Raw genomic sequence first — 72,089 nt, 5'->3', positions numbered from 1 at the left:
GCAGCTTACCTTCACTGTGAACGAGCATAAATTCTTACTTTGCAACATTCTGTGTAAAGGCATCTGTAGAAGTTGTGGAAGCAGCTGACCTTCACTGTGAACGAGCATAAATTCTTACTTTGCAACATTCTGTGTAAAGCCATCTGTAGAAGTTGGTTTTTGCACGCCATGTTTGTATATTGTTTGCGTGATATTAAAAAAAACTTTGTTAAAGGGTAGTTATGGTTAAGTTGCGCTATTAAAAACCTATGAAATTCAGTGAAAAAACTTTGTTAAAGGGACGTTATGGCTCAAAGTAAAACCGAAAAACTCCTGAAATTCACCAGTTATGGTAACATAAGGAACCATAACTCGCGCCACCGTGCACTGCTAACACTAACACCCAGGACATCAAAGATGACATCACAAATGTCATTGATGACATAACTGATGACATCACATGGCTGGCTCTCCCATTTTATCCTTTACTGACATATCGAAGCCACATAGTTTTCTTCAGTAACAGTCAGGAAGTAAAAATTGAAAAGGTACTATATTTGTAGACTTAGGGTCTTGTCACATCATATGAAACATGTACATAGCGGAAGATACAGACTTGAAAGAGAGCAATCCTTTCTGTGCATGAAGATAATCATTATGGTTATCAGCACTTTCTCATAGTTTTATTTTTATTACTCTACCTTCCCTCTATATGCTCATATTTGTATACATTATACTCACTCTCCATAGAGTGAATGGGAAAAAAATGTTGGCCGCGCATACAGCCCAAACCGCTGGACGGATTTCCATAAAATTTGGACCAGGAGCAGCGGCTTGGTCCCGAAAGCGTGCTTTTGCAAATTTGGTGAAAATACGTCCAGTAGTTTTTTTTTAAATGACCAAAAAGTAGGTCAAAAAAAATTAGTTATATCTGTGTTCAGTTTGCGGATACACTTCCCTGTTCGCTGTGCGGAAAGTGTCCTGATTGGCCAATCGTCTTGCGTGATGTTCGCGGACATGCAAAGTGTTCGCTGATTGGACGGCGTGGAGCGTGAAGCGCGTCAGATTTTTCGGTAGCGCCCGCCATATTGGATTTGCGGACGTCCCCGGACAGCGCGGTGAAACTTTGTTCAAAATGTGTATTTTGTAGAGTGTGTTGGTGTGTAGGAGTGTTTGGGGAGGGTGGGAGTGTATGAGATAGGATGAAAGTTGTGTTTTTTATGTGTTAGACATTCTTTTTGTGTTCGATTTGTTTGCGGCCATCACAGGTGTTCTGAAATGTTCTAAATAAACTGACTAGGGGGTGTTATAAGGAGTCAATATGTGTCCGTTTTGTTCGCAAGCAAAGTGAAACTGTTCTATGAACACTCGCGGTGTCCGGGGAGTGTTCGTAGGTGGTGTCCTGAGGACGCTGTCCGTATTGTTCTCTGTCAAGTTGAATGTGTTCTAAGAACACACGCGGTGTCCTGAAATGTTCGCAAATAAACAAAATGGGGGTGTTCTGAAGACGTTTTTGAGAACACTCCCGGTGTTCTGAAATGTTTGTAGGGGTTGTTCTGAGGACGCTGTCCGTATTGTTCTCTGTCAAGTTGAATGTGTTCTAAGAACACTCACGGTGTCCTGAAATGTTCGCAAATAAACAAAATGGGGGTGTTCTGAAGACGCTTCTAAGAACACTTGCGGTGTCCGGGGAGTGTTCGTAGGGGGTGTCCTGAGGACGCTGTCCGTATTGTTCTCTGTCAAGTTGAATGTGTCCTAAGAACACTCGCAGTGTCTGGAAATGTTCGCAAATAAACAAAATGGGGGTGTTTTGAAGACGCTTCTAAGAACACTCGCGGTGTCCGGGGAGTGTTTGTAGGGGGTGTCCTGAGGACGCTGTCCGTATTGTTCTCTGTCAAGTTGAATGTGTCCTAAGAATACCTTCGGTGTACTGAAATGTTCACAAATAAACAAGATGGTGGTGTTCTGAAGATGCTTCTAAGAACACTCGCGGTGTCCGAGGAGTGTTCGTAGGGGGGGTCCTGAGGACGCTGTCCGTATTGTTCTCTGTCAAGTTGAATGTGTCCTAAGAACACTTGCGGTGTCCTGAAATGTTCGCAAATAAACAAAATGGGGGTGTTCTGAAGACGCTTCTAAGAACACTCGCGGTGTCCGGGGAGTGTTCGTAGGGGGTGTCCTGAGGACGCTGTCCGTATTATTCTTTGTCAAGTTGAATGTGTCCTAAGAACACTCGCGGTGTCCTGAAATGTTCGCAAATAAACAAGATGGTGGTGTTCTGAAGACGCTTCTAAGAACACTCCCGGTGTCCTGGAATGTTCGTAGGGGGTGTCCTTAGGACACTGTCCGTATTGTTAATTGTTAAGTTGAAAGTGTTGTAAGAACTATCGCGTTGTTCTGAAATGTTTGTAGGGGGTGTCCTGAAAACGGTGTCCGTATTGTTCGCTGGCAAGTTCAAAGTGTTCTAAGAACACTCACATTGTTCGCGGACATTAAAAGTTTCCCATAGATCATAGTTGAAATGTTTGACTCTATGGATGTGATATGCTGCGGTGGTTGTTGCCAGGGCATAGAGTCTTGGGTGCATGGCCATTTGGCCATGCACCCAAGACTCTGTGCCCTGGCAACAACCACCGCAGCATATCACATTCATATTTGCTTATAACTTTGGGTGAAAAACAAATGTGTAAGGAACAAAGGTATTAGATACTATGGATGTGATATGCTGCTATGGTAGTCCTTATTATTGTATACTTACTGTTTGATCTAGTATGGGAGTCTATGTTTTTCTTCGTCATTTCTGTGATAAAAGAAAATAGCATGTTAGTATTAGTATTTTGTAATGACTTATTACATTGTATAAGCAATATACTTTAATTTTTTTTCGACCCTCATATTTAGTAGAGTACAAATAAGAGTACTGTGCAATTTGCTCAGTTTCTGTATTTGTTGCTAAAATCATTGGGTCGGTGGGAGAAAAAAAATCCATGTTGGATTAAAAAAAAACCCTTTTTCTGTTATGCTACAGTTTATTTGTTTGTTTGTTTTCAGTGTTCACTTGTTGTTTCTGGCTAATGCTTTATACTTTGCTTTGTTGTATTTTTTTTGGAGCAGTAACAGATTCTTCTTTTGTTTTTGTATTATAATATTTTGGAGCAGTTAGATACCAATTGGCGTATTCTAACTGTCTATTTTTTAAATATATTTTAGTGGTTTTGATTTACCTATTTGGATATTGTTAAATTTTGGGACAGTTAGATACCAATTGGCGTATTCTAACTGTGTATTTTTTGGCCTAATTTAGTGGTATTCATTTATCTGATTAGTTGTTGTAGAATCTTTGAGCTGTTAGATAGCTTTTGGAGTATTCTAACAGTTTATATTATTTTAACAAACATTTATAATTTTGGGGCAGTTAGATACCAATTGGCGTATTCTAACTGTGTATTTTTTGGTCTAATTTAGTGGTATTCATTTATCTGATTAGTTGTTGTAGAATCTTTGAGCAGTTAGATAGCTTTTGGAGTATTCTAACAGTTTATATTTTCGTAACACAAATTTACTTAAAGGTTTAAATACAGTTTATTTATCAAATTTTGGTTTTAAGAACATCAAATAAGCGTTTGTAAGATTTTCTGGTAATCTCTGCTTTAGAGTAATGGTACTATCATTACATTCAAACCATCCACATTTCTTTTTTATGTATGCAGTGTAGTGCCCTGAATTGGTTGTGGCTCCTGCGTGGTAGATTATACCTATTGTTGTGAAGGTTTTCTTACCAAGTGATATTTGACCATGTGTGAATCCAGTCAGCTTGCAGTTGTTTTTGGTACCATCTGCATTGTAACGTAGAAGCATTAGTATTACGTATTTACTATGTGTTTCTATTACTAATGTGGAGCTATTATCTGAATTGCAGGTAGAGCATAATCTACCATGGTTTGCATTTTGTACAAGTTGCTGAAATGGAATGGATTCACAATTTGGTATTGATATTTATATGAAGCGTTCATTGGGGATTTCTTCTTGTGTCACATTGTTGCAGAGAGTGCATGTATGTTTCCACATGTATGAAATCTGAAAGATTTCATTTATAGCTATGTTTTTGTTTTCCAGTACTTGTAGTAAGTACATTAGAAATTCTTGTGGATCTTCCTGTGAGTTTATAGTGAATTTCACCATTCCAGCACAGTAGTCCAATTGTCGTCTTATTCCAAAAACACTATGGGCCTCATTCCGAGTATGGCGGTAAGGGATAGCGGCCACCGGTAACGCGACCGGTGGCGGTAATCCCTTACCGCCATACTCCGAGTTCCCTTTGCGCCCTCGCCCTTAACGCCTGCTTTGAGCAGGTGTTAAAGTCGAGGGCGCAAAGGGGCCTCCAAGCCAATAACGGTGACCGAAATGAACGGTCACCGTTATTTGCATCTTCCCCATTCCCATTGAGCCCTATGGGGGCTCATTTGGGAATGGGGAAGAGCCTTGGTGAATGGAGAATTACCGCCCTGCCGACCTTGGAATGGGGCGGTAATTCCGCCATCCACCAAGGCGCTGCCGGTCCGGGTATGGCGTCAACCAAGGCGTTAATAGCGCCATTGGTTAGCGCTGTACTCGGAATGAGGCCCAATATGTGTTGTCAGGATTGTTTGCTGCATTTCTGTGAAGTACTAACATTTGCAAACACAATGGGTCTGTACTGTGTGAGTAAATGTTGTCAACAATTGGTGGTAATTGAAATAGAATATTCATTGCTACATTTGCATAGCAACTTACACCAACTATATTAGAGAATTTAAATGGTCCAGGTAGTTCTGTATCTAACTGCTTTTTTTGGAGTTTGTATTCCTTCTTTAAAGAAGTACCTGGTTTACTTTCTCTAATTGATTCTTTTTTGTTTGTGGTACTTGATGAAGTATTAGTTTCTTTTACTCTCTTTGGAGGATTTGCAGTGACGTCCTGTTGCATTTCTGTTTGATTTAGTTTTCTTTTACAACGTTTTAGTTTTTGTGGAACAGAATATGGGCCTCATTCCGAGGCTGGCGGTAAGGGTTAACGGTCACCGTTAATGGCAACGGTGACCGTTAACACTTACCACCATATTCCGAGTTCCCTTTTGCGGGTTGGCATTTAACGCCTGCTTTTAGCAGGCGTTAAAAATCCAACCCGCAAAGGGACCTTGGAGTAAATTACGGAACCGTAATTTACGGTGCCGTAATTTACTCCTTCCCCATTCCCATTGAGCCCTATGGGGGCAGGAATGGGGATGGGGAACCGGTATGGTGAATGGGGAATTACCGGTCCCTCCAACCTTGGAATGGACCGGTAATTACTCCATTCACCATGCCGGAGTTGCTTACCATGGTGCTATTTACTCCATGGATAGCGCCAGCCTCGGAATGAGGCCCTATGTGTTTAGATGGGGAGTGTATAGTGAGCGAAGACTATTATATTCTAAAATGCAAGGAATATCAGCGTTTACTTTACTTGCATCAAAGTTGATTAGAAATAGACCGTCAAGTGTACGTAAGCGTGATAGTGCTACGTAGCTCATGCCTTCTTTAAAGACTGTGTTACCAATATCTATCATTGCTTTGTCTAGCGTAAGACCTTGTGATTTATGAATTGTGACTGCGTATGCAAGAGTTAGAGAAAATTGTTCTCTGCCTACATACATATCTTTGAAGAGAAGGAATCTAGCTGTTGAGCATCCTATCCGTTTTACTTCTGAAAGTTTGTAAAAGAGTATATTGACAAACTGAATTTTGTTGTCACGTGGGTATGTTTGAAAGCTAACAACTGTACCCAGTGCTCCATTAACTAGTCCTTGGTCCACGTCAAGGTTACGTTTAAGCATTACTCTGCAATTTAAGGATACTTTTAACATCTTTTCTAAGCCTGCTGTGTTTGAGATTGATTTTTCTAAATTATTTAGTCTTGCTGTGGCTTGGTCACACATGGGTAGTGTCATACCATGTACATCTAGTTTGTCTGTGGCGCTAATTTCCATTGTTGGTTGCATTTCTTTACTTAGCATGATTTCATTGAATTTGAAACAGCTTGCAAGAGTTGGCATTAAGGCCATACAATTGACATTTTTGTGGGCTAATTGTTCCATAACATCTGTAGCACATGCATTATCGCCATAAAGTGCATTAATGTGCCAGGTTTTCAATGTTGCTTCTGCTTCTTTAGAAAGTATACCAACTCTCAAACTTTTTAAAATGTTGGCTTAAGTTAGATCTGCAGATTGGCGCATGTTTTCTGTTAATTCTCTGTATTGGAAATGTTGCCAAAGGTTGACATTTCCAATGCTGCCAACAGTTTTACGGCAGAGTTTGTGCCCTAATGTTTTAAAAATAGGTTCACCTTTTACTGGTGTTAATTGAAGCAGATCTCCAAAAACAATAATGTGTTTTCCTGCAAAGAGCTCTTCATAGTCTGTTTTGAGTACTTCTTGTAATCTGAGGTGAATCAAAGCTAACATCAGGTTGGAGACCATGCTCACTTCATCTATTAGTAGCATTTTCATTTGTTTCAATACTCTGCGTAATCCCATTGCAGCTTCAGCAGAAAGTTTGTAATAGTCTAATTTGTTCTGGTGTTCTACTGGTAATAGTAGTAATCGGTGTAATGTAACACCACCTATGTTGTAGGCAGCTAAACCTGTGTGGGCAGTGACAACAGCTGACAGTTTGTTGTTTGTCAATTGTTGAAGGAACTTACTAATGATTTTGATTAGGAATGTTTTGCCAGAACCAGCTTCACCACTGACGTACAGTAGTATAGGTTTATAATTATGGCAGGAACATTCTTTATTTTCATGTTTTACACCATGTGCAATTTGTTTTGTTACTTCTTGAAAAATGCTACTTTGCTCATTGTTTAGTTTTGATTGTAGTATAGTTAAGTCTTCCTTATCTTCATACTGACACATGGTGTTTTCTAGTTCTATCATAGCTAATTCTGCCTCATTTGTTATTAGTGGTTTTCCCAGTGGTTCTTGGCTTCCTGTTACAGAAGGTTGACTACTGTCAGGAGTATCCTTATCTAGTTGGGCTTGGAGTTCTTCTTCATGTTGCTGTTCATTGTGAAACATTGTTTTGTACTGTGTAAAGTTTACATCAGTTATAGTGCTTTCATTTGCTTTGAAAGCATCCTCATATGAGTCATAGTTATCTAGTAATTGTTCTTCTTTTCTCCATGGTTTGAAGAGTTGTAGCAGGGACATGTAATATACTTCTTTATGTTGAGGAGTCTTCAATGACAATTTGATATGATTAATTGAATTTGGTTTAGTGAGTTTAACTAAGCTGCCTTCACAGTCTGTCACTCTATATTTACCTTTTTTTTCATCGGGTTTCATATTATTTTTGTATGTGTAGTTTTGGGCTATTTGGTATAGACACATGTTTTCCAAAGTATTACTTCTGTTTGGGTAGTATGTGTCCAATAAATTGTTTTTTAAAATGTCTTGGCTGTTGGGATCATGTTTGGCTATTGTTTCTATATCTTCATATGATTTTAGAACTCTTTTTCTAGATTTAGCTGGACCAAGATTTAGCCATACTATATTTTCAGATTTACCATACAATGAAGTACCAGTTAAACAATCAGCTGCTTCATAAGATCCACATTCTCTATGGGTGAGCATTTTTATGCCCAAGCTGTATAATTTCTGAGATACTGTTTTATCTGATGACAGGTCATTCCAGAGATCTTGGAGCTCTGTCTTTTCTGCTTTAGTTAAGTATGCTGTGACATATCGTGCAACTGCAGTAGAATTGTCTGCAATGTACTGCACATCTATGTTTGCATTCCATAAGTGGGCAATGATTGCATTATAATCATCGATATATTTTTCTTCTTCTTTTCTTTTTATGTAATATGTATTTTTAGGTGACTTTCCTTTAACAGTATGTCTAACTGAAGATTTGAGGTTGTTTACTTGACCTGTATTTGTAACTGGTCTAGGGAAACCAAGGGGCCGATTCATGGAACAAACGTGCGCCGAAAATCTTGGCGCAAGCATGCGCAAGCGGAAAAAAACAGGCGATTCATGGAAGTCCCTGCGCGTGTTCACAGCGGGATGTGCGCCAAACCCGTGCATGGCGCACAAGTCACTGCAACATCGCGAAAGGCGTGCGCGACGCGCACAGTGAAAGCGCACAACCTCAGCGCACACACCAGAAAGTGGGCGGGACATGGGGCGTAACGCGCGGAATGGGGAACAACATGTGAAAATAAGGGCGTAACTGGGGATGTACTGCAGGGAAGCAGACGGAACGCCCACACGCACTCGAACCACACGTATTCATGGAATCGAATAGGGCAAAGCCACGCACAGCCAAAGCCACGCACAAGCTGAAACACGTCCGCCACACGAAGGCAGGCGGTAGAGTCCCAGCGCATCAAAAAAGTGGCGCGCGGGAAGTTAAATACGCGATTGAGCGGGGTACGTGTATTTCGGGGTGCGCGGGAAGTTACACACGCGATTGAGCGAGGTACGTGTATTCCGGGGGTGCGCCGGAAGTTACACACGCGATTGAGCGGGGTACGTGTATTTCGGGGGTGCGCGGGAAGTCAAATACGCGATTGAGCGGGGTACATGTATTTCGGGGATGCGCGGGAAGTCAAATACGCGATTGAGCGGGGTACGTGTATTTCGGGGGTGCGCGGGAAGTCAAATATGCGATTGAGCGGGGTACGTGTATTTCGGGGGTGCGCGGGAAGTCAAATATGCGATTGAGCGGGGTACGTGTATTTCGGGGGTGCGCGGGAAGTTACACACACGATTGAGCGGGGTACGTGTATTTCGGGGGTGCGCGGGAAGTTACACACGCGATATTATCAGAGAATGTGTATCACAGGGGTGCGCGAGCAGAACACGTGAATTGCAAGTGTGGGTCCTCCCAGGTGTACCCTCCACACCCTCCACGGCCCCTGCAGATGGCTCACACCACAGGGGCCTACCCAGCACATGTCCTGCAGGCACCCCATCCACCATGGCCATGCCCACCAGCCAACCCACATATCAACTAGCACTACTGCCCACCAACGCATGTCCCCCTGCACCCCCAGCCACCAGGGGCAGCCACCACCAGGCCCACACCCATGTCTCCCACCACCCCCACCCCCCAGCACTGTGGGGCACCTGCCAGCAGGCCCCCACCCATGTCCAACTCATGTTCCCCACCACCCCCACCCCCCAGCAGTGCAGGGGCACCCACCACCAGGCCCCCACCCATGTCGACCACCACCCCCACCCCCCAGCACTGTGGGGCACCTGCCAGCAGGCCCCCACCCATGTCCAACTCATGTTCCCCACCACCCCCACCCCCCAGCAGTGCAGGGGCACCCACCACCAGGCCCCCACCCATGTCTCCCACCACCCCCACCCCCCAGCACTGTGGGGCACCTGCCAGCAGGCCCACACCCATATCCAACTCATGTCTCCCACCGCCCCCACCCCTCCAGTCACCAGGGGCAGCCTCCACAAGGCCCCCACCCATGTCTCCCACCACCCCCACCCCTCCAGTCACCAGGGGCAGCCACCACCAGGCCCCCACCCATGTCTCCCACCACCCCCACCCCCCAGCACTGTGGGGCACCTGCCAGCAGGCCCACACCCATGTCCAACTCATGTCTCCCACCACCCCCACCCCCCAGCCACCAGGGGCAGCCTCCACCAGGCCCCCACCCATGTCTCCCACCACCCCACCCCTCCAGTCACCAGGGGCAGCCACCACCAGGCCCCCACCCATGTCTCCCACCACCCCCACCCCCCAGCACTGTGGGGCACCTGCCAGCAGGCCCCCACCCATGTCCAACTCATGTTCCCCACCACCCCCAGCAGTGCAGGGGCACCCACCACCAGGCCCCCACCCATGTCTCCCACCACCCCCACCCCCCAGCACTGTGGGGCACCTGCCAGCAGGCCCACACCCATGTCCAACTCATGTCTCCCACCACCCCTCCAGTCACCAGGGGCAGCCTCCACAAGGCCCCCACCCATGTCTCCCATCACCCCCACCCCTCCAGTCACCAGGGGCAGCCACCACCAGGCCCCCACCCATGTCTCCCACCACCCCCACCCCCCAGCACTGTGGGGCACCTGCCAGCAGGCCCACACCCATGTCCAACTCATGTTCCCCACCACCCTCAACCCCCAGCAGTGCAGGGGCACCCACCACCAGGCCCCCACCCATGTCTCCCACCACCCCCACCCCCCAGCACTGTGGGGCACCTGCCAGCAGGCCCCCACCCATGTCCAACTCATGTCTCCCACCACCCCCACCCCCCAGCCACCAGGGGCAGCCTCCACCAGGCCCCCACCCATGTCTCCCACCACCCCCACCCCCCAGCACTGTGGGGCACCTGCCAGCAGGCCCCCACCCATGTCCAACTCATGTTCCCCACCACCCCCACCCCCCAGCAGTGCAGGGGCACCCACCACCAGGCCCCCACCCATGTCTCCCACAACCCCCACCCCCCAGCACTGTGGGGCACCTGCCAGCAGGCCCCCACCCATGTCCAACTCATGTTCCCCACCACCCCCACCCCCCAGCAGTGCAGGGGCACCCACCACCAGGCCCCCACCCATGTCTCCCACCACCCCCCAGCACTGTGGGGCACCTGCCAGCAGGCCCCCACCCATGTCCAACTCATGTTCCCCACCCAACATGTCATCACAATCTAGATCCCTGGTCTCTATGGTCAGCCCCCAAATGCAAAACACCCACCCGAGTATAGCATCCACCCACTCATAATTTGCAATTACATCACAGAACACCAATTGCAAGTTCCGAAACAAACACATGTCCCTCACATACACCCAATGGGTGTCAGTGAATCCCAAAACACATAACATGAAATGCATGAAAACAATGAGATACCACACATTGAAGTTCACCAAAAAAATAATGTATTAAAGGAAACATGAATAGAATCAAAAATGAAGAAACAGAAATGTGAATGTAAATAAATGAAAAGAAGCATGTCCGTTCAAAAAAAAATAAAAACAAAATTAAAATCCAAAGTAATGTCGTCCAAAGTCAATGTCCACAAAACAAAATCCAATGGGAAATAAAAAAGAAAGCCATTGCTCCATGGTCAAAAAGCAAAAACAAAATACAATCCAACTGTGAACTATGTACAATGCAAGAAGCCAGGGTCCATTATCCCAACAAAATAAAGGAAACCTATCTAACTACACTAACTAATAAAAAAAACTATATACAAAAATGTGGCCAATGTCCGAAAGGTCCAAATGAAATAAAAAGAAATAATGAAACCTAACACTACCTACATAACTATGTACAAGGGCAGCGGGCCAGTTCCACGGCTCACTTGTGGATGTCCCGGGCCAGGGCATCATCGAACTCCTCCTCAATGTCCCGGAGGCGATCCTCCTCCATGTCCCCGAGGGTCCGCAGGGCCGTCGACGTGTCCACCTCCAAACCCCTGCGGATTGCCTCGAGGCACTCGGCCCGCCTCAGGGCCCTCCGCATGGAGTTCTCCGCCGTGACCATTGTGAGCCGTGCCTCTTCCGCCCGCTGCCGCTCCGCATCTATGGCGTGGCCCAACCGCTGCCACACGGAAGACACTTTTCGTCCTGGGTCCTCCTGCCCTCCGGCCGATGCCTGCCCCTCCGATGTTGAAGGCCCTGAGCCTTCATGGCTCCCACCATGGTGCTGCTGCTGCTGTGCCTCTGCCCCTGCACTGCCTCCTGCTGCCTGCACATCCTCCGCCGGCTGGGGTGCAGTCGTTGACGTGGCCACCCCTGCTGGACGTCCGACTCCCGACTGTGGCAGGGATGCCTCCTCCACCAGCCTGGCCGCACCGTCAGAGGCAGCTCCACAGGGCACCCAGGTGACTGATGGGTGGGAAGATGGCACAGAGGACGACTGGCGCGTAGGGGGTCCAGCTGAGGAGGGGGTCGTAGCAAGCCCCATCAGACGGAGGAATCCAGCCTGGGTGACCTGTCCCAGCAGGCTGACGTGGTCAACGAGCCATTCGAGATGACGTGCAGTCTCTTCATGAAAAGACTGCAGGTCATCTCGCATGGCCCGTTGACGCAACGCCACACCAGCCAGGACAGGCTCAACCCGGGCCTGGATTGCCACGTCCGCAGGCAGAGGAAGGCCAGTTGACGTCGGCTCATCCCCTGCCTGAAAACCGGTCTGGACATAGGCATCCCTGCTAGTGCAAGATGATGCAGGGACAGGATCAGGGACAGGATTGCACACAGGCACCTCCACGGCGGCCTGTGCTGCCTCCTGTCCCTGGTCCTGCCCTGCACCACTAGCACCAGTGGGATCCCCACCCCCAGACCCCGTCTCTGGTGCTTGCACGGCCTCCTCCTCCACCAAACCCCCCACCAACCTGGATGACTCCGTGCCATCTTCCCCTGTTGGGCCCTGTGGGGTCCCAGCTGCCCCTTCTGCTGCCGAGGAGTCCAACTCCAACCTCCGCCTCTTGGACCTCCCCCCGGTAGCTGCGGCCTGGACTCCTCACTCCCCGACGAGATGACAACATGGGAGGGGAGCCGGCCCTTGCGTCTCCGGCTGGCGGTGGGATCCCCGCCGCTGTGCTCCACAGCACCTTCCCCGCCCTCTTCATCAGTTGACGCTGCAGACAGGGAGAAGCAAAACACAGGCATCAGGGCACTGTACAATGGACACATACACACATGACAGTTGTACATGAGTGGCATTGGCAAACCTCAGACATGTCATCACGATCCCCGACACACATGTCATTACAACTCGCACACACGACCCATACCACAGCCATATCGCAACTGCCAACACCATCCATACACATACAACAGCATGAGCAGCCAAAGGTGAGCCAGACATCACATGCAACACTGGAAGTGCACCACACATGTACACACACCACCACACTTGCATGCATGTGTACACCTCTGTCAAGTGTTGCAGTGTTCAGATGGGCATCCATGTCACATCTGCCCATCAGGCTTCCACATACCGCTGTCACATGCATCCATGTTGCATCACTGTTGCACCCTTGTCAAATACACACACATGCACATGTACACAGCGCTGATACATGCAGCTGAAAACAACATACATGCGTGACATCACGGACATGTCTACTCACATACACATTCATACAAACTTGTGTGCCCACACAACTGCATTTGGCATGCAAGCTCACACACACAGGCACCATCCATGTCTCACACATTACAGCCCTCGCATGTGTCAGCCCCACGGCCCTGTACACCCGCACCCATACTCAACCCCATACAAACAGATGTGCAACCTGCACACTACTGAACAATCACCACACGCACTGCTCACAATCAGGATGCATGTACACTCACCGCTCGACTCCAGACGGGTCTGCTTCTCAAGGACCTGGACGTGGAGCGCTGGGGATATGCGTTCCAGGACCCTCATCTGTTCCTCCGACAAGTGGCCCCGGCGCCCCTTGGCATCCGCTGCCTTCAAGAGGTGCCGGGCCTTGTTCAGGGTCCTGGACCTGAAGTCCTCCCAGCGCTTCTTGACATGTTGGAAGTCGCGGACTGCCACCCACTCCGCGTTGATGGCAGTCACGATGTCAGTCCAGATCCGAGTCCGTCCTTCCTTGTCGGCGCGGGAACTTCCGAAGAGGGCATCATACTGCCCCAGGACTTGCTCCACCAGGACACCAACTTCGGTGGCACTGAAGCTGGTGCCCCACTGCCTCTCTGGCCAGGGGTTGTCAGTGGTCACAGATGGAGTTTGCCCCGACATGACAACCCCAGAGGCAGGAGTGGGTGGGCAACTGGGTCCTGGGGCTGGGCTGTGGAGCGATGGAAACCCAGTCGGGAGTCTTTGGTTCCAGCAGGGGTGGTCACACCAACAGCACCCCTGGCTGATGTGCAGGCAGCAAATGGCAGGGCACGTGGGCAGCAGGCAGTCAGGCAGCAGCAGATGGCAGGTGGGAGCGTGCTCGGGGCTCTGGGGGGCAGTAGTTCGGCCTTCTGGGCAGGAGCGTGGTCTTCCGTGTGCTTACGCGTGGCCAGCTTGATACGGAGTGATTTGGCACGTGAAAATTCTGCACGTCAGCCTGTAATTCGAGGAAGGCCCTTAGCGCGTAAGCGCGTCTGCACGCATACGCATTTTCATTGGACCAAAGGCCCTCAGCGCGTGAGCGCGTCTGTGACGTGACGTGCAAGGGTGTATCCCTCATTGCACGTGATGACAGAACACACGTGGATTTCAACCAATCGCGTGTGAAATTTCACGGCACCCCGGAACACACATACCCAGGCTAATCGCGTGTGGAACTACCCGCGCACCCCAAAACACACGTACCCAGGCCAATCGCGTGTGGAACTACCCGCGCACCCCGAAACACACGTACCCAGGCCAATCGCGTGTGGAACTACCCCCGCATCCCGAAACACACATACCCAGGCCAATCGCGTGTACGCTCGCTCCCCTCCCATCACACGCGATGACACCCGAATACGGGAAACCAACGAGTCCGCCCACACGGAGGCGTCCCACGCCCGCGCACAGCATAAAAGTGCGCGCAAACAACAAACGCGTATATACAGTGACGATGAATGCCCCATTTGTTGCAGCACTGATTGTGGGACACCGCAGGAGGAGGAGAATAGCCAGGGCACGCATTTTTACACCACGGACCAGCCTTTTTGGGATGCCCGACGACCACGTCTATGGCAGGTATAGGTTTCCACCTCATATCATCCTAGACCTCGTCAGGGAGTGGGAAGATGACCTCACATCACCCACACTCTGTTCCCAAGCATTGAGCCCCTTGGAGAAGGTGCTCAATGTCCTGCATTTCTTGGCCACTGGGTCATTTCAGCGGACAACTGCCATAGTGGGGGGGGTCTCACAGGCCACGCAGTCACGCTGCCTACACCAGGTCTTGAACATCATCACTGCGCGCCCCTCCGTCCGCAGGCACATATACATGCCCAGAACACCTGCAGAAAGGCAGGCCGTGCTCCAGGACTTTTACAGGGTGGCACACTTCCCTAAAGTGCTTGGTGCCATAGATTGCACCCATGTGGCCCTACGTCCACCTAGGGCAACGGAGCACATCTATCGGAACCGCAAGCACTGGCATTCCATCAACGTGCAGGTTGTATGCGATGCTAAAGGAATCATCACCTCCGTCTATGCAAACTACCCTGGCTCCAGTCATGATAGCTTCATATACCGAATGTCCGCCCTGAGCCGGGCCCTGGAAGCTGGGCAGCATGGCAACACATGGCTCCTAGGTGAGTACAAATGCCTGTGCACATGCATGCATGTCAGACACTGCCAAATACCAAAACCCTAATAATCACAACTATCATCACCTCCCCAGGGGACAGTGCCTACCCTCTGAGCAACCACATGATGACGCTAATCCGGAACCCCACCACACCACCCCAGGTAAGGTACAACGAAGGCCACATTGCAACCAGGGGCATAGTGGAGCGCACATTCGGAGTGCTAAAGTCACGCTTCCGCTCCCTTGACCGCTCTGGTGGCCAGCTACTATATGCACCCCCAGTAGTGTGCAGGATCATTGTGGCAGAATGTGTCCTGCACAATGTTGCAACACGGCAGGGTGTACCGGTGGACATGGTGGTGCCCCGACATCCCCAACCACATGCACAGGCGCTGCCCGTGGGTGGGGACAGGGCGCGTGGCGAGGCAGCCCAGACCCAGCTTGTGGCCACATACTTCACCTAAACTCCCACCCCTGCGGAGTGCACACAGGGCTGGCACATACCAGGTGACAATCGATGATGACAAAGAGACAATCAACTGTCACAACCTAAACACCCTGAGAATGTTGCCACGGAAGTGCTACATTGTGTGCATCCCTAGCTACTCAAACAGAACCAATCCTGTGTGACCAAAAAAGGAACCAATGCAAGGTGCGTATCACACCCCCCCCCCAACAGGCCATGACAATCCCTGGAATGTCCCACACACCCTCCCAACCCACATCACCTTGACCATCAGAACACCCACCGCTGGGGCATGCAGCCTTCTCCCCGCAAGGCCACTTTCCAATAGGATCCCCCTACCCCTTGCTCACCATGTCACAGCTTGCGTGTAAATAGGGCCCAGCCCCCTCAGAGGCCACATTTACTGTTACAAATACAAAATTGCAGAGAACTACAAGGAGGCAAACCCCCAAAAAATGCAAAAATCTTGTAGGCGTCAAAAAAAAACATGATGACTCTCCAATAGATGACTCGAAGTAGCAGGAAATGTCCAAGCACATGCACAAGCACAATGATCGAACAACCAAGGTAGCACTGTTCAGCAATGTTCAAACAGGAAGGGCACCATATACCATCCTCAACATACAATGATGATGCAACAACTGATGGCCAGTGTCACAGCTCTGCTGTCCACGCGCAGGAGTGGCACAAAACAAGCACCCCCTCCGTGGTCTGTGTGCCTGCAAGGTCAAACCTACACAGGCCACAGAGAACCTTGCGTGGAAGCAGGCACTGGGATACGTAGCATGGACAGGCATTGTCAACCAGGAGAACCGGAAAGAGGGGCAGGAGAGCGGATGTGGATTAGCAGAAGAAAGTATGCAAATTACAAGTATCCACAAAAACACATACCCAATTATACTAAACATGTACATCATGCACACTTCACCAGAAATGTCACATGCAAGCCAAAGAGACACTTATCCCTGGGGTGAGTGCTGGCCTCCTGCCTGCGCACTCTCTGGTCCGGTAACAGGAGCACTCCAATGCTGAAAAGAGAGCGTGAGTTACTAATCTGAATGTGTCATCACAACACCCCCCCCCCATCCATGGGCCAAAGCAAGTGACTCCTCCACAAGCAACCATCCCTGTCTGCTGCTGTGCACCCATACGTTAGCCTGTCCCACCGATGGTGCACACACTGTCAATGCAGTAAGGCAGGCGCATGTGGCCGTGCGGGAAACGGAAGACCAATGGGACAAGATTCGCACATGATACAATGGTCCCTGGCTGAGCTGCTAGACGTGCATATCAAGGTGCAACTGCAGTACAAGTTGTGCACTGGCAGCCGCAGATCACAATAGCCAGTGCACCTGCCAATTAGCACATGCTAACAACATGCCCTGGCCACGAATCTGTGCCTCACTGGGTGTCCCTGTGCGTCGTATCAGGACATGGCTAGGAATGCCACTACACCAATAAGTATGCCTCAATGGACCGGGGATCACTCCTGGAAATGTCTCATGGCCCCAGCATATGCCACTGACAACATGTAAAGCCACTTGCCATTTGGCCCTCAACGTATGCCAGCTGTACTGTGTGCATATCCAACGATGCCTGGCAAAGCACCACAGCACTGGTGCCATTCAGCATGCATGTGCAAGTGTCCTGGTGGAAGGTTGGCTGCGGTGTGGGCCCTTGTGCTGCTCACCTTGGCTGGAGAACCTGGAATCACGTCTGCTACTGTTGGACGTTTCCGCACAAGCCCTGTGCCCCTGCTTGCGCACACATCCACACATCTGCACCACCGAATTTGACCAGTCCTCTGCATCAGTCGTCCCCGTGTCTGCTGGCAAAGGCAGTCTGGAGCCTCAATCACCTGCAGGAAGTGCATGGAAGAAAAAATCAAGACATGAAAGTCCCCTGTGTGTGTGTCTACATGCTGTCTGTCACTGGGCCAGGTCACAGAGCTACATCCAAACACCTCCCACCATCATCCACAGGCCAAGGGTGCAGGCTACTGTGTACAGCATGAAGTGCATCAAGCACACTTACATGCAAGAACAAGACATACATCACAATCCACATCAATTAATGCATAAATCAATCACACAATCACCCAAAATAATTACAGACATCGGGTGGATGAAACGCAAACAATCCCCACTAGGGGTGTGAACACAAGTATCACAGCAGTAGACAGGCCACAGTTATGAGGCAAGTCCAATGCCCTTGTGTAAAATGTTGTTACACCGAACCATCCTAGCGAGCCCATGGTTAAGGGAAGCAGGAGTGGCCTATGTGAGTCAGGACCCAAGCTGCAAACACATACACAAGACAAGCTCGAAGGGCCCTGCTGGAACAGACAGTGGATGCTTTCAAAAACCACAAAGCACCACACCGTCACATGAATGCACAATAGACAAACAATATTAAACTATATTAACTAATTAAACAAAAAACAAAATTAAACTAGATAAAATAATTAAACTAAAAACAATATTAAACTAAATTAACTAATTAAACTAAAAACAACACTAAACTATATTAACAAATTAAACTAACTAACCTAAAAGGAAAAATCAAAAATGGCCACATACGACCCGGGGGGATGGGAAGGCACCCAGGAGGGGGGAGGTACAGGGTGCATCTCAACACCCACATGCAATGATGTTGAGAAAAAAAAAAAATTCCTCCATGGGCTCAACGCCGGCACACCACGACCTGTGTGGAAGATAAGTCATCGTCCGAGTCTGCCTCTTCCTCTAAAGGAGGACGTGGGCCAGGAGCCTGACCACGCCTAGGCGCAGCTTGCCCCTCGTCGGCAGCAAGTCTGCCGGACGGGTGAACCTGGTTCTGTGCAGCAATGACACGCAGGTCTGCATGCAGTACCTCCCGTGATACACGTGCTTCCTCTTGCAAGGCAACACGTGTAGCACGGAGTTCTTCCTGCGTGGTCTGGCTGGACAACTGATGCACCTCCCGGCAAGCACGTAGCTCAGCCAAGATGGTACGCTCAAGCTGCTCAAACCTCTCCTCTGCCCGCACCCTCTGGGACATCAAGAGGACACCCAGAGTGGATCTGAGGGAGGCATACTCCTCCTTCAGGGCCTTCATGTGTGCCTCTGCGTGAGCATCAATAGCTTGACGCAGAGACAACATTCCAGCCTGGCGTGCCCTGTCAGAGGCCGCCATGCCCAGCCTGAGCGAGCGGGCCGTGGACCGTGCCGCCTGCTGCTGGAGTAGCACCTGCCTAGCAGGGGGGAGCACGGAATGGGCCACACGTTCCATGCTCGCAGCGATGGTATCAAGTGCTGCCCCCTGACGTTCGGAATTGGCAGACATGTCTTGCGACATGTCTTGCTCCCACTCAGTTAACCTCGGTGGCACGCGGCCACCGCGTTGCCGGGCCTGACACCTGCGGGACCCAAGGACCGGGCGTCCTTGGTGGGTTGGCACCACCCGCGGCTGCACGACTACATGCCCCCGCCTACGTGATGCCCCAGGCACATCAGAGACTGTTGTGGAGGGTGACCCTGCGTCCCGACCCACCACAGGCTGAGGTCCCACCCCTGACTGGCCCCTCAATGCAGGTGTCGCGGACAGAGGTGTGTCCACATCAGAATCACTCACCGCAGATGTATGGACCTGATGCACATCCAACTCAACATGGCTGTCAGAGTGGTCATCTGAGCTGGAATCATAGCCAGACAAACCCAAGATGGACTGAAGCACATGTGGGTTTTCGTGGACTACCACCCCACGTCCCCCACTTGTGCCGGGTCGTGCATGTGATACCAACCCTGTGTCAGGCATGACAACACCATCCTCTGGCTCCATTGCGTCATCATCTGAAAGGTGGAGAGAAATAAATACATCAGGACACATGTCAGGAGTACATTACACACATCACACAGACAGCCAACACATGATGCAGACATGTCACACACAAAAGATTACCGGGCATGCATGCATGGTCAATGTGACATTGCATCAGTGTGTAGGCATGTAGAACACTGTAACATGGCTCAGAAGTGTGTTCCTGCAGTGCCGAACATGCATATGTCATTCACTATCTACATGAACAAGTACTTCATGATGTGTATCATATATATGGAAGTCAGTGGAAGGGCACGTTAAGGCATCACGTGATATGTGCATGCAATGGGTTGCATGGCTAGAAGCAAAGGGCCACCACCCCCCATTCAATTTGCTGGGATGGCTTGCGTGGTAGCAAAAGTCAGAACTGAGAAATATGCCTTTGCAGACAGTGTTGACTGGCATCTATGGCATCATCTGAGTCAACTGTCAACACAGCCGATGATGATGGGACAGTGAGCAGGACCCATGAGGAACCCTCAGTAGTGCACCCGAGTGTGCAAAAGCCACTACAGCAGATGGACAGAGTCAGTGGCCCTGAAAGTGGGGGAGGACTGTGCCCCACAGAGACTGTGACACCCTAAAGATGTGTGGGATGCAGGACAGGGCCAGAGTGTGCATGGGATGGCCAAACAAATTCCATAAAATGTAGCACATACAAGACACGTACCACAATCATCATCCAGGCAAGGTCACACAGATATGATCTGATAATGCATGACTAACGCGCCCATACAGAAGTGTTCCAAGGGGCGATGAGGCAGGTAGGGGGGAGCAAAGGGAAGACGGCCAACAATCCTACCAGGCCTGTTGACATTCACATTGCGCAAGTGCATGGGTAGGGTGAAGGGAAAAGTGCAAGGGGAAAGTGAGGGCTAAAAGTGCAGTCCAGGGTAGAGGGAAATATGATGAATGTGCCAGATGCTGGCAAGTGCAAGGTCAGTGCAGACAAGTGCTGGGAAGGGGGCTGTAGGGATACAGAGACAGTCCCGTAGTGCAGGGGTCGACTGGGAGTCAATGCAAGTTGAGGTTGCCCGGGCCAAGGTCCTAAATAGTTGAATTGGCACACTTGTAGATTCAGTGCAGTGCCAGGCAACAATCAGAAGGGGAGAGGGGGAGGGAAAGCAGAAGCAAAGAGGAAGGTTTTGAGGTGCATCTGGAACGCGAGATGGATCTACTCAAGTTTCAGGGAGGCATGGAGGCGACTCCAGGGGGATGCCCCTGCCGCGCAGAGCGAACCTCCACCAACTCGGTGCCAGAAGAAGTGGATGAGCCTGAGGTAGTTGGAGGCAGATGAGCAAACAGCATGAGAAGGAAGATATATCGCAAGAGACAGTTGAAGGTATTCAGGCCCTAGGCCCCAGAAGGCCTTGTGAACAATGCAGAGGGTTCGGAACTCAATCCTCGCAGCCACTGGGTGCCAGTGTTGAGCATTCAGTGTTGGAGAGATACCGGTCCCTGGACTTGAGGCCAAGGACAAGTCTTGCAGACCTGTCCTGGACAAGTTGCAGAGGGCGGAGTGTAGAGGCAGGCAGTATGAGAAACAGGCAGTTACAGTACTCCATCTTTGCAATAACCAGGGCTTGGGAGACAGTGAGCTTCTGTGTGAAGGAGTTGAAAGGAAGAACACCTCTGAGGAGGTGCAGCTTGTAGTGTGAGTACTCATAGATGTCAGATATGTGAGGAGACAAGGAGAGCGTAGAGTCGAAGCTGACCACAAGGTTTGTTGCCTTGCAGGCAGGAGCAGGAAGAGGGCCAAGATTGGGCGACCAGAGAGATGCAGTGGAGGAGGGAGGGGGTGTGCCGATGAGTAGAATCTCCGTCCTACTGGCATTGAGGCAGAGGTCACTGTCAGCACACCATTCCTGGATAGCAGACAAACAGTCAGAGATGAGGGAAGGAGAGGAGGAGTCCGAGGTTAGAGGGAATATGAGCAGTGGTAACATCCGCATAGCACGGAAAGTGGCATGCATGTAGAGCACATGGAGCATGAATGGGCACCCATGTCCCTGTGGAGCATCTGCCAACTGCCCAGTCCAAGTGTGACACCCTGCATGAAGGGCAGAGGACACTTGCACGTGAGTCATGCAATGACATAGTTCCAGTGCTGAGTGGAAAACACCCTGGGCTACATGCAGGAGGGCCAGCAAGCAGGAACATGGACTGGAGGGCCGTCTGGGTGACTAGCAAGTGGCTCTAGGGCAAGTGTGGTGATGAGGACAGTCCCCTTCTGCTCTACATGTAAACCACCCTGCACATCAAGCATGCATCTTTGATGCGTTGCAGGACAAACACATGAGAACCATGTACGCATACCATGTAGTGCCAGTCAAGCACAACACATTACACAGGAAAACCATACATGGGCTGCACATACACGCAACAACACTCACTGGACTGTGCATCAAAGTCCTGCATCTCTCCCACACCTTCGACCAATCCAGCTGGAATGAACTCCGCAACGAGTGTCTCCTGCGGAGTGAGGACCACCTCCTCAGGTGCTGGCCCACCGCCAGTCACCTGGGTCATGCTGTAATTAGAGGCATGCTTGGCCTTAGCGCTGCATTTGAGGTCATCCCAACGCTTCTTGCACTCGGCACCTGTGCGCACCTCATGGCCGATTGCACTCAAATCATCCGCAACATGGTTCCAGTGGGTATTCCGCTGGGCAGGTGTACTTTGTGAATCGGGCCCCACTATCATGTCCGGATGTCCCTTCACGTAGCCTACAATGAAGTCCAGTTCCTCCTTTGAGAAAGGCTTCTTCCTTGACGTGAAGAAGGCCGTGGCTGTGTCTGGGGTCTCAGCCTGTGCTGCAGATGCAACCTTCCTCCTCTTGGATGATGGCGCAGACCCTGGCTGGCGATAGCCGCCCTGATCACCATGGCCAGTGGGACCGGTGGATTGGACCAAGGGAGTGGCAGGTTGTAGGACGACCGAAGGGCTGACATGCGTCTGTGGCTGCGGGGTGCCCTGGAATGGGCCCTGCGCAGCTACATCTGCCGTGCCAGGGTCATTGACCGCAACTGTCCCGAGTGGTAGAGTCACAACCGGGGTGCTGTTGGCTGCACCTGCCCCTGCAGTTGTCAACACCCGGCTGGACGGGGCAGCAGATGACATTGCTGCCCCAGGGACACATGTCTTGGTCAGGCCAGCCCTGCGTGCACCTCCGGTCTTACTCCTGACCTGCTGGAAATCGTCAAGGGATCCTTCGAGTGCCAACGCAGACTGTGCTGGCAGACCCTGAGCCTGGGTGGTGGTGTTCACAGCTGCACCTGCAGCCACCACTACCCTTTGGGCCCTGGCAGTCGATGGAATGGACTGCCGGGTCACATGGGCGCCAGTGCCAGGTGCAAGAACTGCATCACCTGGAGGCGCAGGGGGTGGTGGCATGGCTGCACCAACACGTGGCACATCATTGTGCTGAAGTGGCGCACCCCTGCCTCTGGCCCCTCTGCGATCGCCCTGGACACCCTGGAGTCCCCCTACTCCCTCGTCACCCCGGCCACGTCCCTGGCCACGTCCGCCATGAGGAGTACGCCCAGCTGAGGCGCCCCTCACCTTTTTTGGCCTCCCAGCCATGGCATAGATGGATTAGTGCCAATTGGAGGTGTAGACCACAATTGTCCTGGGCAATTGGGGTGAAGGGGGTGGGATGCAAGTTGTTAACAGCACCCCTGCACCTGCAAAGCTGTGTGTGACCCCGGTGATGTAGTGACGGATCACGCAATGCTCAGGCACCCCAAAACTGCAGTCAAACCGTGCACGCAACCCCTGCAGCCTACGTGCGTGGAATTAACCTCCCGCAGTACGTGGTGGCACCCAGGAACACGAAAAACGTGTACGCGTAGGACACGCAGGCTACTATGACCTCGAAAACGGGTGCGATACACAGGGGCACCCACAGTGGGAAAATAGCGTGCGCAACTCACCGTCTGACTAGCGCGATGCAGAAAAACACGCGTAGCCAATACCCCCGCCAAAAGAAGAGATACGTCCTAGAGATACGTCCTAGATGTGAAGTTGAGATGGTGGTGAAACAACACGGAGCAGCAACACACACGTCGGTCTCCACAAAAGGCACGTACACCGAAATGGCGGACACGCTCACCTTTAACCCGTGCAGGGGGAAACGCCCGTGCGCATCACGTCACTTACATGACATGCATTCACACGGCTACGTGCGATATTCACACGTGCTTGATCACGATGCGCACCCACAGGGAAACGCCCGTGCGCGTCACGTCACAGACGCGCTTACACGCTAAGGGCCTTTGGTCCAATGAAATCACGTGCGCGTGCTGACGTGCTTACGCGCTAAGGCCCTTTCCTCGAATTACACGCTGACGTGCAGATTTTTCACGTGGAAATTCACTCCGTATCAAGCTGGCCACGCGTAAGCACACGGAAGACCACGCTCCTGCCCAGAAGGCCGAATTACTGCCCCCCATAGCCCCGAGCAGCCTCCCACGAGCCATCTGCTGCTGCTGCCTGCCTGCCTGCCTGCCTGCTGCCACATTGCCCTGCCATTTGGTGCCTGCACATCAGCCATCTGCAGGGGTCCAGTTGCTGTGTCCACCCCTGCTGGAACAGTAGACTCCCGACTGGGATACCATCGCTCCACAGCCCAGCCCCAGGACCCAGTAGCCCACCCACGCCTGCCTCGGGGGTCGCCATGTCGGGGCAAGCACCATCTGTGACCAGTGGCGACCCCCAGCCACAGAGGCAGAGGGCCACCAGCTTCAGTGAGGAGGAAGTTGGTGTCCTGGTGGAGCATGTCCTGGGGCATTATGATGCCCTCTTCGGAAGACCACGCGCCAACAAGGAAGGACGGGAGAGGATCTGGGACGATGTAGTGGTTGCCATCAACGCGGAGGGGGTGGCAACCCGCGACATCAAGCACATCAAGAAGCACTGGGAGGACTTGAGGTCCAGGACCCTCAATAAGGCCCGGCGCCTCGCAGAGGGGGGCCGGGCACGCCTGACTGACATCCAGATGAGGGTCCTGGAACGCGTAGACCCAGCGCTCCACGCCCAGATCCTTCAGAGGCAGACCCGTCTGGAGTTGAGCGGTGAGTGGCCAGGCATTGCTGTGTGAGACAGGGCATGTTGCAGTGTGCTGGTTGTCTGATACATGCCTGTATGTGTGACAGAGGCCATGTACGTATGTGTGTTTGCAGGGACATCATGGTCAGGCATGTGAGTACAGTGATGTGTGAACCACATGGTTGGTGCATGTGTACTATTGCAACATGGGGGGCTCTGTGCGGAATGGACACATGGAAGCATGGCAGTCTCTGTTCCTGGACATGGGTGGGGGTGAGGGATGGGTGCTGGTCCCATGTACACGTATGGTGTCCATGTGTGTGTGTCTGACCTGCGTGTCTGTGACTTGTAAATGCCATGGATGCATGACACATGTCTGTGACAATGTTCAGATTCACTGATGCAGCCTAGTCATCCTTGTATCCACTGCGTCTGTGGTGTGCGAGGCCGGATGGATGGAACTACGGTGAGGTGTGTGCATGTGATGGCAAGGCCCATGATGCATGTGAGTTCAAAACCAACATTGTATGAATCATGAGTCCCTTGGTCATGTATGCCAATGTCCATGGCATGCGCCATGCCTGTTACTGCATGTGTTTTGCCTGCACTGACCCATGTGTTGTGGAGGGACATGATGGAAGTGATGCATGACAGTGCCACTCATCTGCTATTGCTTCCTGTCTAGGGGACCATTGTACAGTACTCTGATGCTTGTGTTCTATGTCTCCCTCTACACAGTGGCAAGTGAAGAAGAGGGCGGAGAAGGCGCTGTGGAGCAGAGCGGCGGGGATGCCGCCACAGCTGCAGCGGAAGGGGTGGGTGAGCCCCCACAGGGGCTTGCAACAGTGGAAGACGGCGTGGAGACATCCAGGTTGGTGGTTTCCACAGAGGGGGAGGAGGCCGCTACTGAGCCACACATGGGGCCTGGTGGGGGCATCCCCACTGGTGCAAGTGGTGCAGTCCAGGGCCAGGGGCAGGAGGCAGCACAGGTCGCCGTGGAGGGGCCTGTGCATGTCACTGTCCCTGACTCTGTGACTGCACCACCATGCACCAGCAGGGATGCCCCATCCCAGGCCCGTCTGCAGGTAGGGGAGTTGTCCATGTCATCTGACACTCCTCTACCTGCGGACGTGGGGACCCCTGGCCATGTGGAGAGGGTCCTGATTGGTGTTGCGTTGCGCACGGCTGGCATTCGTGATGAGGTGCATGCTTCCCGGGAGGAGCATGCACATCATCACGAAGAGCACCGTGCGTACGTGAACCATTTGGGAGCCGCCATGGTCGGGGGTTTCCTACATGTGTGTGGCCTTCTGGTGACCCTCTCCTCCTCTGTGGAGGCTATGCGCCGGTCGTGCTCCATGCCGTCATCCGGCCCAGAAGCCACCAGGGCCCCCTGTGGACCTGCCCCGACCAACGCAGCCAGCTCGGTGGGGACCCCATCCCTGACACAGTCGGGAGTCGAAGGTCCAGCAGGGGTGGACACACCAGCAACTGTCCCCCTGCAGATGGAGGATGTGCCAGCATCATCTGGCAGGGCACGTGCACGACGGCATCGGTGGATACCATCAGCCTGGATGCCGTCGTGCTGGCAGAGGCAGTGGCTTTGGAGGCAGCAGCAGGCTCGACGTGGGAGGCATCATGGCTCAGGGCCATCAAGATCAGAGGGGCAGGCATCGGCTGGAGGGCAGGAGAACCCTGGGATGGCAGTGTCTTCCGTGTGGGAGCAGTTAGTCCAGCGGATAGGTGCGGAGCGGCAGCGGGCGGAAGAGGAGCGGCTCACCCTGGTCAGGGCGGAGTTCTCCATGTGTCGGGCGTTGAGGCGGGCTGAGTGCCTCGAGGAAGCTCGCAGGGAGTTTGAGTTGAACACGGGGTTGTCCCTGCGAGACCTCGGGGCCAGGACAGAGTCCCGCCTCCGGGACATCGACATGGAGTTCGATGATGCCCTGGCCGGCAACATCACGGAGTGAGCCGCAGGACTTGCCCGCTGCCATTGTATATAGTTCTTTAGTTAGTTAGTGATAGGTTTCCTTTATTTTTTAATTTTTTTTTGACCGCTCGGACAATGGCCACTTTTCTGTATATATTTTTAGTGTTAGGTAGTAGTAGGTTTCATTTATGGTGTTGGGCTCATGGACCCTGGGATATTCTTGTGCATAGTTTTTTTTTGGACAACATTTTTTGGATTTATATGTGTGTTCTCCATGAGTCAATGGTTTTTCCTTATTTTTTTCCCCCATTTCTTTCCTTTGGACTACATTAGTTTTTGAATTCCTTTGTTTTTTGATTTTTTCTATTAGTTCTCGGACATGGACCATTTGTTTTGTCATCCCCATTGTTGTGTGTTTCATTTCTTTAGTTCTTTTTCATCTTTAATACATATTTATATTACTTTCATTTGTGGTATTTTCTCATTGGTTTCATGCATTTCATGATATGGGTTTTGACATTCACTTGCACCAATTGTGTATGTGTGTGTGACGGACATGTGTTCATTTACATACTTGCCATTGGGGTTGTATCATGTAATTGCATCTACTATGTGGGTGGATGCAATCCTTGGCTGGCTGTTTGTGCTGGGTGTGCTGCCCATTATTGCCATGATTGAGTTTCGTCCGGACCTGGGGGCAGGGGGACATGAGTGGGGGCCTGCTGGATGGTGGGGGTGCAAGGGGACATATGTGGGACATGAGTGGGGGCCTGCTGGCAGGTGCCCCACAGTGCTGGGGGGTGGGGGTTCAAGGGGACATGTGTAGGACATGAGTGGGGGCCTGCTGGCAGGTGCCCCACAGTGCTGGGGGGTGCAGGGGGACATGTGTGGGACATGAGTGGGGGCCTGCTGGCAGGTGCCCCACAGTGCTGGGGGTGGGGGTGCAAGGGGACATGTGTGGGACATGAGTGGGGGCCTGCTGGCAGGTGCCCCACAGTGCTGGGGGGTGGGGGTGGTGGGAGACATGGGTGGGGGCCTGGTGGTGGGTGCCCCTGCACTGCTGGGGGATGGGGGTGGTGGGAGACATGAGTTGGACATGGGTGGGGGCCTGCTGGCAGGTGCCCCACAGTGCTGGGGGGTGGGGGTGGTGGGAGACATGGGTGGGGGCCTTGTGGAGGCTGCCCCTGGTGACTGGAGGGGTGGGGGTGCTGGGAGACATGGGTGGGGGCCTTGTGGAGGCTGCCCCTGGTGACTGGAGGGGTGGGGGAGGTGGGAGACATGGGTGGGGGCCTGGTGGAGGCTGCCCCTGGTGACTGGAGGGGTGGGGGTGCTGGGAGACATGGGTGGGGGCCTTGTGGAGGCTGCCCCTGGTGACTGGAGGGGTGGGGGTGCTGGGAGACATGGGTGGGGGCCTTGTGGAGGCTGCCCCTGGTGACTGGAGGGGTGGGGGTGGTGGGAGACATGGGTGGGTTGCCTGGTGGAGGCTGCCCCTGGTGGCTGGGGGGTGGGGGTGGTGGGAGACATGGGTGGGGGCCTTGTGGAGGCTGCCCCTGGTGACTGGAGGGGTGGAGGTGCTGGGAGACATGGGTGGGGGCCTTGTGGAGGCTGCCCCTGGTGACTGGAGGGGTGGGGGTGGTGGGAGACATGGGTGGGGGCCTTGTGGAGGCTGCCCCTGGTGACTGGAGGGGTGGGGGTGGTGGGAGACATCGGTGGGTTGCCTGGTGGAGGCTGCCCCTGGTGGCTGGGGGGTGGGGGTGGTGGGAGACATGGGTGGGGGCCTTGTGGAGGCTGCCCCTGGTGACTGAAGGGGTGGGGGTGGTGGGAGACATGGGTGGGGGCCTGGTGGAGGCTGCCCCTGGTGGCTGGGGGGTGGGGGTGGTGGGAGACATGAGTTGGACATGGGTGGGGGCCTGCTGGCAGGTGCCCCACAGTGCTGGGGGGTGGGGGTGCAAGGGGACATGTGTGGGACAAAGTGGGGGCCTGCTGGCAGGTGCCCCACAGTGCTGGGGGGTGGGGGTGCAAGGGGACATGTGTGGGACATGAGTGGGGTCCTGCTGGCAGGTGCCCCACAGTGCTGGGGGGTGGGGGTGCAGGGGGACATGTGTGGGACATGAGTGGGGGCCTGCTGGCAGGTGCCCCACAGTGCTGGGGGGTGGGGGTGCAAGGGGACATGTGTGGGACATGAGTGGGGGGCCTGCTGGCAGGTGCCCCACAGTGCTGGGGGGTGGGGGTGCAGGGGGACATGTGTGGGACATGAGTGGGGGCCTGCTGGCAGGTGCCCCACAGTGCTAGGGGGTGGGGGTGCAAGGGGACATGTGGCTTGGCTGGGGGGCATGCCCATGGTGGATGGGCTGCCTGCGGGACATGACCAGGGGTGCAGGGTAGTCCCCTGTGGTGTGGGCTGCCTGCAGGAGTCGTGGAGGGGGTAGGGGGGAGACCTGGGAGGACCCACACTGGCAATTCACCTCTTCAACTTACCGCACACCCACGTAATACACTGCCCCACTCGCACAGGCCCATTCGCGTGTAGAATTTCTCGCGCACCCCTGAAATCCACGTACCCAGGCCCATCGCGTGTAGAATTTCTCGCGCACCCCTGGAATCCACGTACCCAGCCCAATCGCGTGTAGAATTTCTCGCGCACCTCTGAAATTCACGTACCCAGGCCAATCGCGTGTAGATTTTCTCGCGAACCCCTGAAATCCACGTACCCAGGCCCATCGCGTGTAGAATTTCTCGCGCACCCCTGGAATCCACGTACCCAGCCCAATCGCGTGTAGAATTTCTCGCGCACCCCTGAAATCCACGTACCCAGCCCAATCGCGTGTAGAATTTCTCGCGCACCTCTGAAATTCACGTACCCAGGCCAATCGCGTGTTAATTTTCTCGCGCACCCCTGAAATCCACGTACCCAGCCCAATCGCGTGTAGAATTTCTCACGCACCCCTGAAATTCACGTACCCAGGCCAATCGCGTGTTGATTTTCTCGCGCACCCCTGAAATACACGTACCCAGCCCAATCGCGTGTAGAATTTCTCGCGCACCCCTGAAATTCACGTACCCAGGCCAATCGCGTGTAGATTTTCTCGCGCACCCCGGAAATACACGTACCCAGCACATTCGCGTGTAGTATTTCTCGCGCACCCCTGTCATACACGTGCCCAGGCCTATCGCGTGTGATGACACCCGCACACCCCTGGAATACACGCTCCCCGCTCTGCGTTTGCTGCTGCCCTTTGCGCTGGATTGGGGATTTTGATGGCTTTTCCCTGCGCGAGGGGCGTTCTTGGGGGCGTTACTGGCGCTGCTGCAGGGTCGCTGCGCCACTCTGCGCCACGGCTGGTTGTGGTTGTTGGAATCCATGAATACGCTGTGCGCCTCAATGTGTTTTGGCGCACGCGGCTGGCGCAGACTACCGCACGCGCACACTGTGCGCCAGCCGCGTGCGCCACTTGTGCGCCGGATTCTATGAATTACCCCCCAAATCGGCATTTGGTGTAGTATTTGCCTTTGTTTTTGTATTTGCGACGACAATCTTTTCCACATTTGTGTCTTTGAAATTGTAAAATTTGTGCACGAAGATCACTATTTGTGGCTTCTGATGGAATTTCACAAGTGACATATTTTTCAATAAACTGTAAAACAGTGGCATCACTGTCTTGACCAAATTTAGGAGCATCTTTAATCCATAAAAGCATGTGGATATGTGGTGCTCCTCTGGCTTGGTATTCTTTTCTCCAAAAGAAGTGTTGCACTTCTCCAAGGGGAGGAACAGTTTTATTACAAATAAAATGTAGCATAGCAATGAAGCGATGGTGAAAATATCTTGAAACAATAACAGGATCCAAAGAACAAAGTTCTCCAGGTGTTAGAATATCTATGTTTGTATTGTTTTTATTTGATATGCGTAGGAAATCATGTAAATATTCCGATGCATATTCTGCACAACTTAATGTAACAAACCAAGTGGGTGGGCCAAGGTTTCTTATCATACAACGTACATCTCCATGACGTCGAAACCAGTACTCTTTAGTACCACGCATATTTGCTAATAGATTTGTAATATTTGATTGTAAAACCTCATCCTTTTGTTGCACTTTCTCTAATAATTGTGTAGCTGTCATATTTTGAAAGTGTGATCCTGATTTTAATATGTGTGCAACTCCGTAACATAAAGTTGCTAGTTCACTTTCAAAGAGTAGGTGGAATATGTATTCCACATTTTGTCTAAATCTGGGATCTTCAGAATACATCCGTAATGAGCGGTATTCTGAAGCTGATATTTGAATAGGTCTATCATCATACCTTCCTCCTTTGCCAGTAGGAAAGAGTAGAGGAAAAGCACGTGCTTCTATATTTTTTTCCCATATACTGATTGGCGATCCTTTTGTTTGACGCATTTGGTAAGTTTCAAGTACATCTTGTACGGTGTCATTACAGTGCAAAGGATGACTTGTATAATGGTCTAAAGTATTTGATATTGTAGCAGGATCTAGTAGCTCAAATTGACCAGCTTCTTGTGTTTCTTGAATTATTTCAGTTGTATCTTTCAAGTTTTCGTCAATATTAATTTCTTTGTAATATTCATTATTCTCTTTAAGATATTGGAAGGCTTGTCTAACTTTATATAAATCTACCAGCTGTTGCCATATTTTTTTGTCTTTTGTAGGTACTCCATTTACTAATATAATTAAAGATTGCTGCATTGGACGTTGCACTCCTAGAGTATGCACATTTTCTTTTAGATTTAATGGTAAATAAACTACTTTTCCACGAATGCCTTTTACCAATTCAGAGGGAGGTAATTTTGCTGTTTTTGGTTGAAGGCGTATTATTGCTTGAAATGGGTGTACTGTTTGAATTATGATGCTCTCATATAAATTAAGTTGTTGTAGAGGTTTTGGTACTGGGTATAATTCCAAATTATTTGTGATAGAACGTGAAGGAGTTTGGTTGTTGTCAAGTTTTGTAGTGCAATAACTGCAAAGTATTAAGGGCTCAGTTATTTCATATTTGTTTTCTGCTAGAAGGTAGAGAGCTAATTCAAACCATTTAGAATCTTCATTGTCTTCTATTTTGTATGATAGGTCCACAGTTTTTGTGTTACTTTTATAAAAAATTCTACGGCAACATACACATACATGGTTTGGTACTTCAGCTGATGTACTTTTAAATTTTAGTATTTCTTTTTTGTATGTGTTTAGCAAAAGGTTGCCATGTGTAGAATTGTTGCTTAATTGGTTTAAAGCTATTTCATTCTGTAAATGGCTTTCCCTTCCAAAATATTTTTTCTGGATATAGTGAATTTCTTCAAGTAGGTCTTTTGCTGTACCATGTAGAAGGATGTTATTTAACTTTGCTAGTGCTAAAGCAGGACTTTTAGCATAGTACAGTTTATAGACTAGAGTTCTTATAGTTGAATGATGTGTTGATATCCTTTTGATATCATGGAAAGTGGTTTTACAAGTAGGTCCTGTAATGCAGGCCAATGAATGTCCTTGTAGTCCTGTGTACTTGCGCACTGGACAGGTATCTATATTTTGCAGTAATTTAATTTTGAGTTTGTCTTTGCTTTTTACATATTTATTGAGGAATTGGTGTAAAAATTTGAAACATTGTTTGGGAATGTTACACATTGACGTGCATGGCCATTTGTACACTAGACGTTCTGATTCAGTTGAATGGAGGGGTAATTCTAAGTTTTCAGGGCATATTTTTGTAAGGAGTACTTCTTGTTCCATTATGGTATTATTCACTTTTTCATAACCTCGACCACTGCTATTTATGGCAATTGTATTCGTTTGCTTTTGTTTGTACGCTTCTTCATTAAAATATGGTTCTGTGCTCGTAGTGTGATTCCATTCACCTCCGCAGATACTTAAGAAGTTCTTTCTGTTGACATTTCGCTTATTGAGTAGTCTTTTTAGTAATTTAGTTATTAGTTTTGTTAGTGGTTTCATTTTGTTTAACAGTCAAATAAATACATTTCTTTTGAGAAGAATTGCACTGTCCATCAATGCTTCTAAGATTAATTTCCTACGATAGGTTTTAAGCTTTGAACCTGATTTCTCTCCTGTTTTTAAAAGATTTTGAAGTACTTTGTGACGGTATATTTTGGCTAAAATACTTTTCTTGGTATGCTTACTTTGCACTATATTAAAATTTGAAGAAGTAGTTTTATCTGTACTGATAGCTGATTTTCTGTTAATTGTTTTTTGGTTTGTTTTACATTTTGATAGAGGAAGAGAAGTTGTTGTACTTCAAACTTCTTGTGTTTCACTAAATGATTGTATTAGCTGTTTTGTTTCAACTTTTTTTTACAAATTCTGCTAGAGATGGATGCTGTGTTGGACTCCTTTATTTTCATTTGCTCTAATTTTGCGTTGCTTTCTACCAAGTTGTCTTTTGGTAGGCATTCTTTAGGGTCTGTTGAAAAAAATAAAGAAGATATGGGTTGGGGTGTTCTGGAATGTATGTGTGCTGTGTGCATGAGTGTTTGAGTAAGATGATAAAGATGTATGTAATGGTGTGTGATTGTGCATTGGGAACTAAAACTAGTAGGGATAGGTATTCTTGAATTTATGTATCACTAAACTGGGGTTGAGATGACAAAAAAAAAGTAAGCTAGTGGTGTGGAAAAGTACAAATAGTAAATCTAATGTATACAATTAAAACAGTTGTTTGTTCTATAATATGACAATTGTAGTGGTTCAGTTGGCTAATTTGTGTGTCCAAAAATAGAAATTTGTGGGCCATTCTGGTTGTAAATCGCTGTTTACGACATGGAAATTTTTGGACAAAATGGTACAAAATCTCTATTTTAAGAAACCAAAATAGCTGGTATTAATGTTATTGTATATTTGATTAATAATATAAATATTATGGTGATATTTTACCTACTTTTTTTTTTTTAATTAACAGGTAACTTCTTAGTTTTTCTTTCTTCTTCGAATTCGGCTGCTTCTTTTCAGGAAACTGGTCTTCACTGCAACTGTAAAAACTTCAAATTAGTAACTTTGTTTGTATATAGCACTGTTTTTAATTTAGATATTGATTTTTTTAATTGAAATCCTCAGTGCCTTCTGTAAAACCATTAAACTAATTTATTTACATAAGATACATTGCATCAGTTCAGTACATATGATATGTTCTTAATGAACAAATTGTATTGAATGACTAACTGTAGCAAAAATAAAATATCTTTACTATGTCTTGTGAAATTTATAATATATTAGTGAATACCACTATTTCTGTAAGTAAACTGTTCTAGGTAGTAGCGCCTCAATGTCATGTCTAATTTAAAGTAATTAAGTAAATAAATAAATAAAAACAAAAAATATGAAATTGTATAAGTATTTTTATAAAGGTTTAAACATAGATTGTGTTTGTATGCAATTTTGTTTGAATATATGTAGTCTATATATTTCATTTAAAAAATGTTAGTTTAACATGATTTGAGTGTGTGTGTATAAAGAAAATAAAAAGTATAAAGGTTTATAAGTGATAGTTGATTTTAGGAAATTGAAAAAAGTACAGTAAATTCATTTTGCAGATTTTACAAGGTAAAAGTCTGTTTGAAAATGTGTTCATCTACCATAGCTCTCAACTCACACGCTTTTGGCGGGTGTCACACGCCTTGTAAAGGGCAGACTCACCCGCCAAGCCTCCTGCACGCCCATTCATTCCAATGGGCGTCTCACCCGCCAAAAACAAAATCGGGTGATTTCACCCGCCTGTAAAACAAAAATGGTTGAGAGCTATGTCATCTACTATACAGAAAATATGCATACCTGAAGTTTGTGTTCATGCATATGGATATGCATGGTGCCGCAAGTAGAAATCTTGAAGACTTGTACAGTATTTGTGGTAGATGCTGCTTGCCAATGATATGACACTTGTACTCAGAGAGATTCAGAGTACATTTGCAGTGCTGATCTATGATGATGCAGTTAGATGTAGAGGTCTTGAATATGATTGGTGCATGGTCATGTGATTTTTGAGGTACATCCAATGAGGGAATGGCAGAGAGAGTGTAGTGGAAATGGTAGAAGGGCTGTTCATGTTACGATATGTCCGCGAACATGCCGGTAGTTCCCGGACATCGGGAGTTACATCCGGGGATTTTTGGGTTCAGAAGTCATGCAAATGAGAATAAACACTGAAAGGGATTGGTCAGGAAAGTTTGGTGGGTGTGTTGTGCCAGGAGAGATTTTCTGAGATACTCTTTTTGCTGAGAGAACAAAAGATAGCTATGGCTGTGTGTTTCAGAAAACAGATTGTTTGGATTTTAGGAGATTCGTGGATACATTGGTTGAAGGTTCATGCAGAAAGCTGTGGAGTAGCTGTAGATCTTGGATTCCCACATGTGGAAGTACACTGGCATGGAGTACGTGGAATGAAGTGGTTGGACTTGCTACCTCTCTGTGCTACTTTGGAGACAGAGCAACATCCAGACATAATTGTAATTCATTGTGGAGGGAACAGTTTAGGGCATGTGACTGGAATTTCTTTGCAATTTGCTATGAAAGAAGGACTGAGGAAGGTTATGGACATGTTTCATAATTCTCAAGTGATATTTTCACGGATTGCGCAGAGACAAATGTGGCTTCGTTCTTCTTCATTTGGTCCACAAATGGAAAAAGTAAGGCGCAATGTTAATAAGGCTGTTTCTGGCTTTCTAAGAGATTTTGGCATGTCTTCTTTTCACAATGAAAATATTATGTTTTGTAGTACATACATTTTTCGCACTGGTGGTGGTGCTGAAGCAGGTGCAGCACCAAGTGGCAGTTCAGCAGCCAAGGATGCCATGTCGATGATGGTGTAGTCTGCAGGTGGCAACAAAAATCACTGTGTTCTGAAGAATAGCCAGAAACACAATGGGAATAAGCTCTTGGGCGTGGTCTTTTATAGGGGTGCTTGTGCGCGGTCCGCGGACATGCGCACTGTGCGCGGACAGATCGAACACAAAAAAAGGATCGGAAAGAATCAAAAGGTATATAGAAACTCAAGATTGCTATGTGGGACTTGTGGCATGGTGAGATTTTATTGAAAAATATTATGGATTAACTGAAAATGTACTTTTAAATTGTTCGGGGACACGAACAGTGTCCGCATTTCAGGACACACGATGAGCGTGGGCGCGGTCATATGATCTGTTTGCGAACTAGTCTGCGAAGGAAGCGCCTGTCCGCAGGACACCAAGTGCACGGAGATTGGTTAGCGCATGCGCATTGATGTCCTACGGACACTGTTCGGGTTCTGAAGTAATTAAAAGTGCGTCACACGTGAAACAAATATTTCAGGACACCGCGTGTGTTCTTAGAACAGTTTAAACTTGGTAGCGAACAGTAAGGAGAGATATAGTGTGCTTCAGGACACGTGTAATTTAGTTTATGTACGAACATTTCAGGACACCAATTGTGTTCTTAGAACACTTTCAATTGGGTAGCGAGCACTATGAACAGTTGTACTGTTGTTCTTGTTGACTTCCACGGATTCACATAGTGGATGGCTTCTCATTTTGTTTTTGTTTGTGTCTTTCGCTTCTGTGTTTACAGACAGGTATCATGTTGCCATCACTCATGTATTGAATACAGGTTGAGGCTGTTCCTTCTAAGAAATGAGTGTCTGGGCGCCGGGTGATCTCGTGGTGACGTGGTGTTCCCACCGGTGTGATGTTGCGAATCACCCTTGTTGGGTACTCCCATTACAAAACCACAGAATATGAAATGTAAGTGTCTTTATAACGATGACTTTCACTGTGGGATCTTTCTTATCCCGTGGTGTCTTGGCTTTATGGACTTTTTCGGTAACTCGAGCTTTCACCCTTCGGTGGGGTATTGCTTGGTTGAGTTTGATTGTCTGAGAGGTACCACGAGGTGATGGTGATGGTAGATAGATTTTAGAGGCCCCAATTCATTATGGTGTCTTCTATCGATTTGTGGATTTTGGTCCGCTTTCTGTTTCCACTGTTGAAGAGAGTTGAGAGGTATTAATAACCTTATCTACGCCACGTTTACTGAAAATACGATGGCAGTAATGGTCAATCATATATTTTGAGCATTTTAGCCTGATTGACTTAGTCTTCTTTTGTTTGCATTTAGGTGTACTCTGTTGGTGTATTCTACAAAAATCCTTCTTTTCTATGTACAATCCATCTGACTCCGCTGGACCATAGTGCCCCTGAAGAATTTCTGTCTACTGGATGATATACAGAAAGAAACATGTCGGGTTGGGGATGTTTTGTTATCTGTTAGCAAAATTAAAAATCAAATCCACCCGAGCCAAGAAAGTCCATAATAACATGGAATAGGCTCTTTGGTGTCATATTAATGGTTCGTACTACTAAGTGATTAGATGCGGTATAATGATGTTTTATATTTGAGATTTTACTGAGGATAAATTGTTTTATCATAGTACGGGTTGCGATTGATTTTTTGAATGATTAGTGTATGTATGTGGTATGGTTGTAGTGTGGTTGGATATGATTTATGGATGAGAATAGGGTATCAGATCAGTCCAATAATGAATTGTAGGGACTGTTCCACATGAAATATTGTTGATACTAATGTTGGTGTATGTTTTTATTAAAATATGACTTTTTCTAGTGATTTATTTAATAAATGTTAATAAATAACAAATATTCAATTGATTGAGTGTCTTTTGGGTTGAATTTAATTGTTTCACCTTATAAGAATTGTTATATGCTAGACGCATGTACCTTATGGTTGTTGTATGTACTCAGAATTTAGTATGAGTTTGTAGGTTTTGTAACTATACCAACAGTGGCCACCGGAACACTTTATTACTCTGACCTTTTATGTTAATTTTGCGCTTGTTCTTCCCAGGCCAGGTCACAGTAATTGGATATTCCTGGTATCCCCTGTTACTCCAGTTTTTGGTACTGTTGTTCAGGACACATCATTTTGTTTATTTACGAACATTTCAGGACACCAATTGTGTTCTTAGGACAGTTTTAAGTTGATAGCGAACATTACGGACAGATATAGTGTTCTTTAGAACACTTTAATTTTTGTTTCTTTACGAACATTTCAGGACACTACGAGTGTTCTTAGAACATTTTGAACTTACATGAAAACATTACGGACAGATGTAGTGTCATCAGGACAGTTACATTTTCGTTTCTTTACGAACATTTCCGAACAACCGCGGTGTCCGTGGACACCTAAATTGGTTTTATTACAAGGAACTGAAAGTAATTACAACACAATATAAAAAAGTAACTTTATTTAACATATATAAACAATTTATGACTGAGAAGGTGGGGCAGAAACGGAAACAAAAACAGGAGAATTAAGGTTTTCAATATTAGTGGGATCAGGTGAAGAAGGGATGGAAATCTCATCAAAACGTTGTGGTCCATGCAGAGAGTTTGGGGATAAATGAATGGGATATGGTGAGGGGGGACAAGTACAGGTGGGACAATGGTATGTTGTTGGTGGTTTTAGGTGATCTTCCACAAAGTTCTTTAAATCCATAAAATTTGCCATAAGTTGGTCCATTTTGTGGGTAATGTGTTCAAGAGTGTTATCCACCACTTCTTTTTCTTTGGAAGTTGCAATTTTTGTAGGGTCTGTAAAAAAAAAATGTATATGTTGAATGTATACAAAATAATATTTATCAATTGGTTTATACAGTAAAGTGTGTACCATTAGGTTGACTATCTTCTAACATTTCGTCTCGTGGGAAATGGTCCTCTAGCCAGTCCAGAGTACTACACATTTCTGTGAGAAAACAAAGAAGTAATATGTTTTTTTTTCTAATATAGAAAGTTTATAAATATATGAGTAAAAAGAAGTGCACTTACTATGTCTGGTGAGATATGTAATCAGTAGTGTATACGTCTGGTCTTGCTGTTGGTTGTGGAGCGTCTGTGAGGTAATTATGGTGGAAGCCACTTTATCTTTTTTTGGTATATTCCATTTTAAAACATATTGTATTTACATGAATGGTTAGTGTGTTACATATATGGGTAACATTTTTTAAGTATTACTACATATACTTTGTATGTGTGCTGCTTTGTGAATTTGTTAAATGTTCCTATGTTATGATATAACTATTACACATCATACCTCCCCAGAGTTTTTAGGTGGTGGTACTGTTCTCCGAACATGTCCGCGAACATTAAATAAGTTCGCGGACATCAAGTTCATAAGAAGAGATCTAGTCAGTTCCATATGACATGTATATAAAGTGAAAGTCATTATTGTTAAGTTTTGCTACTAAAAAACTATGGGCCTCATTACGACCCTTGCGGAAATCGAAAAACGATGGCGGAAATGGAATACCGCCATCGAATACCACTCGTTGCGATTATGACCCGTCACCGTAAAGTACGATGCCATTAGCGACACCGCATTGAACGGCAACGCAAACTGCACCAAGTACGCGCACGCGCACCTTGCAAAACCGCAATTTCCGCCATGGCGCAACGGTACGCGAATTATGACCCTAGCGGACATTCACATAACGCCATCAAGCATGGCGGAAAGTACCATTCCGCCATGGGGAGAAATACGGCAACGGGAATCAACCGTACCTGGCCCTACTGAGTGCCTGTACACCACTCCCTGGCAACATTGCACAACTCCTCGCAGGCGCAATGAAGTCACACCATGCAACCAGTGAAATGTACAAGTCACCCATGCATGCCAACGTACAAATGCATGCAGGTGCTCCAAGTGCCTTGTGAGTGGCCATCCATATTCGGCATGCCACCATTGCCGTACTGATGCAGCACAGGCATCTGAAGGTAGAAGTACACCAATATGAACAGAAAGATAACATGCCACAAAACAACAACAGTCCCCCATCGCTTGCCACCAGCGCAAGGCAACATCCAAAGCAGTATCCTGAGGGAGATTGCACCAGCCCTGTACTCTTGCCAGTAAACAAACCAACCATCAGCAAAAGCATGTACCACACGAGTTGGCAGAGTGACTGAGCAGCCAGGCAAATCGCAAGAGGGGCCAATGGAAGCCGCAAGGCACAGATGGCACGAATACAGAAGCCATTCCAATGGACATGATGTAACGCTCACCTGATTCCCGTAGAGGCGCCGGTCTTGACTGGGCGTATACCGTATCTTCTAAGGTGATGTGTAACACACGGCTGGCTCTTTGGGCTGGACCCCTGTGCACTGTATGTCTGACTTGAAGGGTAAGGTGTCTTAGGTAAGTCGACGCCGTGCTCTCCATCTGCTTCGGAGCAGGGTGCTGAAACCAGTTTCCTCACTGGATAAGGGAAGCAGGCCTCTTGACTTCAGAGGACTGCTGTCCGTCGTTTTCTTCACGCACGGTAAGTTTAGAGTAATTCAAATGTCTTTAAAAGTCTTTAGTAATGTTGTATCTTGTTTTGCAGGGTTCCGGCGATGGCGAAGATGGAGCCCGTGTGATGAATAGAAGCGCCTTGAAGCACGTAAGTAAGCGCTTGCTGCCTGCTTCACAGCGCGCTCTAACTGTCTTTTTCCTTTGCAGGTATAAGTTCGGAGTGGCTGCAGGGTGCCGGAATACCCACTGGGTTAGATGTGAAAGGAGTAATGGCTCGTGAGTATTTAAGTTCCCAAAAGTCTTTAAATGCACCGTGTTTTATCTTTCAGATGCGGGATGCAGCGCCGAAGGCCTCCGGAGCGTGCGCAGAATTGGTAAGCTTTTGTCTTTCAGATGCCGGAATGCAGTGCGAGGCGTTGATGACAGCCGATGGATCAGGTAAAAGGAGCGCTGTCACTGAAGACCGTAATGCTAACCTGTTCTTTCTTGTCTTTATAGGTGTTGCTGAAGACTAGATTCAGGATGGTAAGCCTTTTTCCTTAGGCCCAGGATCAGATGCAGAAGACACGATGAGCGTTCTGCTGCAGAGGATGCAGAATAACACAAAGCAAGATTCATCCATCGGGTGTGGTTTAAATAGCCTCTTGTAGTGCTTAGGTGTCTCCTTCCACAGCCACGCCTAGGAAAGAAAAGAGTCCCTGCTTTCCAGAAGAGTTCCAGGGTTCTGAACCTAGGGAGTGGCTCCTGCCCCACCCAACAGGAAAAGTAGTCCCGAACAGAAGAGGATCAGAGGCTCAACTGGCAGGTAAGTAATCAGCATGGTCTGCCGCAGGTAAGTCCACCCAAGCATTATGAGCCCGGCGCTTCCAGCGCTGGGACTGGGCACATTTATGAGCCTGGCACCACCGGCGCCAGGACAGAGTCCAAAAGGTCCCAATTGGGACAGGCTGGCGCTCAGAACCTGGGTTATGGGTCTGCTTCCAAGGGAGTTGGGCAAGTCCTGACCTCTTGGAAGCAGAGATCATGACAGTACCCCCCCTCAAGGCCCCTCCCAAACCGGGCTTCTCCGGGGGTTTGGGTTTGTCAGGAAATGTTCGATGACATTTTTTGATTAGGCGAGGAGCGTGGACATATTCAGCAGGTTCCCAGGATCTCTCTTGGGGGCCGTAGCCTTTCCAGTCAATTAGGTAAAATAGTTTAGATTTGGAGATCTTGGAGTCCAGAATGCTTTTGACTTCAAACTCGAGTTCTCCATCAACTAGGATAGGTTTTGGAGATTTAGTTAGTCGGGTTTGAGGTTGCACGGGTTTTAATAGAGAGACGTGGAAGACCGGATGAATCTTCATGTGCGGGGGCAAGTCCAACTTGACCGCTACTGGGTTTACTATGGTAGTGATGGAATAGGGACCAAGGTATCTTGGGTTGAATGTACGTGGCCCTTTTAGAGGTAGATATTTGGTAGATAACCAGACTTGATCCCCTACTTGATATTGAGGGGCTTCCTTCCGATGTTGATCTGCTCCTTTCTTGTATTGTTCTTTAGCCCTTTGAAGGTGAGAAACAGCTTCCTTAAAGGCTTGGGTGATTGTAGCATGCAGGTATTCTACTGCTGGTGTTTCAAGATCTTGGAGGGGATCCAACTCCGAGGTTCGAGGGTGACTGCCGTATAAAAGAAAAAACAGCGTTTTCCCAGTTCCCGAATGGACAGAGTTATTGTAGGCATATTCGGCTATCCAAAGTATGTCTTTCCAAGTTTTTTCAGTTTGTTGCAGCATGCAGCGTAAATACTGTTCCAGAGTTTGATTGGTCCTCTCGGTTTGTCCGTCGGTCTGAGGGTGGTGACTGGTCGATAGTCTCACATCAATTTGAGCCGACCGACAGCAACTTCGCCAAAAATGAGAAATAAATTGACTACCACGATCCGATATTAGAACCGAAGGAAAACCGTGCAGTCGGACGATGTTTTCCAGAAATTCACGGGCCAGAGTTGCTGCTGTTGGCAAGCCTTTGAGCGGAATGAAATGCGCCATCTTGGAGAATAAGTCCACGATTACTAGAATCGTATTGTATCCGGAGCATGGAGGTAGATCGGTGATGAAGTCCATAGAAAGCGTATGCCAAGGGCGAGGTGGGATGTCAATAGGGCGTAAGAGGCCTGCTGGTCTTTCCTTTTGACTCTTGTTTTGGGCGCATACTCCACAGGACATTATAAAGTCTCTGATATCTTTTTTCCAAGACGGCCACCAGAAGTAGCGCTTGATCTTTTCTGAAGTCTTGGTCATACCAGTATGTCCTTCCATTAAAGAATCGTGATAACAAGAGATTACTTTTTTCTGTAAATCTGTGCTGGGCAGGTATAATCGTTCTTGGAAATACAACAAGTTGTCCTTTACTGCAAAGTCCTTTCCCTTTAAAGGCCAATTATGTATGTCTGCTGGAGTTACAAGTTGCCTGGCTTTATCCTTAACTTCCTCTATGGATTGTGTGGCGATTACACCCAGGATTCTTTGTTCGGGAATGATAGGTACAGGTTTAGGGTTGATCAAGTGTTCTTCCACTCCCATTCGAGAAAGGGCATCGGCTTTACCGTTTTTTGTACCGGGTCGATAGGTAATTATAAAGTCAAATTCGGCAAAGAATAATGCCCAACGAAGTTGTCTAGAGGAATGGGCTTTTGCAGTTTTCAAATATTGCAGGTTTCGGTGATCCGTAATCACAGTAACGGTGTGTCGGGCCCCCAGCAGATAATGCCGCCAAGCCTTAAAAGCAGACTTGATAGCCAGAAGTTCCTTGTCAGTAATCGTGTAATTGATTTCAGGAGGCGAGAATTTGCGGGACCAAAATGCCACAGGATGCAACTGATTGGTTACCGGGTCCTTTTGTGATAGAACTGCCCCCATGGCAAGGCTTGAAGCATCAGTTTCCACGATGTAGGGGAGTTCGGGGCGAGGGTGTTTTAAGATTGGTGCAGAGATAAATTTAGTCTTCAAATCCTGGAAAGCTTGTTCCGCCTCGGTAGACCATTCAAAACGTTTGTTTTTCTTTAACAAGGCAGTGATGGGCTGGACTATTCGAGAAAATTCGGGGATAAACCTACGGTAAAAGTTAGCGAAGCCTAACATGCTTTGCACACCTTTTACGGAGGATGGTGATGGCCATTTGAGAATTGCATCGACCTTCTTTGAATCCATACGTACTCCGCTAGGTGATAATATGAATCCCAAGAATTCAACTTCAGTCACGTTGAAAACACATTTTTCCAACTTAGCGAAAAGTTTGTGTTGACGCAATCTTTCGAGGACCATTTTTACGTGTTTCCGATGTTCAGATTCCGATGAAGAATAAACGAGGATGTCGTCAATGTAAACAACAACACACACATCTATGAGCTCTCTGAGGACATCGTTCATAAAATATTGAAAGGCGGCCGGGGCATTGCAAAGTCCAAAGGGCATGACCTGATATTCAAATAGCCCATATTTGGTGCGGAAGGCCGTCTTCCATTCATCGCCCTCCTTTATTCGAACCAAATGGTAGGCTCCTCTAAGGTCCAACTTTGTATATATGCATGCTTTTCTGACCTGGTCCAAGAGTTCAGGGATCAAAGGTAACGGATATCTATTCTTGACGGTGATCTGGTTCAGGGAGCGATAATCTATACAAGTTCTAAGGTCTCCTTCATTTTTTGGAACGAAGAACAAAGCTGAAGAAGCAGGGGACTTGGAAGGACGAATAAACCCATTTGCCAGGTATTGATCCAGGTATTGACGAAGGTGAAGGTTCTCAGGCTCGGTGAGGGCATAAATTCTACTACAAGGAGGAGTAGATCCAGGTATCAGGTCTATCTGGCAGTCATAAGACCTATGAGGAGGTAGAGAGTTAGCCTGATCCTTCCGGAAAACATCTTGGTATTCTTGGTATTCGGGAGGTAACTGGGGAGTCGTCTCTGAAGAAGTAGCTGCCAGTGCAACACCAGGTGGAGGATGACAAGTAGAGACACATTCTGGATAATGGACCGTTCTTGCTCGCCAATCGATCAGAGGATTGTGTTTCTCTAACCAAGGAATTCCTAGAATAACCTGAAACTGAGGGGCCTTGATCACATCGAACACGATCTTCTCATGGTGTCCATCTTGACTTACGAGCGTCACTTCTTGAGTGGTATGCGTTACTGGTCCGGAGGCTATCTCCGTTCCATCCACCGTAGTAATGACGTCCTTTACAGCCTTGGGACAAAGAGTTAGATTCATCCTCAAAACCATTGCATGATCACATAATTGCCGATGGCACCGCTGTCGACGTAAGCTTCAATTGCATGTAATCGATCCGGATTATCAGGGCTAATGAGGACCATAGGTATCACGAAATGCGAGGTCACGGAACTGGTTTTCACGCTCGGCAAGAGGACCTCTATTCTTGTCGGGCGAGGTCGTTTCCCTGCTCAGAGTTTGTAACTTTGGTAACTGCAGCTCCTACTGCCTTCTTGGCAGGTTTCACCGGACAGTCTCGAAGAAAGTGCCCTGAGTTTCCGCAATAGAGGCATAATTGCAACTGTTTTCTTCTTTCCCGCTCCTTTTGTGTTAGAGGACCTTTCAGGCCCCCTATTTGCATGGGTTCCCCAGAGTCTACTCCTTTGGAAGGAGTTGGCGGTTTGGAAAATACTCGAGCATCAAACTTGGAACGATCAGCCTTTCTGTTCTGCAGTCTGTGATCTATTTGAACAACTAAATCTATATAGTCCGAACAATCTTGTGGGGGATTCACTACTTGGGCTAACACATCTTTGAGCTCTCCACGTAGACCTCTATAAAACAGCGTAATCCTTTTGTCCTCAGGCCATTGAGTTTCCACTATCAGCCTGTTGAAAGATGCAATATAAGCCAAAAGGTCTTGATTACCTTGTCGCAACGAAAGAAGCTCATTGTCCAAAGCCTGCCCCTGTGAATGTCTTGCGAAAAGTTTTTCCATACTGAGCTGAAAAGCTTGAAAATCATGGAGGACCGGATCATCTTGATTTACTAGAGGGATCGACCAGTCTGCCGCATTACCACTAAGGTACGAAAGCACGAAAGCTACTTTAGCCTGATCAGTTGGAAATGCTGCTGGCCGGCATAAGAAATGCAACCGACACTGATTGATAAATACTGCAAACCTCTTTGGGTCACCAGAAAATCGTTCGGGCGGAGCCAGAGGTACATTCCCAGGTAGGTTGATCTGCACTGGACTCATAGAGGATGTAGAAGGAAGATTTCCCCCAGATGCGGGTAACGGGGTCTGTCCGGCTTGTGACTGTAGCAATTGCCTAGCGAGATCATCTGTTCGCTCCTTGGAAATAATCAGTTCCCTTTTTAGAGCGTTGGTTTCCTGACGGGCTGCATGCACTTCTGCCCTTAGTTCCCCAAGCAACTGGGCTAGCTGGTCGGTATCCGAGGTTTCCATAGCGCCTGGATGGGAGTTTTGTGGTAGGCTTTGTGTTCTGTAACGCTCACCTGATTCCCGTAGAGGCGCCGGTCTTGACTGGGCGTATACCGTATCTTCTAAGGTGATGTGTAACACACGGCTGGCTCTTTGGGCTGGACCCCTGTGCACTGTATGTCTGACTTGAAGGGTAAGGTGTCTTAGGTAAGTGAACGCCGTGCTCTCCATCTGCTTCGGAGCAGGGTGCTGAAACCAGTTTCCTCACTGGATAAGGGAAGCAGGCCTCTTGACTTCAGAGGACTGCTGTCCGTCGTTTTCTTCACGCACGGTAAGTTTCGAGTAATTCAAATGTCTTTAAAAGTCTTTAGTAATGTTGTATCTTGTTTTGCAGGGTTCCGGCGATGGCGAAGATGGAGCCCGTGTGATGAATAGAAGCGCCTTGAAGCACGTAAGTAAGCGCTTGCTGCCTGATTCACGGCGCGCTCTAACTGTCTTTTTCCTTTGCAGGTATAAGTTCGGAGTGGCTGCAGGGTGCCGGAATACCCACTGGGTTAGATGTGAAAGGAGTAATGGCTCGTGAGTATTTAAGTTCCCAAAAGTCTTTAAACGCACCTTGTTTTATCTTTCAGATGCGGGATGCAGCGCCGAAGGCCTCCGGAGCGTGCGCAGAATTGGTAAGCTTTTGTCTTTCAGATGCCGGAATGCAGTGCGAGGCGTTGATGACAGCCGATGGATCAGGTAAAAGGAGCGCTGTCACTGAAGACCGTAATGCTAACCTGTTCTTTCTTGTCTTTATAGGTGTTGCTGAAGACTGGATTCAGGATGGTAAGCCTTTTTCCTTAGGCCCAGGATCAGATGCAGAAGACACGATGAGCGTTCTGCTGCAGAGGATGCAGAATAACACAAAGCAAGATTCATCCATCGGGTGTGGTTTAAATAGCCTCTTGTAGTGCTTAGGTGTCTCCTTCCACAGCCACGCCTAGGAAAGAAAGAGTCCCTGCTTTCCAGAAGAGTTCCAGGGTTCTGAACCTAGGGAGTGGCTCCTGCCCCACCCAACAGGAAAAGTAGTCCCGAACAGAAGAGGATCAGAGGCTCAACTGGCAGGTAAGTAAGCAGCATGGTCTGCCGCAGGTAAGTCCACCCAAGCATTATGAGCCCGGCGCTTCCAGCGCTGGGACTGGGCACATTTATGAGCCTGGCGCCACCGGTGCCAGGACAGAGTCCAAAAGGTCCCAATTGGGACCGGCTGGCGCTCGGAACCTGGGTTATGGGTCTGCTTCCAAGGGAGTTGGGCAAGTCCTGACCTCTTGGAAGCAGAGATCATGACACATGACCCCAGTCTCCGTCCAACAAATGCACGCAAACACAGGCACCTGTGACCAGCCATATTCCGATAATCCCATCATTCCACCAATCGACCTGGCTGACCGGCATCAGTTGGCCAAAAGTTAATCCCCCGCCCCTGAGCATCACATCATGAAAACAGTCACAATGGCAGCCCCTATCCGTGACCTTACAGTGCTACGCAGGCAAACGCGGCCAGTACAGTACCACGCAACTCAACCCAGAAGGCGGAACACAATGCAGAACATCACACCATACACAGCGCCACAAATCGGAATATGCTACATTACCTGCAAAGAATAACGCAACACGGCAAATAACTGAATATACATTTAATGCACATCCAAATCACAAAGCCCATACAGCTATTTGCACATAAACTCCAACACAGCAATCATCACTGAGGGCTGCATCCGCAATAAATGACCAGCTTCCACTTGTGTGACACCCTGTACCTTCATGGTACACAGGGCCTACATCAACGTTCCAAAAGGCAACATGGAAGCGCCTAGAACCGCAGGCCCGTCCCATGAGGTAGGCACTAGTCCAGCTGAAAGGCAGAAATGTTGCACCTAGCCACCAGTACTGCGTAAGGGCATGTGGGCCATTGGCGATCGTCCCATAAGATCGTAATGGTGCTCCACTGATTAACTCGAAGCTGCAGGTGTCGAGAGTAAAACCCATCTGCAGGAGTGGCGTACAGATGGCAGCTGCAAAAGGGCAGGAGATACCTGTCACCCAAAATGAAACAAAAAATAACTGTATGGCCTTCAGAACTCCGGATGCATTACTCACTGCATTCAACACACTAAATCTACAACCATATGCATGCTAGGCCGCTCCAAAGTAATCAATACACCCCGAAATCACTAGCGAATCATAAGGAATAAATCGTGGTGAATACACCATAACTAACGTTTGTTTGTGTGCATGCGTCTGTTAAGACAGAATCCATAACATGGGATTAGTAACGTGCATAGACACAAGTGTATGAAGGCGCGTCGAGACAGGGAGGATCCAACAAGGGCAGACAGACGATGGTCCCACTATGGCAGCTTTGTATCACATAGCGCAGGGTAAGGGGATCTATTCCAAAAACCCATGTACATGGCAGACTACAAATTAAACCATCTGTCCATGCATCCATTCATCATTCCCTCATCCCGCCATGAAAACGCATGAAGATTCACTCACATAATATTTGAAACTTCCATTGCGTCTGTGCGTAATGCAGTCTGCAAAAACCACTGTGCTCCTGGCCGGATCTGTAGTGCTGTGAAGTAACATGGATTTGGGAACGTCCTGCCTTATCGTCCACTATGCTATTGCGCATCCCATTCAATTCATATCATTCATTGCCTGCTCGTTATGGGCCCTGTCCCAAGGACATTCAACAATAGAACGTTATATTTCCATGCAGACCTGTGGGCGTCTCCTCGCCGCTAGTTGAAAACCAAAAGCGCTGTCCTTGGAATTCCTCATTTGCAACATCACGTCGAAAAGGCATCTGTGAACGCTTGCATTCACTAATACATCAATGTAGCGAGGCTGTGTGTGATAATGCTAACTGGCTACAATCACAAATGGGACGCCACGCCCGTCGGTGAAGTTCGTTACAGTGCTGCATGAGGGTCCGCCGTCGATTGAGTCCTACATACCACTGACCCTTCACTAGTTTGTTCGCGACTACAAATATAGTATGTGAAACAATGGGACCAGAGCATAATATACATTCAAAGTACATTTCACTCCCATCGGGATTTGATACATGATTGCAATAGCAAGATGCCATGCGGCTAAATGCAGCGTTTCGTGCGGGACGTGCTCGCCCAAAAGGGATTGCAGCTGCCACAGGTTCAATTAATCACCACAGGTGGAAGCCATACAGCCTGACAGCACATAAATTGCACACCCAACCCCCTCCCACAACCACACCCACTCCAAAATGCTACCGGCAGGACTAGCGATGTTGGCCCTGGGGGACCTGATAGCACTGCAAGTACTACAACTACAAGACGATGACGAACAGCAACTGCTACAACAACCGGCCGCACAGAGGAGACGGAGGAGGAGGAGGGCAGGGCAGGGTCAGCAAGGCCCACCAGCACAGCCACTACCACCACGTAGGCAGCCCGCAATCCCACGCCTCCGAGCCAATCCGTTCAACCTCACTGGTGAGCAGATCCACACCCTCTACCGTTTGGACCGGGACACCATAATTGCCATTGTGGACATGACACACGCTGACCTTGTCAGCATGATAGATAGCCCAACCGCCATCCCACCCCTACTGAAGGTGGTGTCTGTACTCCACTTCCTGGCCACAGGCACCTACCAGCACACAGTCGGACAGTTGCATGGCATTTCACAGCCCCTGTTCTCACGGACAGTATTGCAAGTGCTCGATGCCCTCCTGAAGCACGCAGACGACTACATCACACTACCACGCTCGGACCAGGAGATTACCAACGCAAAAGTGGGATTCCATGCACTTGGCGGCATCCCGGGTTGCATTGGTGCCATCGACTGAACCCATGTGGAATTGGTTGTCCCACATGCCATGGAGGTCCAGTACCGCAACCGGAAACAATATCATTCCATCAATGTACAAATGGTGTGTGACTCCAACAGGATATTTACACATTGTTGTGCCCGATTTCCTGGATCTACCTATGATTCTATGGTCTTGAGGAACTCTAGAATACCACGCTACATGGAGCGACACGCAGGGCACAGATCCTGGCTACTCGGTGAGTCTCATTTCATGCATGACAATGTGGGGCATGTGATGCGTCAATGACCTGGCAGGAAGGGGGGGGGGGATGCGTACATAGCAATCTCATTCCACTAACATCCTTTATTGTCCACATACAGGTGATGCCGGGTATCCACTGAAGAGATGGCTCCTTACACCACTCCGGAACCCACAGAACCAGCATGAGGAGGACTACAACCATGCACACTCACGTACCCGTGTAGTAATAGAACAGGCATTCGGCCTACTGAAGGCTCGTTTCCGCTGCCTCAGCAGGTCTGGCGGGGCACTCCTGTACAGGCATGAGAAGGTTGCAAAGATGGTCATGGCATGTGTCATGCTACACAACATGTGCGTACGTAGAAATGTGCCCATGCCCCCTGACGCAGAACTGCATGCACCTGAAGATGGTCATGATGAGGGTGGGGATGTGGCGGCACCTCAAGGAGTCCGTGAGGCACAGGAGGCACGTGACATTCGACAGAGCATCATAGATGCATGCTTCTAGCACTCACGCATGGTGCCTATTACATGGAAAGGGGACTTGTGGCACTGTGTTTGTCTGGTACATGCACAATGTGGACTGTACGCCTATGTAGGACTCGTACGCAAAGATCAATGTCCACACATCTCATTGGATGAATATGAAGAAATGGATTGATAATGTGAATTGATTTATACACCCAATGGATCGGCCACCCAGAAAAGCCAAACACACCCCCTCCACCCTCCTACCTCCCCCCCGAACACCAGTGTCCAAAGATGCATATTGTCCGTGGGTAGACGCTATTGCAAGCCCCCTCTCCGGGTATCAGGGGCACCCCTGGCTGTGGAGCGCAGGTTCCTTCCAGATCTACGTTGGGGGCTGCCCTGGACGGAACTTGCAACGGATGATGTCTCTACCTGCTCACGTCCATGCATGTCCCTAAGGGTTTGTGACAGCTCAGTGAGCACACGGCGCACAGCGGCAAGTTCTCCACATACGTCTTTGGACGTCGCATGCAGTTCCCCCCTCAGGCTCTCGGTGCTTCTCTCAATTTGTGCTCTCAGGATCTCGGTGCTTCTCTCCATTTCTCCTCTCAGGCTCTCGGTACTTTGCTCTATTTGTGCCCTAAGTGTCTCAGTGGATGTTTCAATGGCTGCCCTAGAACCCCCACATTCATCAGCATGCTCCTTGAGGAGCGTGGCCAGTTGCTGCTGTTGCACAATCAGCTGGTCGAGGGACTGTTGCCTCTGCTGGCCCATGCCCATTTGCGGTGGTGTGACAGAGGGGCTGCTCACCACATGTTGCCTTGCCACAGGGCTTGTGGGGGTTGGCCAGTCGTCGTCTTGTGGGTGTCCCTGCGTGGTTTCCTCATGGTGTACGGGATGAAACAAACAGGGGGATTGAGACAGGTCATGGATGGGTCCTACTTCGACAGCACTGCTTTCTGTGTCGGAGCATGCTGGCATGAAAGCAGTGTCACCTATGGTGCTGCTACCACCAGAAGCAGTGCCATCTGTAACATCCTTTGGGGGGACCTGTGGTGCTGCTGTTGTGGACATGCTGGCTGCTGGGGTGCCTGTTGCAGCCCCTCCAGTGTGCTGCCACTTGATTTCTGCTGCTGCCGTGTCATGATCCGTGCAGCTGAGGTGGAGGGTGTTTGGCCGTTGGTCTTGGCCCTCTTTGCAGGTGTGCTGGTAGGGGTGTCCTGCAGCTCGTCGTTTGAATGGGACCCTGTGGTGGAGTAAAGGAGGGCGAGCGTTATTTATGGGTCTGTGGAAATTGGAATGGCAATGTATCACATGCATTGGGGTGGTACATGAGGGTGATTTGGGTCAGGGCCTTGGAGGTGGTATCATTTTTGTGTGGATTGAGGATGCATTTATTTTGCAGCCTGCAGTTAGGGGGTGCATGCTGCACATGTAGAGGGTGGTTTTGGGATTTTAACTTATTTATTTATTTATTCTGACTTTTAGAGGGCACTATCAGGCCAATGTATGTGGACGTTCTCCTGGACATGTGTTTCTATTGCACTATGGGGACACATGGTACTGCACATGATTGTACTTTGTGGATTTGGCATTGTTTCATTTGGCCAACCTACCTGATTCTCCGGATGTCGGCACTCCTTTCTCCATCCCTCCGACTCCCTCTATGCTCTCCATTCCAATGGTGGAGGCACAGATTTCCTCCCAGGGGGTCAACTTGATGGGTGAATCTGATCCTCCCCCGGTAGCTGTGGCAATGTTTCTGTTTGCAGAAAGTATGCTCCGGACGCGTATCCGCAAGTCGTCCCATCGCTTTCTGCATTGCTGTGGGTTGCGGGGTGCGGTCCCCACCGCACTTACACGCTGTGCCACCAGGGCCCATATGGCCTTCTTGTTCGCAAGGGCCGTCCTGGTCATTTGCGTGGAGAAGACAACAGCGGCATTCTCCTGGAGGGTCTCTGTGAGCACGGTCAGTTCCTCATGGGAGAAGTGGACCTGCCGCTTACGATCACACGCTACTTTTCCCATATTTATTTTTTTAACTGGAGTTGCTAACGGGTTGGGATGTGTCTCAGGGTCGGATTTTTTATGGTTGTGTTGGGATTCTCATTTTATAGGTGTACGGCGTGCTGTTTCCCATTGCGGCTACATGTTTTTGCTTCCGTTTCCGTATATTTATGGTGACCGTAATTTGCGCTGCCCGCTCATTACGGTGACCGCTAAGATGGGTGGCGGAATTGCACCTAGTGCGGAGTATGACGGTGGTAATGGGCGTTTTGGGGTCATTACCGCCATCGCAGCCTTTCAGATTCCGCCATGGCGTAATGCTCGTGCCCGATGGGTCGGAATTAGCCGCACTTTACTCCATCGTGCAATGGCGGAAACGCTATTTACGCTATGGAGGTCAGGTCTGTTGCTTTCCGCCAGGGTCGTAATGAGGGCCTATGAAATTCAGTGAAAAAACTTTGTTAAAGGGACGTTATGGTTAAGTTGCGCTACTAAAAACCTATGAAATTCAGTGAAAAAACTTTGTTAAAGGGACGTTATGGTTCCAAGTAAAACCGAAAAACCCCTGAAATTCGGCAGTTATGGTAAGATATATATATATATATCAGTGAAAAAACTTTGTTAAAGGGACGTTATGGTTAAGTTGCGCTACTAAAAATCTATGAAATTCAGTGAAAAAACTTTGTTAAAGGGGCATTTTGGTTCCAAGTAAAACCGAAAAACCCTTGAAATTCACCAGTTATGGTAAGATAAGCAACCATAACTCGCGCCACCACCGTGCACTGCTGAGCCTAACACCCAGGACATCAAAGATGACATCACAAATCTGAGGGGCAACAGCAGGGACACACAGGGCATGAGCAGGGTGTGGGGGGCAAAAGCAGGGAGATACGGGGCATGAGCGGGGGTGTGGGGTAACAGGAGAGAGACACAGGGCGTGAGCGGGGGGTGGGGGGCAACAGCTGGGAGACACGGGGCATGACCGGGGGTGGGGGGCAACAGAAGAGAGACACGGGGCATGACTTAACAGGAGAGAGACACAGGGCATAAGCAGGGGGTGGGGAGCAACAGCAGTGAGACACGGGGCATGACTGGGGGGTGGGGGGGAACAGGGGAGACATGCGGCATGAGCAGGGGGTGGGGGACAACAGCAGGGAGATACTGGGCATGAGCGGGGGGTCGGGGGTAACAGAAGAGAGACACAGGGCATGACCGGGGGTGTGGGGCAACAGGAGGGAGACACGGGGCATGACTTAACAGGAGAGAGACACAGGGCATGAGCAGGGGGTGGGGGGCAGCAGCAGGGAGAAACGGAGCATTACCGGGGGGTGGGGGGAACAGGGGAGACACGAGGCATGAGCAGGGGGTGGGGGGCAACAGCAGGGAGATACGGGGCATGAGCGGGGGGTGGGGGTAACAGGAGAGAGACACAGGGCATGGCTGGGGGGTGGGGGCAACAGGAGAGAGACACGGGGCATGAGCGGGGGTGGGGGGAACAGCAGGGAGACATGGGGCATGAGCAGGGGGTGGGGGCAACAGCAGGGAAACACGGGGCATGAGCGGGGGGTAACAGGAGAGAGACACGGGGCATGAGCGGGGGGTGGGGGGCAACAAGGGAAACACGAGGCATGAGCAGGGGGTGGGGGGCAACAGCAGGGAGATACGGGGCATGAGCAGGGGGTGGGGGTAACAGAAGAGAGACACAGGGCATGGCTGGGGGGTGGGGGGCAACAGGAGCGAGACACGGGGCATGAGCGGGGGTCGGGGGGAACAGCAGGGAGACATGGGGCATGGCCGGGGGGTGGGGGGGAACAGGAGAGAGACACGGGGCATGAGCGGGGGTGGGGGGACCAGGAGGGAGACACGGGGCATGAGAGGGGGGTGGGGGTAACAGGAGAGAGACACGGGCATGAGCAGGGGGTGGGGGGTAACAGGAGGGAGACACAGGGGTATGAGCGGGGGTGGGGGGCAACAGCAGGAAGACATGGGGCATGAGCAGGGGTGGGGGTAACAGCAGGGAGACACGGGGCATGAGAGGGGGGTGGGGTGTAACAGGAGAGAGACACGGGGCATGAGCCGGGGGTCGGGGGCAACAGCAAGGAGACATGGGGCATGAGCGGCGGGTGGGGGGCAACAGCAGGGAGATACGGGAATGACCGGAGGGTGGGGGCAACAGCAGGGAGACATGGGGCATGAGCAGGGGGTGGGGGCAACAGCAGGGAAACACGGGGCATGAGCGGGGGGTAACAGGAGAGAGACACAGGGCATGAGCAGGGGGTGGGGGGCAACAGCAGGGAGACACGGGGCATGAGCGGGGGGTGGGGGGCCACAGGAGAGAGACACAGGGCATGACAGGGGGGTGGGGGCAACAGGAGAAAGACACGGGGCATGAGGGGGGTGGGGGCAACAGGAGAGAGACACGGGGCATGAGGGGTGGTGGGGGGTATCAGGAGAGAGACACGGGGCATGAGTGGGGGTGGGGGCAACATGAGAGAGACACAGGGCATGAGCAGGGGGTGGGGGTCAACAGCAGGGTGATAAGGGGCATGAGCAGGGGTTGGGGGGTAACAGGCGAGTCATGAGGCATAAGAAGGGGGTGGGGGAACAGGAGAGAGACACGGGCATGAGCAGGGGGTGGGGGGGCAACAGTAGAGGGAAACGGAGCATGAGCGGGGGGCAAAAGCAGGGAGACACGGGGCATAAGCGGGGGGTAGGGGGAAACAGCAGGGAGACACGGGGCATGACCGGGCAGTGGGGGTTAACAGGAGAGAGACACGGGGCATGAGCAGGGGGTGGGGGGCAACAGGAGGGAGACATGGGGCATGAGCAGGGGGTGGGGGGCAACAGCAGGGAGACACGGGGCATGAGCAGGGGGTGGGGGGAACATGGGAGACACGGGGCATGAGCGGGGGGTAGGGGGCAACAGCAGGGAGATACGGGCATGACCGGAGGGTGGGGGCAACAGAAGGGAGATATGGGGCATGAGCAGGGGGTGTGGTCAACAGCAGGGAAACACGGGGCATGAGCGGGGGTGGGGGCAACAGCAGGGAGACACGGGGCATGAGAGGGGGGTGGGGTGTAACAAGAGAGAGACACGGGGCATGAGCTGGGGGTCGGGGGCAACAGCAGGGAGACACGGGGTATGAGCGGGGGGTGGGGGGTAACAGGGGAGAGACACAGAGCATGAGCAGCGGGTGGGGGACAACAGCAGGGAGATACAGGCATGACCGGAGGGTGGGGGCAACAGAAGGGAGATATGGGGCATGAGCAGGGGGTGTGGGCAACAGCAGGGAAACACGGGGCATGAGCGGGGGTAACAGGAATGAGACACGGGGCATGAGCGGGGGTGGGGGCAACAGCAGGGAGACATGGGGTATGCGCTGGGGTGGGGGGAACACGAGGGAGACACGGGGCATGACAGGGGGTTGGGGGGTAACAGAAGAGAGACATGGGGTATGAGCAGGGGGTGGGGGGAACACGAGGGAGATAAGGGGCATGAGCGGGGGTAACAGGAGAGAGACACGGGGCATGACAGGGGGTTTGGGGGTAACAGGAGAGAGACACAGGGCATGAGAGGGGGGTGGGGGGTAACAGGAGAGAGACACGGGGCATGAGAGGGGGGTGGTTGGCAACAGCAGGGAGACATGTGGCATGAGCGGGGGCTGGGGGGAACACGAGGGAGACACGGGGCATGAGAGGGGGGTGGAGTGTAACAGGAGAGAGACAAGGGGCATGAGCGGGGGTCGGGGGCAACAGCAGGGAGACACGGGGCATGAGCGGGAGGTGGAGAAAACAGCAGGGAGACATGGGGCATGACCGGGGGGGGGCAACGGCAGGGAGACACATGTTAGGCAGAAACCTGTGCAGTTCCCTCTGGGACCGAGTGTTAGGGAGAATTCTCTGTTTAGGCTGAATTTCCGAACCTAGTGAGTCCCCCAGCAGCTTTGCTGGATTTCTGGAGTTTGTTTTTTTCATCCTGCCAAGAGTTAGACTCTTTTTCTCCCACTCTTGGACATGATTTGTGGTATTTCTTTGAATGTTAATGTGTTCTATGGGCTATGGGGTCTTTTACTCCATAGGGTCTCATGTGTTTTGCTATGTGTGTTACACAGCACCCTCTGTGCCGTAACACTGGGGTGTCCTAGGTGACCCCCAGCAGAGATTCCATACCCTGGGACTGACTACTGTCTCCCAGGGCATGTAAAGTCACCATTGGCTTTACTAGACCTAAATTTACTAACAGAACCAGTACAAACCATCCTATTGTGGACATACTGGTAGGGGTAATTCGATTACCCCTGGGTTTGTTGTTCGAGGGGCCACTGTCCCGTCCCCCCTCGTCGAGTTTTGGCTGGTGGCAGTGGATACTACTTTTTATATTCGACCGCGAATATATTCCTATGGGATTTTCCCATTGTTCGAGGCTAATACTTTTTCTATGTAGCCTCGGTCATACCGCCGGTTTATTAAATTAAAATAAATTCACCGGTTGGTATTTTCTGCCAGAACTTGTTTTTTAAATGGCGTATGTGTTCGCCTCTGTAACTCCAAACCAAAGGTTGAGCCCTTTGTTCCACTTTTGGCGGGCCTCTGCACAGAAGCCCTCCAGAGTGGTGCCATTCTGTCTGGGTACCACAGGGGGTGTGGGAGGGGGTTTAGGCACCCTGGACTGAGTTGCCTTGCCAACTCAAGTCGCACTCTGGTGTGATTGGCCCAAGTGGTGAGCCGCCCCGCTCACCACTTAGCATGTTTGATTGACAGCTAGGCTGAATGAATGGGGGTTTTCTGCATACAAGCAGGGCTTTGAGGACTGGAACTTCAGAAGTCGCCACAGGACCTAAGAATCCGACGAGGGAGAAGCTGAGCCGACCTGCAACGACGACACCACTGGTGGAGCCCTGCTGGACTGACTCACCACTTCCCAATGACAGAGGAGATCTCCCTGCTGGAGAGTCTTCTTCCCTTTGACTGGTGGGAACAACCAGTCCCTTGCTTTTTCGTCGCTTACAGGACATCTAGTGGTCGAATTGGCCGTGCTGAGCACCCCGGCATCCGGATAGCCACTAACCACTGTACCGCGACCAAAAGGTGGTGCCTTGTGACTGAGCACTCCGCGGCTGGTCTCTTCCCTGGTGGTGCAACGATCTTCAACTTTCCTCTACAAGGAGATCATCTCTTCTTCTGGCAAAGCCCCGACTTGCATCCACCACCAGGAACAACTGCCCCTGCCGGAGCTGTCTCTCCACTTTCAAGGTACTTTGTCCGCCTGGCTTCCCTTGAAACGGTTAGCGTGAGGTGTCTTAAATCCTTACCTTTCCACTGGGTCACCTCCAGACCTTCTTAACTTTTGTTCTAAAACTGGTCCAACCTTTCTGGGACATTTTGCTACAAAGACTTGAAGTGCATTTCCACTGTGGTATTTTTGGGACATATCGCCTTGCCTCTCTCCGAGTGGGCCTGGCCTCTGAACTTTGTGATCTACAGTAGACCCTGCCTTGCTTGCCTTGCATTTGCTTCGTAAAAGTGTTGGTACTGAGTTGGTTTCATACCCTGCCTTTTTCTCTCCCTTTCTAACGAATACTAGAGTGCCATCTAGGTTAAGCACTCACCTCTGTCTGCAAATAAGTGGTGTCTTTGAACCTAAACTTGTCAAAATATTGTTATGGGGTTGATATATACTTATAGTAACTGTGATTGAAGTTGTTTGCCATATTAGTGCCAGTGTGTTTTTCATAGATGTGTTTTTAAATAAATAATTATATATCTTTACACCCAAGCTCTGATCCGTGTCTGCTTGTTCTACTGTGTAAATTGCCCTATCTTGTATACTCTACATACTGCCTAACTCGTCTTGAGAGAAGTCTGACTGCTCAGCCACAGCTACCAGGTAAATCTGGGTGGTGCAGACTGCTACCAATTGGGTTTACTGCTAACTCCTGTAGTCTTAAACTTTTTGCAGTGGTCCCAGAGGGAACTGCACAGGTTTCTGCCTAACACTGGTGGCAGCGGTGGGATTTGTATCGAGTATACAGTTTAGAGTGCTTTTTAACACTCTAGGATAACTAACCACAAAGCTTAGCACTAAAAAGCAACTTTCAAAAAACATGTCTACTATGGAAGTTTACAGTCAAGAGTCCTTGTCAGGTGAAAATACTGAGAGTTGAGAGCTCTCTGTAGACAAGAGAATCTTTCTGTAAGAGGCAAGAAAATAGAACTGATAGCAAGATTACTGGAAAACCAAAGTCTGGGTACTGGTTCAGAGTAACCAACTTCTCCAGTAAATGTAGATAACAGTAATGGTGTTGATCTAAATCAAAGTTCTGATGATAGTGATGAAGAGGCTGAAGAGGAAGGAGCGGCTTCTGTCTCTGGCTCCTCTAGAAGTTCCAGTTCCAAAAGACCCCGGATGCCTAAGGAATTAATTGGTATGTATGAACCAAAGTTGGATGTGTTGGATTGGCTGAGTTTGTTTGAGTATAATCATGGGCTCCAGAACATCACAGGTAATGAGCTACTTACCTGGTTGTTCGCTAGGCTCCCCCCTGTTGCAACTGATGCGGTAATGGAGTTGGGGGAGGAGGATAGGAAAGAGTATGAAAGTGTGAAACTAGCTCTGATAGCTAGATTTGGGAAGACCCCTTCCCAGTATCTTAAGAGGTTTAGATCCCTCAAAAAGCATGATGGTACCCCTTGGGCTACCTGGGTGAGTGAAGGGTTGAAAAACTTAGAGGGATGGATTAAGGGTTACAAGGTGAACACTTATGGGGGTATGAAGAATCTTTTTATGTTGGAGTCAATTTATGATGCCTGTTCTCCTGAGCTCAGACAGCACTTGGCTGATTCAAGGGAATTGGATTCCAGGAAGCTAGCTAAGGCTGCTGACTTGTGGGTTGCCAACAGGGCTACTCATAAGGATTCTGGGGCAACTCAGAAAAAGGATGAGGGAAAACAGCCTAAAAAAGACTCAAAAGAGAATTCTAATAACTCAAATTCCAAAGAGGGCCCCAAACAAAACCAGAAGGGTAAGCCACAAGGCAAACCACAACAGAATAGTGTACCTTCTGGTGCCAAACCAGAGGGAGGCCAGAACAAGCCACCATTCCAGAAAGCATTTGGTAAATGCTTTGTTTGTGGCTCTACTGACCATGTGAAAGGAGATCCCAGATGCAAGGGTAAACCTTCAGGTGTCCAGCTTGTCTCCTTAGCCTTCGCTCCAGAGGTGGAAGTCCAAATGGCAAGTGGAAACTTACTACTGCTGGCTGATGAACCCATTGGAGTATCAGCCAGTGTTTCTTTAGTGTCTCTGGGTTTGTGGGAACAACAGAATTTAGATGTCTATAATTCTATCCCAGATAATACTAAAGAGTATTATAAGGACAGTGTCCAGGTGAATGGTCAGGAGACTCCTGCCATTAGAGACACTGGGGCCAGCATAACTATGGTGGATACATCTTTTTTTTCAGGCTGAGGATGTTGCTAAGGCACCCAGACGCCTCACCAAGTTAGCTGGAGGGCCTGTGCAGATGCTTCCCCAATTACCAGTTCTCATCCAGTGTAATGACATGACTGTGAAGATGCCTGTCACCATACAAAGGGAGGTACCAGGATGAGTTCTGTTGGGTAACGATTTAGAAACTCTTGGAGTTGTGTCTCATACCCCCAGACCTCCTAGTAAACAGTTACAGGAGCTAACCAGACCTGCAATGGAGAGAACCATGAGAGGTACTCCCAAGGAGATGATGAAGAAGGATATCACTCCTGCTCCACTGGATTTGTCAGCTGCTGTCTCAAGGAAATCAGAAGCGAAAGGGAAACCTAAAACTTCGAAACAGAAACCAGCAGCCAGCACTTCAGTGCAGTCAACAAGGACTTCCCCTCGGTTGTCCAAAGTTACACCAGTAACTCCCCCTCCAGCTGAGGCTGAGAGGGTGGTACAACCCTGTGTGGTAGAATTAGACTCTGAGGAAGAGCTAATGGAAGGCCAGGAACTCATTGGAGATCTGGATCCTGTTGACCATCCTGAGCTGCAGTCTTTACTGGCTGAAGGTGGACCCATCAGAGCAGACTTCAGTAAGGGACAGAGAGAATGTCCAACTCTGGAAGGTCTTCGCCACCAGGCAGAAGCTCAGGCTGAAGGGCAAGAGCCTGGGAAATACAGGTTGCACTGGGAAGATGGCCTCTTCTACAGTGAACCGACAGAGTCTGAACCTGGAGACTACAAACGACTTGAAGTACCCCAAGAGAACAGACAACAGTTCTTGCAGTTAGCCCACGAGATTCCTTTGGCTGGTCACTTGAGTTTCAAGAAGACTAAGGAAAGTCTCTCTCTCTACTTTTATTGGCCAAAGATGGGGGCCGAAGTAGAAAAACACTGCAGGAGCTGCCACACCTGTCAGACCTCTGGTAAGGTTGGCTCCAAGAATGTGGCACCTTTAGTGCCTCTCCCCGTTGTGGGAGTCCCATTTGAGAGAGTAGGGATTGACATTGTTGGTCCCCGTGATCCTCCAACCTCCTCAGGCAACAGGTTTATACTTGTTGTAGTAGACCATGGTACTAGGTATCCTGAGGCCATTCCTATGAGGACTGTTACAGCTCCGGCTGTGGCTAAGGCCCTCCTTGGTATTTTTACCCAGGTTGGGTTTCCTAAGGAAGTTATCTCTGACAGGGGGTCAAACTTTATGTCCCACTACATGAAAGCCATGTGGAAAACCTGTGGAGTTACTTACAACTTCTCAACAGCTTACCACCCACAAACCAATGGATTGGTTGAAAGGTTCAACCAAACCATGAAGAGCATGATAGGTGCTTTAGAGGACCCCCTTAAACGAAAGTGGGATCTTCTACTGCCATGCCTTCTCTTTGCTTATAGAGAAGTCCCTCAGGAGGGAGTAGGTTATTCTCCCTTTGAGCTTCTCTATGGTCATCCCATTAGAGGTCCATTGGCCCTGATTAAGGAGGGGTTGGAGAGTGCTCCTTCCCCCAAGCCAGTCAGAGTGACTGACTATGTGATAGGTCTCTGGAGGAGAATGTCACACATGATGGCAGAAGCAAGTGATAACTTGTCATGATGCCTACCTCCAAGGAGCCAGGTCCGACCCAGCAACCCCAGAGGCAGGCATCATTTCCCCCAGGGGAGTGCCAGCGGGCCCAAGCTGGGGCCCTTTGGACGAAGTCCTGGCGCCTTAGGCGTCAGGCTCATGTTGGACCTCTGTCCTGGTGCCTTAGGCGCCAGGCTCATAAAGCTAGACATGTGTTCAAGTGTTTTACTGTGCACTTACCTGATGCAGACCATGCTGAAACATCCAGGCCCTCTTGAGGCCTGAATGGAACTACTTTACCTGTGGGACTACTTTCCACCCGGGTGTGGTCGGGGAAGGATACATACCTGATCGGAGGAAGGATACACACTTGGAACTTCTTCCAAAGCTATTTAAACCACACCCGATCAGCAACTCACGCTTCGCGTTGTTCTGCTCCTCGCAGCTGGACGCTCACCGTGTCAGCTCCTGCATCTGGACTTCAGCCACGCCTGTCAGCATCCTGGGTCACCTGCAAAGGGAGACAAGAGACCTTACCAGCTAAATCTGCACCACGGAGACATCACACCGACGATCCTGAAAAGGAAGACATCATTTTTAAAAGCATTTCGTTATGATCGCTGCAGTGCTGCATTTCACTCACCTTTCCTGGGTGCCTCCATCTTCAGCAGCGATCATTCGGATACACAGCCACTTCCCAGAGCCTAGAGAAAAAGACAAGAATAAGAGGTGAGAGAAGGAAGGGAATAAAACTTACCTGTTGGGTCATTCCCATTTCATTTCGGGTCTTGCCGCTTTCAGGCATTTTCTGGACCCCGGCCCCTATGGGGAAAAAAGACAAAGACATTGAATGAGCATATGCGAAGACAGTTCCCGAGCGCTCATCCAGAACTAACCTGCCATTTACTGGAACTGGAACTGCACGTTTCACTTCGGGTCGGCGCCATATCTCCGGCATTCCGAACCCCGGCCCCTAAGGGGAAAAAAGACATAAGCATTAGCGCTTGCTGCAAAAAGACAATGAACATTATTATTAAGCTTGGACTTTTGAACTTGCAACAGAACTTTTACAGAGCCTTACCTGAATAGTCAAGCTAACCTGAACTCCCATCAATCCTCAATCCAGTGAAGTAACTGGGATTCAACGCGCCCCTGCATCAGAAGCAGGATGGAGAGCTCATCCTTCCTGACCCTAAGGTGAGACTTCACGGGAATCGTGGATTGGTATCGTGGAGGGTTGGAAGAGAGTGGGAGGCTTAAGCATAACTCAGTCAGTAGGTAATACTCCCTTTTCACGCACAGGGGAATATTCCTGCGAGCCGGAGAAGCCAGAGTAGAGGGCCCTTCCTGTCCATCTTCAGAGTCCTGCGCTTCACCATTGAAGAAGCATCAGCACTCGAAGCCAGACCTGCGCCTCCGTGGGAATCAGGTGAGCGTTACAGAACGCGAAGCCTACCCACAATTTCCCACCCGGGCACTATGGAGACTTCCGAGACTGACCAGCTGGCCCAGCTTTTGGGGGAATTACGGGCAGAGGTGCACTCAGCCCGCCAGGAGACTAACGCTCTCAAAAGAGAACTGATCTTATCCAAGGAAAGAACAGATGACCTAGCCAAAAGGTTATTACAGGCCCAGGCAGGGCACACTCCTTTACCTAATTCCGGAGACATTTCCACATCAATGGGTTTGAGTAACCCGGTAAAAATTAATCTATCTGGACACATGCCTTTGGCCCCGCCTGACCGTTTTGCGGGGGATCCCAAGAAATATGCTGTCTTTATGAACCAATGTCGTTTACACTTTCTATGCAAACCCGGAGCCTTCCCTAACGACCAGACCCAGGTAGCCTTTATACTATCTTACCTCAGTGGCAGTGCTGCCGATTGGTCTATTCCATTGGTAAATCAGGATGATCCCATTCTCCAGAATTTTCAGGGCTTCCAGGCCAGCATGGAAAGATTGTTCGCTCGACACTCTCAAGGACTGGCCCTTGATAACGAACTGCTATCCTTACGACAAGGTAATCAGGATCTTCTGTCCTACATAGCCACCTTTAACAGACTGGTTGTGGAAACTGGATGGCCAAAAAGCAAAAGGATCACATTGTTTCATCGAGGCCTGCGCGGAGAGCTTAAGGATTTTCTAGCTCAGATAGTAACCCCACCCCAGGTCTGCGCAGACTACATTGACTTGGTGGTTCAACTTGATCACAGACTTCAAAATAGAAAAGCAGATCGGTTCAAGTATGAAAACCGAGCACCGATCAAAACCCACGCTAACTCCAAGAGTACCGACGTATCTGAACCTATGCAAATCGGTGGTGTTAAAGGACCATTAACGCAGAAAGAACGAGAGAGAAGGCGGCAAATGCAACTTTGTCTGTATTGCGGGACTTCCGGTCACTTTCTTTGAAATTGTCCAGTTAAACCACTTAAGAAGGTGGTTGGAGCTACTGATAACGAATTAGTGACACCTGATTCGGGAAACGACCTAGCCCGGCAAGCGTAGGGGTCCGCTTGCTGAGCTTGAAAACTAACTCTTTGACCTCGCATTTTGTCATGCCAATGGTGCTCGTGGACCCAAAACAGCCTCAGTAGTTGCATGCTATAAAAGCATACATCGACAGCGGAGCTATTGGAAATTACATAGACCGTGAATTGGCTTCCAGGATTAAGCTTCCTCTCCGCCCGAAAGTAACCCAAGATGTCATTACTACAGTAGATGGAACCGAAATAGCCTCAGGGCCTGTAACGCATTCCACTGTTGAAGTGACACTGGTGGGTCAGGATGGACATCGGGAAGCAATCGTGTTTGATGTGATCAAGGCCCCACAATTTCAAGTAATTCTTGGAATTCCTTGGTTAGAAACACATAATCCCAGAATTGACTGGTGAGTAAAGAAGATAAGTTTTCCTGATTGTGAACCAACTTGTTATCCAAGAAATCCAGCTATGGGTCTAGCCTCAGCAACTTCCACCCCTGTACAGCTACCGTGAGAATACCAAGTATTCCAAGACGTATTTCAGAAAGAACAGGCTAAAACGTTACCTCCCCATCGGTCTTATGATTGCCAAATCGATCTGGTACCCAATGCTCAACTACCTTGTAGTAGGATTTATGCTCTTACGGAACCTGAGAATCTGCATTTGCGTCAGTATTTAGATCAGTACCTAGCCAATGGTTTTATTCGCCTGTCCAAGTCTCCTGTCTCTTCAGCTCTGTTCTTCGTGCCAAAAAAAGAAGGCGACCTTAGAACGTGTATAGACTATCGCGCCCTAAATCAAATAACGATTAAGAATCGCTATCCTCTGCCCTTGATCCCTGAGCTTATCGACCAGGTGAAAGACGCTTGTGTGTACACCAAGTTAGGTCTCCGAGGAGCTTATCACCTGGTGCGCATAAAAGAAGGCGACGAATGGAAGACTGCATTCCGCACCAAATTTGGGCTCTTCGAATATCAGGTGATGCCCTTCGGTTTGTGCAATGCACCTGCCGCCTTTCAGTACTTTATGAATGATGTTCTTCGGGAACTTATCGATGTCTGTGTCATTGTTTACATTGACGACATCCTGGTGTACTCTTCTTCAGAATCTGATCACAGAAAACATGTTAGGGCAGTTCTTGAGAAACTGCGCCAGCACAGACTATTTGCAAAACTCGAAAAATGCGTTTTTCATACCACAGAAGTTGAGTTTCTCGGATTGATCCTGACACCTCAAGGAGTCCGAATGGACTCGCGAACGGTGGACGCCATCCTCAAATGGCCATCTCCAAGCTCGGTGAAGGGAGTTCAGAGCATGCTCGCCTTTGCCAATTTCTATCAAAGATTCATCCCGGAATTTTCCCGAACAGTCCAACCCATCACCGCTCTCCTAAAGAAAAACAAACGCTTCGAATGGACTCTTGAGGCCGAACAAGCCTTCCAGGACCTGAAAACCAAATTCACCTCTGCACCTGTATTGAAGCACCCGCACCCAGATCTCCCGTACATAGTGGAAACCGATGCATCCAGTTCAGCCATGGGAGCTGTCCTGTCGCAAAGAGACCCAAAAACTAACCAACTACACCCAGTGGCCTTTTGGTCCAGAAAATGTTCTCCTCCTGAAATCAACTACGCAATTACCGATAAAGAGTTACTGGCCATCAAATCTGCTTTCAAGGCTTGGCGTCATTACCTTCTCGGGGCAAGACACACCATCACCGTAATTACGGACCACAGAAACTTACAGTATTTAAAGACGGCCAAAGCTCAATCTTCACGACAACTCCGATGGGCTCTATTCTTTGCGGAATTTGATTTTGTAATTACCTATCGCCCCGGCTGCAAGAATGGAAAAGCGGACGCCTTATCCCGGATTGGCATGGAAGAACCTAATTCGAGCTTAGAACCTGTGCCCATCATACCTGAGCAAAGAATCTTAGGCTTAACTTCATTGCAAACTATTGAGGATATCCAAACGCAAGTAAAACAACTTCTAGACTCTTCAACCTTACTGGAATGGAGTCAAAAGAGTCCTCATTACACCATTAAGGATGACTTACCCTACTTCCAGGAGCGGTTGTTTCTGCCAAGTAAAGAATTGCAAGAACTTGTTATTGCCCATCATCATGAATCTTTAATGGAAGGACACCCTGGTATCGCTAAAACGGAGGAAAAAATCAAACGCCACTTCTGGTGGCCTTCTTGGAGAAAAGACATAAAGTCTTTTGTACTGTCTTGTGGAATTTGCGCCCAAAACAAGGCTCAAAAGAAAAGGCCAGCCGGCCTACTTCAACCCTTGGATATTCCACCGGCACCATGGCACACCCTGTCAATGGACTTTATAACAGATCTGCCTCCTTGTGCTGGTTACAACACAATCCTTGTAATTGTGGACCTATTCTCCAAAATGGCCCACTTTATCCCTTTAAAGGGTTTGCCTTCAGCTTCCACCTTGGCCAAGGAATTCCTGGAGAATATAGTTTGCATACATGGTTTCCCTTCCATATTAGTCTCGGATCATGGAAGTCAATTTATCTCACATTTTTGGAAGAAGTGTTGCCAACTAGCACAAATAGATGTGCGGTTATCCACCAGCCACCACCCCCAGACCGGCGGACAAACCGAGAGAACCAATCAGACTCTCGAGCAATATCTTCGGTGCATGTTACACCAATCCGAGTTAAATTGGAAAGACATCCTTTGGATCGCAGAATATGCATACAACAATTCAGTGCATTCTGGAACCGGACAAACCCCCTTTTATACTTTGTATGGTCACCATCCTCGGACCTCTGACCTAGATCCACCTCTGACCCTGGAAATGCCCGCAGTAAATCATCTGCATTCCACAATAACCCGAGCCTTCAAAGAAGCTGCAACTCATTTACAGCAAGCCAAGAAAAAGTATAAAGAAAACGCTGATTTTCACCGAAGTAAAACTCCTCCTTACCAAGTAGGAGACCAGGTATGGCTAGCAACTAAACATTTACCCCTCAAGGGCCCGCAAACCTTCAATCCCAGATTCATAGGACCTTATCCCATCAAAGCTATAATCAACCCAGTGGCCTTTAAACTGGATCTACCGTCCAACATGCGTATTCATCCAGTTTTTCATACATCACTTTTGAAGCCAGTACAACCAGGAACCCGATTGTCCAAGCCTCCAGATCCAGTTCAAATTGAAGGGAAATTAGAATTTGAAGTTAAAGACATTTTAGACTCCAAGGTGGTAAAGTCGAAACTTTTCTATCTTGTTGACTGGAAGGGATATGACCTCAGGAGAGATCGTGGGAGCCTAGTAACCATGTCCACACACCTCGATTAGTACAAAGGTTTCACCAGAGATTTCTGAACAAGCCCAAACCCCCGGAGGGAAGAACCTTGGGAGGGGCCTTGAGGGGGGGTACTGTCATGATGCCTACCTCCAAGGAGCCAGGTCCGACCCAGCAACCCCAGAGGCAGGCATCATTTCCCCCAGGGGAGTGCCAGCGGGCCCAAGCTGGGGACCTTTGGACGCAGTCCTGGCGCCTTAGGCGCCAGGCTCATGTTGGACCTCTGTCCTGGCGCCTTAGGCGCCAGGCTCATAAAGCTAGACATGTGTTCAAGTGTTTTACTGTGCACTTACCTGATGCAGACCATGCTGCCACATCCAGGCCCTCTTGAGGCCTGAATGGAACTACTTTACCTGTGGGACTACTTTCCACCCGGGTGTGGTCGGGGAAGGATACATACCTGATCGGAGGAAGGATACACACTTGGAACTTCTTCCAAAGCTATTTAAACCACACCCGATCAGCAACTCACGGTTCGCGTTGTTCTGCTCCTCGCAGCTGGACGCTCACCGTGTCAGCACCTGCATCTGGACTTCAGCCACACCTGTCAGCATCCTGGGTCACCTGCAAAGGGAGACAAGAGACCTCACCAGCTAAATCTGCACCACGGAGACATCACACCGACGATCCTGAAAAGGAAGACATCATTTTTAAAAGCATTTCGTTACGATCGCTGCAGCGCTGCATTTCACTCACCTTTCCTGGGTGCCTCCATCTTCAGCAGCGATCATCCGGATACACAGCCACTTCCCAGAGCCTAGAGAAAAAGACAAGAATAAGAGGTGAGAGAAGGAAGGGAATAAGACTTACCTGTTGGGTCATTCCCATTTCATTTCGGGTCTTGCCGCTTTCAGGCATTTTCCGGACCCCGGCCCATATGGGGAAAAAAGACAAAGACATTGAATGAGCGTATGCAAAGACAGTTCCCGAGTGCTCATCCAGAACTAACCTGCCATTTACTGGAACTGGAACTGCACGTTTCACTTCGGGTCAGCGCCATATCTCCGGCATTCCGAACCCCGGCCCCTAAGGGGAAAAAAGACATAAGCATTAGCGCTTGCTGCAAAAAGACAATGAACATTATTATTAAGCTTGGACTTTTGAACTTGCAACAGAACTTTTACAGAGCCTTACCTGAATAGTCAAGCTTACCTGAATTCCCATCAATCCTCAATCCAGTGAAGTAACTGGGTTTCAACGCACCCCTGCATCCGAAGCAGGATGGAGAGCTCATCCTTCCTGACCCTAAGGTCAGACTTCACGGGGAATCGTGGAAGGGTATCGTGGAGGGTTGGAAGAGAGTGGGAGGCTTAAGCATAACTCAGTCAGTAGGTAATACTCCCTTTTCACGCACAGGGGAATATTCCTGCGAGCCGGAGAAGCCAGAGTAGAGGGCCCTTCCTGTCCATCTTCAGAGTCCTGCGCTTCACCATTGAAGAAGCATCAGCACTCGAAGCCAGACCTGCGCCTCCGTGGGAATCAGGTGAGCGTTACATAACTTGAAAGCTGGACAAGCATTGGTCAAGCACTGGCATGATCAAAAGGCTAACATGGTTGAGTTCACTCAAGACCAGCTAGTTCTCGTTATGATCCCAACAAGGCAGAGGGCCTTGCAAGACAAATGGATGGGACCCTTCAGAGTTGTGGGTAAACTTGGAGAGGTCAACTATCTGGTGGACTTGGGCAATCCCAAGGAGGCTCCAACAGTCTTCCACACCAACAGACTCAAAGCGTATGTCTCAAGACCTGATGTAGGAGCGTTGCTTCTAGCACCATCAGAGGAAGAAGAAGTGAGTGAAGCTCTTCCTGATCTCCTCAGAGGCTTACCTTTAGACGAAAAGATTGAAGGGGTAAATCTCTCTTCAAATCTGACACCTGAGCAACAAGAAGAGTGCAAATCTATGTTGAATCAGTTTGCCTCTCTGTTCTCACTTTCACCAGGCTTGACCCCTTGCGGCCAGCATGACATACTCACTGGTGACTGTCTGCCAGTCAAAAGCAGAGGATACAGAATGTCAGAAAATCTAAGAACCCACATCAAAGGTGAGGTCAGCAAGATGCTTGATCTCGGGGTAATAGAGCCCACTACTAGTCCATGGTCTAGCCCAGTTGTGTTAGTACCAAAGGCAGGATCTAAAGAACTTAGATTCTGTGTGGACTATAGAGCTCTTAATGCAGTCACCAAGACTGATGCCCACCCTTTGCCAAGAACAGATGAGTTGGTGGATAGACTTGGTTCAGCCAAGTTCCTCAGCACATTTGACTTGACGTCAGGCTATTGGCAAATAGCCATGACAGACCATGCCAAGGAGAAAACTCAATTTTCTACCCCAGCTGGCTTCTACCAGTTTAAGGTAATGCCTTTTGGATTGAAAAATGCACCTGCTGCATTTCAATGTATGGTAAACCAGGTTCTGAATGGGATGGAGGACTTCTGCATGGCATACTTGGATGACATAGCAGTGTTCAGCAATTCCTGGGAAGAACATGTAGACCACCTAAGATATGTTTTGCAGGCTCTTGGACGAGCCAATCTGACCATAAAGGCGAGTAAATGCCAAATTGGACAGAGTAAGGTAGTCTATCTTGGACATGAGGTAGGAGGTGGAGAAGTAAGGCCTTTGCTCAGTAAGATTGAAGCTGTGCAAAATTGGACAACAAATACTACTCAGACCCAGGTGAGAGCCTTCTTAGGTCTCACCGGGTATTACAGGAATTTTATTAAGAACTATGGGACCATAGCTTCTCCTCTGAATGTCATCTCCTCTCCAAAATTCCCTAAGAAGGTTAGATGGAATGAGGAGTGCAATCAGGCCTTTGAAAACCTGAAAAAGGCTCTTTGCCAAGCCCCAGTACTCAGAGCTCGTGATTACCACCAAACTTTCATTGTGCAGACAGATGCTTCAAATGTAGGAATAGGTGCAGTACTCAGTCAACTGGATGGGAAAGGTAGGGAGCACCCCGTTTGCTTCATCATCCGCAAGCTGAAGGATCCTGAAACAAGGTGGGTAACAATCGAAAGAGAGTGCTTTGCTATTGTGTGGGCTCTGAAGAAGTTCAGGCCATACTTGTATGGTTCTACTTTTGTCATTCAGACTGACCACCAACCCTTGAGATGGTTAATGCAAATGAAAGGGGAAAACCCAAAACTACTGAGATGGTCAATCTGCCTGCAAGGGTTTGATTTCACCATTGAGCACAGGTCAGGGTGTCACCACCAAAATGCTGATGGTCTCTCTAGGATGTATGTCATCGACTAGAGGTATGAGATTCATCCAGAAGTGGATTTAATCCTCCTGTCCCTTAGTCTGGGGGGGGCTAGTGTTAGGGAGAATTCTCTGTTTAGGCTGAATTTCCTAACCTAGTGAGTCCCCCAGCAGCTTTGCTGGATTTCTGGAGTTTGTTTTTTTCATTCTGCCAAGATTGAGACTCTTTTTCTCCCACTCTTGGACATGATTTCTGGTATTTCTTTGAATGTTAATGTGTTCTATGGGCTATGGGGTCTTTTACTCCATAGGGTCTCATGTGTTTTGCTATGTGTGTTACACAGCACCCTCCGTGCCGTAACACTGGGGTGTCCTAGGTGACCCCCACCATAGACTCCATACCCTGGGACTGACTACTGTCTCCCAGGGCATGTAAAGTCACCATTGGCTTTACTAGACCCAAATTTACTAACAGAACCAGTACAAACCATCCTATTGTGGACGTACTGGTAGGGGTAATTTGATTACCCCTGGGTCTGTTGTTCGAGGGGGCACTGTCCCGTCCCCCCTCGTCGAGGTTTGGCTGGTGGCAGTGGATACTACTTTTTATATTCGACCGCAAATATATTCCTATGGGATTTTCCCATTGTTCAAGGCTAATACTTTTTCTATGTAGCCTCGGTCATACCGTCGGTTTATTAAATTAACATAAATTCACTGGTTGGTATTTTCTGCCAGAACTCGGTTTTTAAATGGCGTATGTGTTCGCCTCTGTAACTCCAAACCAAAGGTTGAGCCCTTTGTTCCACTTTTGGCGGGCTTCTGCACAGAAGCCCTCCAGAATGGTGCCATTCTGTCTGGGTACCACAGGGGGTGTGGGAGGGGTTTAGGCACCCTGGACTGAGTTGCCTTGCAAACTCAAGTCACACTCTGGTCTGATTGGCCCAAGTGGTGAGCCGCCCCGCTCACCACTTAGCATGTTTGATTGACAGCTAGGCTGAATGAATGGGGATTTTCTGCATAAAAGCAGGGCTTTGGGGACTGGAACTTCAGAAGTCGCCACAGGACCTAAGAATCCGACGACGGAGAAGCTGAGCCGACCTGCAACGACGACACCACCGGTGGAGCCCTGCTGAACCGACTCACCACTTCCCAACGACAGAGGAGATCTCCCTGCTGGAGAGTCTTCTTCCCTTTGACTGGTGGGAACAACCAGTCCCTTGCATTTTCTTCGCTTCCAGGACGTCTAGTGGTCGAATTTCCCGTGCTGAGCACCCCGGCAACCGGATTGCCACTAACCACTGTACCGTGACCAGAAGGTGGTGCCTTGTGACTGAGCACTCTGCGGCTGGTCTCTTCCCTGGTGGTGCAACGATCTTCAACTTTCCTCTACGATGAGATCATCTCTTCTTCTGGCAAAGCCCCGACTTGCATCCACCACCAGGAATAACTGCCTCCGCCGGAGCTGTCTCTCCACCTTCAAGGTACTGTGTCTGCCTGGCTTCCCTTGAAACGGTTAGCGTGAGGTGTCTTAAATCCTTACCTTTCCACTGGGTCGCCTCCAGACCTTCTTAACTTTTGTTCTAAAACTGGTCCAACCTTTCTGGGACATTTTGCTACAAAGACTTGAAGTGCATTTCCACTGTGGTATTTTTGGGACATACCGCCTTGCCTCTCTCCGAGTGGGCCTAGCCTCTGAACTTTGTGATCTACAGTAGACCCTGCCTGGCTTGCCTTGCATTTGCTTTGTAAAAGTGTTGGTACTGAGTTGGTTTCATACCCTGCCTTTTTCTCTCCCTTTCTAACGAATACTAGAGTGCCATCTAGGTTAAGCACTCACCTCTGTCTGCAAATAAGTGGTGTCTTTGAACCTAGACTTGTCGAAATATTGTTATGGGATTGATATATACTTATAGTAACTGTGATTGAAGTTGTTTGCCATATTAGTGCCAGTGTGTTTTTCATAGATGTGTTTTTAAATAAATAATTATATATCTTTACACCCAAGCTCTGATCCGTGTCTGCTTGTTCTACTGTGTAAATTGCCCTATCTTGTATACTCTATATACTGCCTAACTCGTCTTGAGAGAAGTCTGACTGCTCAGCCACAGCTACCAGGTAAATCTGGGTGGTGCAGACTGCTACCAATTGGGTTTACTGCTAACTCCTGTAGTCTTAAACTTTTTGCAGTGGTCCCAGAGGGAACTGCACAGGTT

This window comes from Ambystoma mexicanum, chromosome 9 (assembly GCF_040938575.1).
Source record: "Ambystoma mexicanum isolate Mex_15411 chromosome 9, UKY_AmexF1_1, whole genome shotgun sequence".
NCBI lineage: Eukaryota > Metazoa > Chordata > Amphibia > Caudata > Ambystomatidae > Ambystoma > Ambystoma mexicanum.
Note: the sequence above shows the minus strand (reverse complement) of the source record.